Raw genomic sequence first — 72,089 nt, 5'->3', positions numbered from 1 at the left:
ACAGCTTCCACTAATGAAATGGTTTCGTCCACCGGCATTGCTAAAGGAAAAGTTATTCCTAGGCAGTTACCTTAACAACACGGATATCTCGCCCCACTGGGCGTGTGTCCGTACAGTCTAAGTCGCAGCCTCATTCACGACAAGGTGGTAACGGCGCTAGTTTAAATGAGCTACCATACACGTGCGTAAGCTGTCGTTGCATAATGTAACACATTCTTCGATCTTGGCATTCTCGCATTTGCGATCCCGGAATTCTATATTTGTGACCTTGGCATTCTTCGTTTGCGTTGATATTCTCCGTTTGTGATCTTGACATTCTCGGTTTGCGATCTTGTTATTCTTCGTTTGCGATCTTGACATTCTCCGTTTGCGATCTTGACATTCTCCGATTGCGATCTCGGTATTCTCAATTTGCGATCTTGGCATTCTTCGTTTACGATCTTGACATTCTCCGTTTGCGTTCTTGGCATTCTTCGTTTGCTATCTTGACATTCTCCGTTTGCGAGCTCGGCATTTTCCGTCTGTGATCTTGGCATATTTCGTTTGCGACCCTGGCATTCCCATTTTCGATCTTGACATTCTCCGTTTGCGATCTTGGCATTCTCCGTTTGTGATCTTGGCATTCTTCGTTTGCGATCTCGGTATTCTCCATTTGCGATCTTGACATTCTCCGTTTGCGATCTTGGCATTCTCCGTTTGTGATCTTGGCATTCTTCGTTTGCGATCTCGGTATTCTCCGTTGGCGATTTTGACATTCTTCTCTTGCGATCTCTGCATTCTTCGTTTTAAATCTTGACATCCTTCGCTTGCGATCTCTGCATTCTCCGTTTGTGATCTTGGCATGCTCCGTTTGCGATTTTGGCTTTCTTCGCCTGTGATCTTGGCATTCTCCGTTTGCGATATCGACATCTTCGTTTGCGACTTTTGCATTCTCCGTTTGCGATCTTGACATGCTTCGCTTTTTTACGTAAAGTGGTGTACGCGTTGAGCTGCATTTATGTTCAAAAATGCCGATTTGCCGAGCGCACGAAGTCACAGTAAGTCGGAAGTTTGTCGTACTTCCGCGTTTTGATGTCCCCGATGATGTATTTAAAGGAAAGATTTACACCCTTACAGCAAAAAGATATTCAAATTTTTAGCATATTTTGTACTACTGTAATGAGTTGTTTCTGCGCATGTGTAACGGTATCAGCTCTCCTCTGCTTAAGAGCTACCTAAATTCAGCTAAAAGGTTTCGAAAAACGGTTGTGAGGCACTGTTCTTTCATTATTTTTCCATGTTTTCGTCTAGACACATGCTTTGAAAATATACACACTTTTTTGGATAATCATTTGCAGATAATATGGGACGAGTCTCTCAAGACGTTTTTTGCCAACTCAAAAGTTTAGTGTTGTATAACTTGTTTTAATCATGAAAACAGCGTAGATTAAGCATGTCACATGAAGAAGTGCTTAGAATATGCAATACATTCGCTCTACTCTTTCCTGATATTGCATAAATTTCTATTTTACCGATTTTTTAAATGCAAATTTGTGGAATTTTCAAATACTGTTTCCAGTTCCCTTAAGAGAAAACGAGAAAATTTCCATGCGAACGAAAATGATAACCATTCATATCAGCATACGGAAAAGCAAGTAATATGCCTTTCCAGAAAATGCAAATTGTGCATTGTATGTATTGACGAGCACATAATACATAACGAAAAAAATCGCCAGATACAGAGGTTACAGACATTATATCATACAAACAGAAATGTACCGTCATGTTCTCTACGGTTTTCCGTGTATTTTAAAATCATGCTTTACATGTACATGTTCTCTATTTTTACAGTATATTTGGAGTAATGCTCCACATGTACCGTCATGTGTGCTACATATTTTCGTGTATCCACGTATATCGTCATGTTCTCTATGTTTTTTCCGTGTATTTTCAAGTTATGTTTCACGTAATTCGTCACGTCTTTATGTTTTTCAGTGTATGTTCATGTTATGCTCCACGTGTACCGTCATATGCGCTATGTTCTTCTCGTGTATTTTCAAGTAATGCTAAACTTGTATCGTCATGTTCTTTATGTTTTTCCGTGTATTAATATATAGTAATGTTCCACGAGTATCGTCATGTTCTCTCTGTTTTTTTCGAGTATTTTCAAGGTATGTTCCACGTGTATCGTCATGTACTCTATGCTTTTCCGTGCATTTTCATGTAACGCTCAACGTGTACTATTATGTCGTTTTGGTTGTCCCTGTATTTTCAAGTAATGCTCCCCTTGTACCGTCTATGTTTCCCGTTTATTTTCAAGTAATACTCCACTTGTACCGTTATGTGTGCTATGTGTGTACGCTAATTTGCAAGTAATGTTTCTCTTTTATCGTCATATTCTGTAAGTTTTTCCATGTATTTTCAAGTAATGCTGCACGTGTACCTTCATGTTCTGTATGTTTTTTCCTTGCTTTTTATTAAGTAATGTTCGAGGTGTACCGTCGTGTGCTTTTTTCCAGTGTATTTTCAAGTAATGGTCCATGTGTACCGTCATGTCCTTTATTTTTACGTGTATTTTCGAGAATTGCTCTATGTGTAGCGTCATGTGCTCCATGTTTTTCCGTGTATTTTCAAATAATGTTCTATGTGGACCGTCATGTGTGCTGTGATTATACGTGTATTTTCAAGTAATCCTCCACGTGTACCGTCATGTGCTTTATGTTTTTCCGTGTATATTCAAATTAAACACCACGTGTACCGTCTGTGTGCTACGTTTATACGTATATTTTCAAGTAATGCTCCACGAGTACCGTCATGTTCTCTATGTTTTTCCGTGTATTTTCGAATAATGCTCTGTGTGTACCGCCTTGTGTTCCGTGTATCTTTAAGTAATGCTTGAAGTGTCCAGTCATATTCTCTATGTTTTTCCGTATATTTCGTGTTTTATGCTTCACGTGTACCGTCATGTTTTCTATGTTTTCCGTTTATTTTCAAGTAATACTCCACGTGTAACCGTCATGTTCTCAATGTTTTCCCGTGTATTTTCAAGTAATGCTCCACGTGTAACCGTCATGTTCTCAATGTTTTCCCGTGTAATTTCAAGTAATGATCCCCGTGTAACCGTCATGTTCTCAATGTTTTCCCGTGTATTTTAAAGTAATGATCCACGTGTACCGTCTTGTTCTCTATGTTTTTTCGTATATTTTCAAGCAATGCTCCACGTGTAACCGTCATGTTCTCAATGTTTTCCCGTGTATTTTCAAGTAATGATCCCCGTGTAACCGTCATGTTCTCAATGTTTTCCCGTGTATTTTAAAGTAATGATCCCCGTGTAACCGTCATGTTCTCAATGTTTTCCCGTGTATTTTAAAGTAATGATCCACGTGTACCGTCTTGTTCTCTATGTTTTTTCGTATATTTTCAAGCAATGCTCCACGTGTACCGTCATGTTCTCAATGTTTTCCCGTGTATTTTCAAGTAATGATCCACGTGTACCGTCATGTTCTCTATGTTTTCCCGTGTATTTTCAAGCAATGCTCCACGTGTACCGTCATGTTCTCTATGTTTTCCCGTGTATTTTCAAGCAATGCTCCACGTGTACCGTCATGTTCTCTATGTTTTCCCGTGTATTTTCAAGCAATGCTCCACGTGTACCGTCATGTTCTCTATGTTTTCCCGTGTATTTTCAAGTAATGCTCCACGTGTACCGTCATGTTCTCTATGTTTTCCCGTGTATTTTCAAGCAATGCTCCACGTGTACCGTTCATGTTCTCAATGTTTTTTCGTGTATTTTCAAGTAATGTTCCACGTATATAGTCATGTTATCTTTGTATTTTTTCGTGTATTTTCAGGTAATACTCCATGCGAACCGTCTTGTTCTCTTTATGATGTTCCTGTTTCCTGTATTTTCAAGTAATGTTCCACGTGTACAATCATGTTCTCTATGGTTTTTTTTCATGTATTTTCAAGTAACGCTCTACGTGTACCGTCATGCGCTCTCTGTTTTTCCGTGTATTTTCAAGTAATGTTCCACGTGACCCTTCAAAATATTGAGATCAGCAGACCAACAGTAATAAATGGTGTTAACATTTTTTTATATAGAAAATGGCATTTTAACAAGATTTATTTCTGATCATTTTATCATTTTATGTGATTTAGATACGTTAATATGCATGGATGTTGTGCTAGAGAACACTTGTGAATTCTGGGAAAGCTGTTTCACTCGGTGCATCTGTTACGGTGATATTCGTTATGCATATCAAAGGCAGAGAAGGCTATGGAAGTCAAAAATGTATTCTAACAATGATGTAAAGTTATTAATTCGACTTTCCACCGTTGTGTAGTGTTGAATAGGTAAACTTAATTAGAGGCCGCTGAAGACAAACGAAAGTCATCTTCATCTTTATTGATTGTTTCTCCCTAAATAATATTTTGACCAAAAAAAACCCATTAACCTGCACGGAAAGCATTTAAGTACGGTAGCTGATGTAGGACATTTCGTTATGTCGCATCTGCTCGTGCGCGTCTTTGGAAGTATATTTCATCGTGCCACCCTGACGCGCGCGCCAACTCGCCATAACGGAAATAATTTGAAAGTGTTGTGTGTCGTTTTGGTGCACGCACCATCCCGACAAAACAAAATCATTTTTAAAATGAAAGATAATACGCGTAACCTAATTATGTAAATATCAACAACAATTTTCAACTGATATAAACTGTTCATTAAACTGAAAATGAAAAAAAGTGTGCAATTTATTTTGTAATATTTCGGGGGTTTATCACTTTGAAACGAAACTATATATGTGTTTTATCTATAGATTCAATCCTACACAACCACATGCTCTCGATGCCTCACTCTTTGACTCCATTCAAATAAAACTCTGCTCTCTTCCACATTTTATTTAATTCCACCTTAGTTCAATCCACTGAACACGATAAATTATTTAATAATTCACTTCACTCCAACACATTCCGCTATACTACACAATTCACTTCGATCTACATCACTCTACTCCACTTCATCTGATGTCCAGTTCAAAATTTTCATTCTAATAATATTGTCATTCTTCCACCTATTTCATTTGGTACTTCTATAAAATCTTGTGCTACCCTATTAACAGAATATATGGTTTACGGTGGTATCCATTTTATTTAAGGGGGCAAGGGACAGTAAAATTGAAAATTCCACAAATCTGCGCTGATACCAATGCGAACAAAAAAATCATAAAAAAATCCAATTTTTGAAGTGTTGAACGGATGCACTGCATAATTATACTTAGCACTTCATCGTGCGACATTTTCAGCCTGCCGATTCCGTTGTTTCTATGATAAAAACGGGTAAAATTCCGGTTTCAGGACATTAAATTTTGAACCAAAAATGGCCCAAAATGCACACTTTGCGCTACCTGCACCGTATTTTCTGCAAATGACAGACCTAAAACATAATTATGTAAGCATTTGACCAGACGGAAATAATGGTTGGAAGAAAAGTGTCTCATAACCGTTTACCTTTTCTGCAAATTTGAGCTGAATCTGGATGGGTGGATGACCGTTTCCATTTCGTCTGACTTCCGTTACCTCGGGTAAGATTTTAGACCCAGCCGTCTACACGGAGCTAGGAAAATCGATTCAAGCACATATTTATTTTGTAGGGATAATACACGTTTTTTTGTGTATTAACGTCTGCACAAGTCCTTGGGATATGTTTGTGACCTCGGCCGAACGTCTGCAGAAGCCCGCTGGATTGTTTGTGACCGAAGGTCGAGGTCACAAACATATCCCAAGGGCTTCTGCAGACGTTAATACACAAAACAAACGTGTATTGTCGCTATTCTTGCATAAAAAAAAAACATTACACGACGACTTTATGTATTGTTTTCATATGTGATGACTTGACGATTGTGGTACATTTTTTATTTACCATTCTGTTGTTCTTGGAAACGGTAAACATGTTTTAAATATCCGTATCCAGGGCCCAGAAATAAACAACACTATCAAAAGCACATCATCCTGAAGGTTTTTCATGCCATGAATATCCTACCACTTTAGATTTTATACAGTTTGCCGGGTTTTAGTGATGTATAAAGCCAGTCTATCCATCTGATCCATGACATTCCGTGCAAAGCATGGTTGCAAATTCATTCGGTGCAAAGCATGGTTGTAAATTATCTAAATACATGCACACTGCTTACTAGCGTACAAATTAAACCAACAAATCGAGTCTGCAATATGTCCCTTCTCAGCTTCCTTACAATAACTATTATAACAAAAGACTAAACACTTTTGTGCATGGTGCGAGAATGATTTATTCAGGTCAAGAGTCAGATTCTACAATAACAAATAATTTCAACAATATAATTGCCATTTAATGTCCTCTTGATACAACATAACTATCTTGTTCTTCAAAATAAAACATTTTGTAAGGGAACATTAGAATTTTTACCGTGCCTCTTTCATGTTTGTAAGTATACTGTTTTAAAAGAAAGTCGGGAAACTGCGAGCCGGCTGCCCAACCCCTAACTCCTATTTATATATCTTTTTAACCCTCATCTTTTAATTATCTATTTAAATTTGGAGGGGGAGGGGGGAGGTAGTGATATCCAAATGCTGCAAACAGAAAGGTGTCTCCACCCCCCGACTTTCTTGGTTCATAATTTTCTTTTGTCTGGATTAAAATGAAAAAACATTTTTGCTAAATGTCAAAACAAATATTCAGTTAAGTACACAGATTAACTACAAACTGCTGAATTGCGTGAATGAAGTACTTTCATATGCATAGGCTGCATCTATTACATTTTATGCCCACTTATATGCACTATGCCTCTACATGAAATTCATTTCCTACAAATATAAAAATAGTACACGCTTAACAACAATAATATTATAACAACTTCGATTTTTTGAAAAGTTGAAGGTGACTCCAGAAAAATCTCGCTAGAACTGAATACCCCCCTTATTACTTCTATTTATATAGCATAAAGCCACGCCTTTGGCTATACTAAAACTTGTTCTACATGTTTTGTAATGCAGCTATGACAGGACAACAGTTATCCACTATACGGTGTAACGCGGATAACTGTAAAGTCCCTTCTCAGCTTCCTTACAATAACTATTATAACAAAAGACTAAACACTTTTGTGCATGGTGCGAGAATGATTTATAGACAATACAAAGTATAGAGAATCTTTTCAAAAAATCCAGATAAATCACGTTTCTACTCAATTATAGATTTAAAGATTTTGTAATAAACAGCCTCTTTTCTAAAGAATCGTCAACATAGCCATCTTTGGCTTGGTCCGTTTTCCAACGACCGTGACGCTTTAAACATCTGTCATTCACCCCGGGTGTGTTTGCGGCTGCTGTTGCTCCACTAGCCCTTAAAGTATGTGTTCCTAACTTAAGATCAGGAGCGACAACTTTAAGCTTCTTGACTATACATTCTTTTGCTCGTGTATAACTCAATTTCTTGTTTTTCTTTATAAGTGATGCTTTGCCTTTTGATCTAAAGGCGGGTTTAAACAAAAAATCCTCTGTATTATTTTCTAAACCCGAGATAAGCATGTACCTTTTTAAAAGTGAATACGGACAAGCTACTGATGAACCTTCTGACATCAAGACTTCCTTTCCTTGTCTATATATATCCGTTTTACTTTTTCTTATTTTTAAGACTAAGTGATCTGTTTTGAATTCTATATCATTGCAGTGTAAATTACTGATTTCATTAAACCTTAAAAACCCTGAATAACCTAACATTATCATACCAAGATCTCTTACATCTACAACATCTGAACTTTCAGCAAAAATTTTACATAAAGTTTGTAACATTTCGCTGCTAACTATATCCTTCTTGTTAACTGGCTTTGAAGCAATTCGTTTTGCAGTGTCATGTAAAGTTTTCACTAGTTTACTTTCTGTAGGGTCATTACAGTCATTTAAATTGTGCGCCCACTTTATACCATATAATGCTGCTGTAACTACATTGTCTGATTTTCCCGTGTCAAGTAGGTGAGTCAGATACATCGCTACACATATAGATTCGGCTGGCATGGAAATAAAGTCGTTTTCCTGACAATAACGCTGGAACTGATTGTATGAGTTTTTATATTTTGTAACTGTACTGTCCGCTCTAGATTGCAGTAAATAACTTGACATCTTGTTAAGAGTAGAATCGTGAGCGTCTGAAGAAATCCCAGCATCCTCGCACTTCCGCTTAAGAACGTTCTTTAAGCCAACACCTGTTGAAAATAATACTGTATGAATGATTACAGTCTATATCTTTTACATGTAAACTAGATGTTATTTGGTTACTTCACATAAATTTACTTTTTCCTTAAACATCAATATTTAAGGCAATCATATCAAATGCTAATGGAGAACGTGAAAACAATCCGTGGTTTTCATTCCCCATTTTTACAACATGTGACCTGCTCAGGTTTATATATTGTTTAATAAAACATTTAAAATTTCCTCTGTTGTCTATCAATAATGGCCAATATGGCGCACTTGTCCATTTTGGTAGTATATATGTGCATTTAGCTTTCTCTTCGAGAGTTTTTACTAAACATTTCATAACCAATCTTGGTGGCGGAACTATCCAGTTTATGTCATGTGACCAGTTCTGCGATAAAGCATCAACTGCTTCTGTGCCTGGTACCCACCATCTCGAATTGAATCTCTTGCATTTATTATTCAGGTTAGAAGCAAACCTATCTATGGTGTATCTTCCCCATTTTAGGTCAAAAGTGTGGAAAATATCATCACATATTTCCCAACCATCACTATCTGTACACCGACTTAAAAATCAGCTGTAGTATTGCTTTCTCGGGGAATCCATTCTTGATTTACTTTTATATTTTCTCTTTGACAAATATTATTGAAATCAATTGAAATTGATTGAATGTTTGCTTTTCTACTACCATTTAACAAAATTGATTTTACATTTTTGTTGTCTGAATATACCGTAACATGTGAATTTTTCAAGGTACTTGCAAATGTTCTCATTGATCTATATACAGCTCAGACTCTCTCCACGTAGAACTTTTATTTTGTTCTTCAAGCGACCAATCTCCTATTATCTCCCTACATGGAAATTTTAAACATTTTTTGTTAATCGAATCTACCTTCTTTACTGTGTGTGCTTCCGGACAACTATTTTTCTTTACTATGTCCGCTTCCGGGAACATGCGTATTATTTTTCTATCCACTTCCGGTGGAACACAGACTTTCTCTTCCGGGAAAGCTAATATTTTCTTGATTGTAACATTTTCACTGTTACACTTACCTTCTAATTCCACTTCAGGGAAACTATTTTTCCTTACTGAGTCCACTTCCGGGGACATACGTATCATTTCTCTCTCCACTTCCGGTGGGACACATACTTTCTCTTCCGGGAAAGCTAATGTTTTCTTGATTGTAACATTTACACTGTTTCACTTACCTTCCGATTCCGCTTCCGGGAAACATGTATTGTCATTAACAAAACAGGCATATGAACTAAGGTTATCTTGTTCTAGAAAACTTCCGTACCCCGTGGCACTCGCATCCACTATAATACAAAATCACTCTTAGGGAAATACTTTAAATCTTTCCCTTTTTCATTAAGTGATCGTACTTTCTCTTTCCAATACAGCAGTTCTCCTACTGCTTGTTCTGATACCCTTACCGGTGCATTCCAGCTAGCTCTTGCGTTTATACACTTAAACAACTCTCTTGTATATAATCTCACTTTATTACCGATTACACTTTGCATAGAGATTATTTGGCCTGCTACTGAAGCTAAAAATCTGACAGGTACTATTCCGCATTTATCCAATCGTATTTGCAAAACAAGTGATTTTATCTTTATTTCTAAAATCCTTATTCGTTCTTCCGTTATGAATAACAAATTTTTATTCATATCAATTACATGACCTAGCCATACGACATTCCGTGTCGGTTGCCATTGACATTTTTCGTCTGCGAAAAGAAAACCAAATGACTTTATTGTGTTTTGAACACATCTGCTTGACCTAACTGCGGTCTCATAATCTCTATTTCCACCTATACCGTCATCTAAAAACATTACAACTCGGTGACCTTTTTCACGTATATCTGTTACAACTACTTTCAAAAGCTTCGTAAATATATGGCCTGCTGTTCGAATTCCAAATGGCAAGGAATTGAATACATAAAATGTGTTTTCGAATGAAAATCCTAAATATGTTCTATGTTCTTCAAAAATATCAATATGATGGTATGCACCTTTTAGATCATATGTAAATAAGAAAGAACTATTTTCAAAAATGTCTTTAGCTACATTAACATCTTCAAACTTGACTTTAAGCAAGTGCAAATGCGGATTAATATGTCTGCAATCTAGAACCAACCTTGGTTTTCCAGATTTACCATATGCTACAGTTAGAGGATTTACTACATGTGGAAGATTTTCTGTTTTTGATATGACATCTTTCTGTAATAAACTCTTAATTTTTGTACGAACAAATTCTGGATTCTCTCTAGCCGATTTATTACTCTTTAACACGACGCTGCTAGGTATTTCTTTAAAAGGTAGTCTGTAACCTTCTTTTACAATATTTTTGATAAAAAGACTGCTAGTTGCGCTTTCCCATTCGGTAAAACATTCTTTCAGCCTACCTACTGGTGATTTTACCTGTTTTTGATCTCTTTCATTTCCGGAATTCTGAAAGTCTTCTGACTTATTATCAAACTTATTTTTCGAAAGATTCTCACCTTTTGTTTCTTGCTCTAAACCTTTGGTGACACATGAAAAGTTTTCCGAACTTTGCTTACAAATCTTATTGCAAAAATAAGTACTTATCTTATTGTTAGTATTGGTCATTGGGCATTCTTGTGATCCCTTCCAATGACCTGGTTTTCCGCAAGCAAAACATAACCCTGGCAAACGTCTTGAATTTTGCTGACTTTGGTTTTGCTGTCGTGGGCTTTGATCAATTCTGCTAGGCTCGATCCTACGATAAGGTGCTGTCCTAAACTGGGATCGTCTCTTAACCTTTTCCGCTCTAGCTTTACGGTTGGCCCGTGCCTCTGCTTTGTATATACGCTTTTCGTCGTCCGAATCACTGGCTAGAGGGTTTGACTCATATTCATTTACGAGTTTCCATCCTAGTTCGGACGAATCGGCCAATCTTATCAGCTTTTGTCTGTGTGTTATCATGGTCTTCGCTACAAAATAAAACAATTTTATGAACTTTTATCATTTTGTCCAATTTATGTTTATTGTCTAATAAAAACCACCATGATGTTTAGGTTAGAAATTAATCCAGATGTTGCTTTATTTATTTATTTATTTTATAGATGAAAAAAAAAAATATATATATATATATAAGTTTTATTTTCCCTCTCCGGGCTCGAACTCTAGAACTCTAGTTTACTAAGCCAATACACTTACCACTACGGTACGTTGCTCTCTGATTTATAAGATATGTATATCTATACATATTCGATAAATTTCTGCAAATTTCAGTGCAAATGCACCAAATTGTCCTTGATAGTATTTAATATTCTCGACATCGTGCTAACACAAATTTCATGTACAAGATAAAAGAAGCAAAACTTTCAAATGTAAACTTTCTACTATATGAATAAAACAATTACCTTCCGCGATTTTTGAGCGTGCCTCTTGCAAATTGTTGGATTCAGATGCTTCATCTAACTTTAATGAAATACTTTCATTAATTTTAAATTGTTCCTCATTGCTTTTTCTCTTAAATTTTTGTCCAACTGACGACTTCACAATACCAGATATTTTATTTAACTGAGAACTGTTAGAATTTTCACTTATCTTATTGAACATGGATTCCATCTCCGACAACATATCTGTTTTATGCATCGTAAATGCCTGCTGAACTTTATCCTGTATCATATTCTCCATTCTTTCGTCCATGTTGAAAAGTAGAAGGTGACTCCAGAAAAATCTCGCTAGAACTGAATACCCCCCTTATTACTTCTATTTATATAGCATAAAACCACGCCTTTGGCTATACTAAAACTTGTTCTACATGTTTTGTAATGCAGCTATGACAGGACAACAGTTATCCACTATACGGTGTAACGCGGATAACTGTAAATTACTATTTCTTTCTGAGGGATCTATTTTTCAGATTTTGTTAGCGCCTAATATATTATGTTGATATTAAGTGATTAAGTATCTATCTTTCATGAATTAAAAAAAATCCTTACATCCTTTAAAGATGTTTCAGCAAATAACTTTTTATTTACGCTACAGTATGTTCTTTGATTTTAATGCTCCCGAAAGTGGCTACATTAAAATCGCGTTGTCCGTCCGTCCGTCCGACTGTAACTTGAAAATTCTTGTCCGGGCTGTAATTCTGTCATCCATGAAGGAATTTTGAAATAGTTTGGCATAAATATATTAACCTTAATGAAGTTTCATGTGTAACACCTTTCTACAAGGTCAAGGTCACACTTAGAAGTCAAAATCACTGTCTCTTAGTCCTAAAAAAATGTATATCCGGCATATTTGTCCTAATTATTGGCAAGACCTGCAGCATGCTAGCTTACACGTTAATATTTAATGCAGACCTTGTGTATGTGTGTATGCCGAATGCAAATAGGTATATATCTCCGCATTGTGGCGGTATACCCCTACTAGCATCATTTCAAGTACACATTGGAATTGCGTTGAACCACTAATGTAGACAGCTTTCGGTGATGAAAAGGCTTCGTCCACCAGCATTGCTGAAGGAAAATTTACTCCTAGGCAGTTACCATAACAACACGGATATCTCACCCCACTGGGCGTGTGTCCGTACAGTCTATGTCGCAGCCTCATTCACGACAAAGTGGTAACGGCGCTAGTCTAAATGAGCTACCATACACGTGCGTAAGCTGTCGTTGCATAATGTAACACATTCTTCGTGTGCAATCTTGGCATTCTCGCATTTGCGATCCCGGAATTATCCATTTGTGACCTTGGCATTCATCGTTTGCGTTGATATTCTCCGTTTGTGATCTTGACATTCTCGGTTTGCAATCTTGACATTCTTCGTTCGCGATCTTGACATTCTCCGTTTGCGATCTTGACATTCTCCGATTGCGATCTCGGTATTCTCAATTTGCGATCTTGGCATTCTTCGTTTACGATCTTGACATTCTGCGTTTGCGATCTTGGCATTCTTCGTTTGCGATCTTGACATTCTCCGTTTGCGAGCTCGGCATTCTCCGTTTGTGATCTTGGCATATTTCGTTTGCGACCCTGGCATTCCCGTTTGCGATCTTGACATTCTCCGTTTGCGATCTTGGCATTCTCCGTTTGTGATCTTGGCATTCTTTGTTTGCGATCTCGGTATTCTCTATTTGCGATCTTGACATTCTCCGTTTGCGATCCTGGCATTCTCCGTTTGTGATCTTGGCATTCTTCGTTTGCGATCTCGGTATTCTCCGTTGGCGATTTTGACATTCTTCTCTTGCGATCTCTGCATTCTTCGTTTTCAATCTTGACATCCTTCGCTTTCTCCCTCTGCATTCTCCGTTTGTGATCTTGGCATGCTCCGTTTGCGATTTTGGCATTCTTCGCCTGCGATCTTGGCATTCTCCGTTTGCGATATCGACATCTTCGTTTGCGACTTTGGCATTCTCTTGACATGCTTCGCTTTTTTACGTAAAGTGGTATACGCGTTTAGCTGCATTTATGTTCAAAAATGCCGATTTGCCGAGCGCACGAAGTCACAGTAAGTCGGCAGTTTGTCGATCTTCCGCGTCTTGATGTCCTCGCCTTTTGGTACAAAAAAAGGATGCATTTAAAGGAAAAATTTACACCCTTACAGAAAAAAGATATTCAAATTTTTAGCATATTTTGTACTACTGTAATGAGTTGTTTCTGCGCATGTGTAACGGTATCAGTTCTCCTCTGCTTAAGTGATACCTAAATTCAGCTAAAAGTTTCGAAAAACGGTTGTGAGGCACTGTTCTTTCATTATTTTTCCATGTTTTCGTCTAGACACGTGCTTTGAAAATATACACACATTTTTGGATAATCATTTGCAGATAATATGGGACGAGTCTCTTAAGCCGTTTTTTTTTTTGCCAACTCAAAAGTTTAGTGTCGTATAACTTGTTTTAATCATGAAAACAGCGCAGGTTAAACATGCCACATGATGTAGTGCTAAGACTATGCAATACATTCGCTCTACTCTTTCCTGATATTGCATAAATTTCTATTTTACCGATTTTTTAAATGCAAATTTGTGGAATTTTCAAATACTGTTTCCAGTTCCCTTAAGAGAAAACGAGAAAATTTCCATGCGAACGAAAATGATAACCGTTCATATCGGCATACGGAAAAGCAAGTAATATGCCTTTCCAGAAAACGCAAATTGTGCATTGTATGTATTGACGAGCACATAATACATAACGAAAAAAATCGCCAGATACAGAGGTTACAGACATTATATCATACAAACAGAAATGTACCGTCATGTCTCTAGGTTTTTCCGTGTATTTTAAAATCATGCTTTACATGTATATGTTCTCTATTTTGTCAGTATATTTGGAATCATGCTCCACATGTACCGTCATGTGTGCTACAAATTTTCGTGTATCCACGTATATCGTCATGTTCTCTATGTTTTTTCCGTGTATTTTCAAGTTATGTTTCACGTGATTCGTCACGTCTTTATGTTTTTCAGTGTATGTTCATGTTATGCTCCACGTGTACCGTCATATGCGCTATGTTCTTTTCGTGTATTTTCAAGTAATGCTAAACTTGTATCGTCATGTTCTGTATGGTTTTTTTTTCATGTATTTTCAAGTAATGCCGCCGTTGTACCGTCATGTTCTCTATGATTATCCGTGTATTTTCAAGTAATGCTCCACATGTACCGTCATGTTCTTTATGTTTTTCCGTGTATTAATATCTAGTAATGTTCCACGAGTATCGTCATGTTCTCTCTGGTTTTTTTCGAGTATTTTACAAGTTATGTTCCACGTGTATCGTCATGTACTCTATGTTTTTCCGTGCATTTTCATGTAACGCTCAACGTGTACTATTATGTCGTTTTTGGTTGTCCCTGTATTTTCAAGTAATGCTCCCCTTGTACCGTCATGTGTTCTATGTTTTCCCGTTTATTTTCAAGAAAACAAAACAAAGACAAATATCAAACAGGGAATGCCACGCACCAAAAACGCAGCCTCCTCAAAACGAAACCCCCAGCACGCAGACGCGTGCACCACACACACACACAAAGTCAACAAACGAACAAACAATGGAACACGCAGACGCGTGCACCACACACACACACACACATACACACACACACGCGCGCGCGCACACACACACACACACACAAAGCTAACACATAAAGAAAAAACAAACAAACAATGGAACACAGTGGGGCACCGCCTTGGAACGGCCAGTGGCAAAAACACCACTGGGGAGCTTAAACCGGTTTATGGTGCGCACCCAACCTCACTCTTACCCCCAGTAATACTCCACTTGTACCGTTATGTGTGCTATGTTTGTACGTTAATTTGCAAGTAATGTACCTTCATGTTCTCTATGTTTTCCCGTGTATTTTCAAGTAATGTACCTTCATGTTCTCATTGTTTTCCCGTGTATTTTTAAGTAATGTACCTTGTGTATCGTCATATTCTGTAAGTTTTTCCATGTATTTTCAAGTAATGCTGCACGTGTACCTTCATGTTCTGTATGTTTTTTTCTTGCTTTTTATTAAGTAATGTCCGAGGTGTACCGTCGTGTGCTTTTTTCCAGTGTATTTTCAAGTAATGGTCCATGTGTACCGTCATGTCCTTTATTTTTACGTGTATTTTCGAGTATTGCTCCTCGTGTACCATCATTTGCTTTATGTTTTCCGAGTATTTTCAAGTAATGCTCTATGTGTAGCGTCATGTGCTCTATGTTCTTCCGTGTATATTCAAATAATGTTCTACGTGGACCGTCATGTGTGCTATGATTATACGTGTATTTTCAAGTAATTCTCCACGTGTACCGTCATGTGCTTTATGTGTTTTTCCGTGTATATTCAAATTATACACCACGTGTACCGTCTGTGTGCTACGTTTATACGTATATTTTCAAGTAATGATCCACGAGTACCTTCATGTTCTCTATGTTTTCCCGTGTATTTTCAAGTAATGTACCTTCATGTTCTCTATGTTTTCCCGTGTATTTTCAAGTAATGTACCTTCATGTTCTCTATGTTTTCCCGTGTATTTTCAAGTAATGTACCTTCATGTTCTCTATGTTTTCCCGTGTATTTTCAAGTAATGTACCGTCATGTTCTCTATGTTTTTTGTGTATTTTCAAGTAAAGCTCCATGTGTACCGTTATATGTTCTATGTTTTTCCGTGTATTTTCGAATAATGCTCTGTGTGTACCGCCATGTGTTCCGTGTATCTTTAAGTAATGCTCGACGTGTCCAGTCATATTCTCTATGTTTTTCCGTATATTTCAAGTTTTATGCTTCACATGTACCGTCATGTTTTCTATGTTTTCCGTTTATTTTCAAGTAATGCTCCACATGTACTGTTACGTTCTCAATGTTTTTTCCGTGTATTTTCAAGTAATGATCCAGGTGTACCGCAATGTTCTCTATGTGTTTTTCGTTTATTTTCAAGCAATGCTCCACGTGTAACCGTCATGCTCTCAATGTTTTCCAGTGTATTTTCAAGCAATGCTCCACGTGTAAACGTCATGTTCTCAGTGTTTTCCCGTGTATTTTCAAGTAATGCTCCATGTGTAACCGTCATGTTCTCAATGTGTTCCCGTTTATTTTCAAGTAATGCTCCATGTGTAACCGTCATGTTCTTAATGTTTTCCCTTTTATTTTCAAGTAATGCTCCACGTGTAACCGTCATGTTCTCTATGTTTCCCGTGTATTTTCAAGTAATGTTCCACGTGTAACCGTCATGTTCTCAATGTTTTCCCATTTATTTTCAAGTAATACTTCACGTGTAACCGTCATGTTCTCAATGTTTTCCCGTGTATTTTCAAGTAATGCTCCACGTGTAACCGTCATGTTCTCAATGTTTTCCCGTGTATTTTCAAGTAATGATCCCCGTGTAACCGTCATGTTCTCAAGGTTTTCCCATGTATTTTCAAGTAATGATCCACGTGTACCGCCATGTTCTCTATGTTTTTTCGTTTATTTTCAAGCAATGCTCCATGTGTAACCGTCATGTTCTCAATGTTTTCCCGTGTATTTTCAAGCAATGCTCCACGTGTAACCGTCATGTTCTCAATGTTTTCCCGTGTATTTTCAAGTAATGCTCCACGTGTAACCGTCATGTTCTCAATGTTTTCCCGTGAATTTTCAAGTAATGATCCCCGTGTAACTGTCATGTTCTCAATTTTTTCCCGTGTATTTTCAAGTAATGATCCCAGTGTAACTGTCATGTTCTCAATGTTTTCCCGTGTATTTTCAAGTAATGCTCAACGTGTACCGTCATGTTCTCTATGTTTTTTCGTTTATTTTCAAGTAATGCTCCACGTGTAACCGTCATGTTCTCTATGTTTTTTTCCGTATATTTTCAAGAAATGATCCACGTGTACCGTCATGTTCTCTATGTGTTTTCCGTTTATTTTCAAGTAATGCTCCACGTGTACCGTCATGTTCTCTATGTTTTCCCGTGTATTTTCAAGTAATGCTCCACGTGTACCGTTCATCTTCTCAATGTTTTCCCGTGTATTTCAAGTAATGCTCCACGTTTACCGTCATGTTCTCTATGTTTTTTCCGTGTATTTTCAAGTAATGTTCCACGTATATAGTCATGTTATCTTTGTATTATTTCGTGTATTTTCAGGTAATACTCCATGCGAACCGTCTTGTTCTCTTTATGATGTTCCTGTTTCCTGTATTTTCAAGTAATGTTCCACGTGCACAATCATGTTCTCTATGTTTTTTTCCATGTATTTTCAAGTAACGCTCTACGTGTACCGTCATGTGCTCTCTGTTTTTCCGTGTATTTTCAAGTAATGTTCCACGTGACCCTTCAAAATATTGAGATAAGCAGACCAACAATAATAGATGGTGTTAACATTCTTTTTATAGAAAATGGCATTTTAACAAGATTTATCTCTGATCATTTTATCATTTCATGTGATTTAGATAGGCTACGTTAATATGCATGGATGTTGTGCTAGAGAACACTTGTGAATTCTGGGAAAGCTGCTTCACTCGGTGCATCTGTTATGGTGAAATTCGTTATGCATATCAAAGGCAGAGAAGGCTATGGAAGTCAAAAATGTATTCTAACAATGATGTAAAGTTATTAATTCGCCTTTCCCTCGTTGTGTAGTGTTGAATAGGTAAACTTAAAGGCCTAGATTTTGGCAGTGGGCCAAGGGATTTCTGTCTTCACCAGCACAGTTGGGGGCTAATGACCATCACAGTATGGTTCCAATAAACAAGGGTCAATGTTTATTGGAGAGTCAGTCTACCTTACAAGTGTATCAATTAGTGAGAAGGGGAAACAATGTAATTTATTTTAAACTGATATATAATTGCAAACTTTTAAAGTTATACTAGGTTTTTTTTTGCATTTCTATGTAAAGAAAAATATTTGTTGATCAAACACAATAATAAGACAATCAGAAACTTATTTTCACAATAATGAAATAATGATAAACTTACTTAAAGAAATATGCAAGTTTTTATTTTTTCAAAGTCTGTCTGGAGAATTGTGATATTTCAGAAAAATTTGACTTTCACAGCTTGCAGAATACTGTAAATAACATTTGTCTAAAAATTGAAAACAGTATGTGCATTTCAAAGTTACAAAGCAAAGCATGAAAAAAGTCACTATTGGTAATATAATGAAAATGAAAATTCAGTATGGAACACAATAATTTGAAGTTCAAATAATGTTGATTACATGAATACAAGAAACCCAGTTTCCAGTTAGAAAAATATTGTTTGTCAGCACAAAGGACTCATGAAGATTTCACTATACTTGTGTTTTATTATCATTATTATTTTCAATATTATTACTGTATCTTTAATCATCCTTTATGTAATATAATAATAATAATAATAATAACGTTAATAATAATAATTATTATTTATTTATTATTATTATTATAACATTAAAGTAATAGTTATTATCATCTATATAATATCAAAATAATAATTAATATTATTATCATTCCACATTCGCTGAAGAAAAATTAATTTCTTTCAACTCCACTGCACACATCTTCATGGTCTGGAGGTCCCTGCTGTGCTAATTGCCCTCTAATCAGTTACGGTTACATAATCGCTGATAAGCAGCAGATAAGATGGGAGTTGTATATTGGATTTGGGGGGGGACACTTATATAGTAGTGAATCTAGGCCTTTAATTAGAGGCCGCTGAAGACAAACGAAAGTCATCTTCATCTGTATTGATTGTTTCTCCCTAAATAAAATTTTAACCAAAAAAACCCCCAAAACATTAACCTGCACGGAAAGCATTTAAGTACGGTAGCTGATGTAGGACATTTCGTTATGTCGCATCTGCGCGTGCGCGTCTTTGGAAGTATATTTCATCGTGCCACCCTGACGCGCGCGCCAACTCGCCATAACGGGAATTTGAAAGTGTTGTGTGTCGTTTTGGTGCACGCACCATCCCGACAAAACAAAATTATTTTTAAAATGAAAGATAATACGCGTAACCTAATTATGTAAATATCAACAACAATTTTCAACTGATAACAACTGTTCATTAAACTGAAATTGAAAAAAAAGTGTGCAATTTATTTTGTAATATTTCGGGGGTTTATCACTTTGAAACGAAACTATATACGTGTTTTATCTATAGATTCAATCCTACACAACCACATGTTCTCAATGCCTCACTCTTTGACTCCATTCAAATAAAACTCTTCTCTCTTCCACATTTTATTTAATTCCACTTTAGTTCAATCCACTGAACACGATAAATTATTTAATAATTCACTTCACTCCAACAGATTCCACTTTACTACACAATTCACTTCGATCTTCATCACTCTACTCCACTTCATTTGATGTCCAGTTCACAATTTAGGATCACTCTTATAATATTGTCATTCTTCCACCTATTTCATTTGGTACTTGTATAAAATCATGTGCTACCCTATTAACAGAATATATGATTTACGGTGGTATCCATTTTGTTTATGGGGGCAAGGGACAGTAAATTTGAAAATTCCACAAATCTGCGCTGATATCAATGCGAAAAAAATAATAAAATCCAAATGTTGAACGGATGTACTGCATATACTTAGCACTTCAGCATGTGACATTTTCAGCCTGCTGATTCCGTTGTTTCTATGATAAAAACGAGTAAAACTCCAGTTTCAAGACATTAATTTTTGAAGCCAAAAAAAAAAAATGGCCCAAAATGCACCATTTGCGCAGCCCGCACCGTATTATCTGCAAATGACGGACCTAAAAACATAATTATGTATATTTTAAGCATGTGACCAGACGAAAATAATGGTTGGAAGAAAAGTGTCTCATAACCGTTTACTTATTCCGCAAATGTCAGCTGAATCTGGATGGGTGGATGACCACACCAAAGCCTTCTCGTTTTAATGCTATTCCTGTTCAATTGACTCGCACAATGTCGAAAGTGGTTGAACAGGAATAGCGTTAAAACGAGATTTTGGTTGGGAAATCGTAGTACCGGGGGTAGCACTTTCAAATAGGTTTCGAATCATGTTCATGATATTAACACAATACATTGAATAAAAAAACTTACGCCCTGATTTATAATTTTTGTTTACCTTTCTACTTTCACTTTCGAGCTAAAAATGACGTAGCGCGATCACGTGATTTGGCACGCTGCAATTCATTTTCATATTAAACAAAGAGTGCTGAAAACTAATTCGAAAATTACTTGAAAGTGCTACCCCCGGTACTACGACTTCCCAACCAAAACCTCGTTTTAACGCTATTCCTGTTCAACCACTTTCGGCACTGTGCGCTCATTGTGCAAGTCAATTGAACAGGAATAGCATTAAAAGTTAAACGAGAAGGTTTTGGTGTGGAAATCGTAGTACCGGGGGTAGCAATTTCAAGTAGTTTTCAAATCATGTGCATGATATTAACACAATATATTGACAAAAAAACACCTACGCCCTAATTTATAATTTTTGTTTACCTTTCCACTTTCACTTTCGAGCTCAAAATGACGTAGTGCGATCACGTGATTGGACACACTGCAATTCATTTTCCGTATAAGTTAGATAATACATAAAAGTGTGTTACCGGCTGGTATCATCATGCGCGGGGGAATCTCAGGGAACGTAATTTGGGTAGCAAACGAGCCTCGTAGAGGCGAGTTTGCTATCAAATTACGCTCCCTGAGATTCTCCCAAGCATGATGATACTCGCCGGTAACACACGCGTATGTATTGTCTAACTGATTTATTGCATGATTAAAAACAGTAAACTGAACACGTTTTAAATATCTTAAATTTAAAATATTTAAAAATATTTCCCCTCTTGAGCCTCCCTTAGAAACATTTCATAATAAACCCCCAACTGCCATATAAAAGCTAGAAGATGGAAAATTATGCATGCTTCACATCAGAGATCCCTTTTTCAAAATTTTAAATAAACTAGGCCTACTGAAAAAAAAAGTTATATAAAAGTGCATAAATACAAATTGAAACATTCTTTATCAATTGGTGTAATTATTTTTAAAACAAAAAGCTGTGAAATAGAGTTTCAAAAATAATTTAAACTAACTGCTAAAAATTTAAATTTGCCAGGGGTGGGGGGGGGGGGGTGTGAAATGGTGGCCTCTGGCCTCTGGTGCATGTATTGGTGCCTGTAGGCCTACTCCCCTCATTTAAGGGAGAGGTGGGGGGGGGGGTCAGGGGGCTCTCCCCCTGGAAATGTTTTAAATAATGGTGGCCTCTGGTGCATTTTTAGGTCTAAATTTTGAGGTGATGGAGGGGTTACTTCCGTCTTGATATACAATTCTGAAATGGTGGCCTCTGGTGCGTTTCTGGGTCTAAATTTTAAGAAAAAATTATTCCTTTGCCAAAGTAGTAGGTTGCATCTTTGATGAGTATAGGTCACTTCTCAGCCAATGGGTGGGGGAGGGGGACGGCCCCCCTCGGCCCGGCCCTGGATCCGGGCCTGGTCGTCAAGGATGTACTTTAAAATCCTTGATAGATCTAACGTGTTAAAATCGAAATAATAATTAAATCTCATTTAGTGATTTGCTCTTGAATAAAATCATTGCGCCCTCGTGATATAATTCCTTCGCATCTGAATTTCAAACAATGTTTTATTCAGCGACAAATCACTAAATGAGATATATTATTTCTTAAATATATCTGGTATTTTCACAGTGAAAAATATCAAAAATCTTTTTCACTGGTAAGGAACTACAAAATGGGTAAATTAAGTCAAAACGTGAAATAAAAACAAAATTTGTTCGTGTTACACGTAAGATCAAAACATCTTTCCTTTCACTCATGAACACCATATATTACATTTTCACTCATGGCTATGCAACTCGTGAAAATATTGCATTTGGTGTTTACTCGTGAACGATATTTCAATTTTACACTGAAACAAAGAAATATCCTCTCTCTCTCTATATATATATATATATATGTATTATTATAATACATTATGTTCAATAAAACTTAGCTTGAATATCGAATTTCGAAGTTGTATGTCGAGCTGAATTGACATTCAAAAAATGTAAAAATATAAATCTCGAATGTTAGAAATCGAGCCTGAATAATAATTTCTTACAGCAATTGCTTTTCCAACTTCACACACCCAAATGCATGCAGCTCATGACGACTAGAATCTCAAGGAATCGTAGGAAAACTATTTCATAAGCCAGTTTGCACTGTGGATATCGGTATTGAAAATAATATAATATTTAAAGCGTCATATCTCGTTTACACTTACATGCATAAATCCGCAGTAAAAACGCAAAACATAGAACGTCCTGATGTTTTATGTCAGTAGTACTGCTGTGTAACAATGACATTAATTAAGTCACATACTCTACTAATCATTATGATATGATTATGATTTTAAATATGTTAACTTGACTGGTACTTATCTATCTCATAGCAGTTTTCATTGTTCACTTAGTTATAGTGATCCTCATGCAAGATTCGTCTGTTTCTACTGAGAAAAGCTGCGCAGTTTAATAGTCTGATGCATACTGCAGTTCTTTAATTGATTCCACCAAAAAGAACTAAAAATTGTAGTATTTTTACAAAATATTCTTGAAGCAACTGATTAAAAATATGCTATTGATTTTCGACCTAACCATCTGTAATTTCATCATTTCAGATAATTGATTTATTACAAAATGAACTTATTTAACCATCGCCAAAAACTTAAACCTAACGACACTCACCCTTCATATTTTTTTCTTCTTTTTGCAGTAGTTTGGTAATAACCGTGCGAAGTTTTATTGTATTATAATTCGTGTAAAATAACTTATCCTAACATACAATGTCTGACTTCGAAACCAGGGATATTAAGTTCGAAGCCGTGCTTCTCGTCTAAAATGAATAACCTTCGGATAAAAATCCGGTGTATGTGTACTTCACACAGCCACCTAATATTATGGAACTTGACGTCTTCTGTATCTATCACCATCCGTCTACACAAAGTAACATAACGAAAAGACTTCGTTGGGAGCCGCCCATATGGTTGACCGGCGGCGAATAGAAATAACAGATAAAAAAAATGTGCGGTCGCATTTTTTTCGTACTTTTTATAATATTATTTGGTGAAATTTCAAAATATATTCAGAGAATAAATGGTGAAAAGTAATATGCGGATGTGTATTAATATTACATGCAAAAAGAAGGCTATGATATAAACGAATGAACATTTCCTCTAGTTCTGTTTTTCGACAATCACTTAACCAAATAAGGTTTTGCACTAATTTAATTTTTTTTTCTATCATTAGGTCTAAAACAATAGAGGAAGTTTAAAATACTAATCAAGAAGCTCCAGCTCAATGTACGCGACAAATAAGTGATCGGCCAAAAACATCTGACAATATTTGTTCCATGCAAGGAAGCTTTCCGTTACTTTTGTGTTTGTCAGCTATAAAAATAAAATCATTGCCATGTTAAAGTGTATGCAGATAATTAACTTTAAAAAGTACAAAAAGCTAAATGCAGTTCTTCTTTTATATTTATACGTATTCTCCTTTTCCCATTTCTATATAAGTGTATTTTGATTGTGAGGCCTGAAAACAGTAGAAAACAATAAGGAATTCAAACAATAAAGTAATTCCAAGCAGGCAGTTCATTTATTCTCTTCACAGATAAGCATACATGTAAATCCATCAAGCATTGGGCTCACACTGCAATGTGTCCTTATAACTTTGATAAACTTGTATTTAATATCGTACATGTAATTCTTAATCATACATGACACCCAATAGAATAAGATGCACATGCAGTAAGCTGTGCTTCAACATCTTTTTTCTCTTTCAAAAAAAAAAAAATCAGTATAAGCTTAAAATATATATATGTATATATTATATATATTTCCTAGAATTTCCTATAATATCAAGTCTTTTACCGGGACGTTTTTATTGGCTAACAGCATATTACCTGAGACCGCCTTGGGTCTTTTAGCAAGCCTCCGATTGGCTGAGAGCAAATTAGTTCAGAATCACTTCAGCCACTTGCGTCCCGTTATCTGTGTAGGTGGGATGCTGTGGTTTTGACTGGATAATAACAGCTGACTGCTCTTCACTTAGTTTTCACTACGGTGTCAGTTCATTTATTCAGAATTTATTATAAGATGTGGAATCAACATGAGCAGGCGGGAATATTATAATCATTAACATCATCAAACTTAATCAAGATAAGATACTTTTGATTCAATTGTAAAATCGAATTTTCTAATTTGGAAACTTTGACAGCTGACAATCTAGAAGAAAGTGGAAAAAAGAAAAGAACACGTTAGTTAACTGCTAATTTACGTGCTGGAGACTGTAAACGTACATAGTGGAGTAAATATTATGTTTCCTAATAGACTTGAATACCAAACAACATTCTTTCTCTGCGGGAGCTAATTAAGGGAAAAGTTAGGGAAAAGTAAAGGGGGGAATTTAGATTGTAAAAGAGAACAAAATGAGTGTGTACTCGATGCTTCAACAGGGTGAGGGCCAATACAGTACATTTGACAAGTTAGCATATCATAACGCGTTGCAAAATAGTAAAGGAAGTTTTTCAGTGAATCATCTACTGGACCTAGGGGAGATTCCCAGTGAGAACTGTGCAATGTTTGCCAACACGGACCCGTCACCAGGGCTACCAACACAGACTTGCACCCCGGACTCTCCAAACGGAGGCATACAGCCGGATGGACATACGCAAGCACTGGTCAATGAAATTGACCTTATGGGACAGCAACAGAAGCTGCAACAGGACCAGTGTATGAAGGAAGAGCCACAGGATACGCACCAGCATGATCAAACTTCCGGTAGGTTTTTGCCTTTAGCGCAACATAACATTTTGCATCTGTTTCATTATTTATCTTACTAGATTATAATAAGGATCTTGCGCTTATGTGCACCAAAGACAAATGGGTATTATCTTTTGTACTTTGTACTTCATATCGCAAATTTAGTATTTGTTATATTTACTTTATCACGTATGAATGACATTTTGCGGATAAAATTAGACAGTATCATTTTATTAGTAATAAAATTTCTACAAACAGCTGATAATTGTATATTCCACAAAAAAAACTAAGTATCATTTAATAAATCTGCGATATCTTTATAACTTGGAAAAATACAAACCAGCTATAATAGCTTTTCTTTAAAAAATGCGAAACTAATAAACAACACTTAAAGGGACATAACTCCGGATGTACATGTTTTTAAAACAAGCGTTGTAAGATATATCAAAATTGCTTAAAAGCTGATATTTTATGAAAATGATATCAAACATGCCTAAATGCCTTCTATTATATTTGACATTTTAATGTGTTTCAAACGCAATTCAGCTTTTTATAAACACACTGCATAGAACTAGAGAATGATTCACTTTGATTAAAATTAATAAATTATTAAAAAAATTGATGACTCCTTCAAATTGACACCAATGTCAGGGCGTGTCCCCTTAATATAAAAGCCTTTAAAAAAAGAACACGTCGTAAGTATAGCGACCACAAAATTTGAAAAATAAACGAATATCACTTAACAGACTGTATCAAAGAAGACACTGTACAGTGAAAGTAATTTCTACCGCAAATAGAGAATAATGAATTAAAAATTAAATGAGATAAACATCTAACTAACCCGTAACTCTGGTACTTAAAATAAAAAAGTATTAAATAAAATACTACTGTTATTATTTAATCATGCAGAATGTGACCGTTCTTTTCGAATAAAACGTAATTTTCAAAGAAAACTTTCATTTTTACCCCCGCCCCACGTCCCCACCCGCAACAACAGAAAAGGTATAAATGATATGCTTATAAATTTTTGACATCTTATCTTTTTTCCAGTCTGATATTTTAAAATGTAGCAACACTGTTCATATATCTTGTGCATGGTTAGGGAGGTGTTTAAATGTAAAACGCAAGCGTTAAAATGCATTAAACCTACTCAAAATATCATCGCCATCTCCCACAAACTCCCTTTCTAAAAGTTATAAAAACTGGTTCCTACCGCTGAAAGAGTAGATAGAATGAAATTTGGAATTTCGGCATATACAATTATCCCTTGAAGAAAAATGGGTTATGTAATTGGTTTAATTCTTGAGAAAATTTGAGCCGGAAAAAAAACGTCTGACGAGAGATTTTAAGGCACTTATAAATGTTAAACAAAAGAAATAAATAACCGTTCACAGAGGATCTAGCTTTGAAATATTCCTTGCGTTAATCTTGGGATAAAGTTGGGAAATGAAAATTTATTCTGATCTTTTTCACGGTAACGACTTTCTGCGTGTGTCAAGAAATGTGTGGTTAAAATATAATTATATGACAAACAGTGACACCCCGTTTATATAGAAATTTCAGTTTTAAACGCCCTCGTAAGTAAACATACCTTCACTGTGTCCAGCGGAGGGCTTTGTTTTCAATTTAAAGCAGTTTTGTTCAGTTACGTAATAAAAAAGAGAGAAAAATATCTGACTCGCTATCTCTTACACGTGCGGAAAGTGCTTTTTTCTATCATGTCTTCGTTTACCAGCAAGTAGAGATACAGCGAAAATGTGATAAAGTTGTGCTTAACTTGATAGTCGACACCATTGTTTTTATTCACTGGATGTGACCCATATAAGATAATTATCGTGGAAATCTCTGTAATGAAGTTAATTGCACTTAATACTTTACATTTGATAAGGCTTGTTATCTAATTAGTTAATTAGTTTCGCGTCGCCCAACATGAATATTTATGAGGTTGGAAGTACTGTTGAGTGATTTGTTATGTTGGCTCAAAGTCTGTTTGAAACTGTTGTGCGTAGACTAGTATATTGTTTTTCGAGTTTTTATTACACAGATACTCAATTTATAAATAAATTTATTTGTATGGATGAAGCAGAAAATAATTACCTAAAACGTTTTAATCTCTTATCAGCTACACACATATATATAGTAATTTATTATTTGCTTGTAGTATTCTATATTTGCATCGTAACTTCTATTAGATTAATATATTTTACAAGATAAATCAATTGATTCTATAGAATTATGGGCTTTATTTACTTTATAGCATAAATTATTCAATTTATGTTTATGAAAGAGTACGGTCGACAAATCGCTATAATTCCTGCAACACATGCATATTATGTTTGTATAATTCTACACATGCTATGAATGGTTTAAGCCATTTTAGTGCTTGCTGTTTGTATGTGTGTGTTGTGCACATGTCTGTAGCATAAAAAACACGGTCGACATCAATTGTACATCACTTCAAATAAAATAGATCCTCCTTAATCCCCACTCAAAGGATGTTATTACCTTGCTGGGTCGTGTTAGAATACGCACGTGAAAGATGGTGTTTTTAGTCTCGGTTTACAAACATAACATATGGTGGCGTAAAATGGCCTCAAGTAAAAACAAACAAACACAAACGGTGTTGAGGTAGTTCATACCGTTATAAGCGTCGGAAATTCCTGCTCGTGTTCTACGTTTAAGGGGTCTGTTTTTCCTCAAGATATGTCAAAAAAGGACGTAATGCCACTTGAAAACATGTACAGGAATGACAGCAAAATAAGGAGTCAGAATTTTTACACATTGATGTCAAGTAACGTAATGTTGGCTGACATGTCAACTGACACAGACTTTTTTTTGTTCCGTAAATTATTTGAAAATACTTGTTAAGGGAATGTTTTTTTTAAAGAATTGTCTCCTTTTTTTCATATTGAGTACAGCGAAGAGCTGAATTTAAACTTAAAGTAATAACATTTTGAATTTAAATCAGCTTTTATAATGTCAAGTCTTTCAAAGTATTCTTAAACTAATAGATGCATGTTAAGAGAACCAAATTTCATAGAGTATTTGAAAATGTGAATAACTACTACACATATTTTATGTAAACATAAAGTTAACATGGTTATATTTGTTTTAACAGTATTTAGAATTAAAATAGTTCACACTTACACACTTATATCCTAAGAGAACTCTGGAAAGATTTTTGTTTAAATGATACTGTATGACTTTTAATTAGAAAAAGTAAAATATGCCCGCCCTATTCATATCAAGTGAGAAGACTTTCTCGTGATAGGACCTTTGAAGTCCAATTATAAATTAAAGTTTATTTAGGGTTGCAATCGTGATCTTAAATTTAACTGTCAGAAAGCCTTGTCTGTTTATCATATGTTCAGTGAAAAAGATATAAAATGATAACTTTAAAATTCCAAGAACTTTGAAGATATCAAACGTCCACCACTTGCTAAGATATTTTATCTTTTGATTACATCAAAGTTTACTTCAAATGTAGAAAATTCTAATCAAATGTATTTTTTTTTAAAATTTAACAGTACACAATGATGCTTATTCTTTTTTTTCAACTTTAATGTTTATAGAATTTTTCACCGTTTTCCGTCTCACATTACATATTATATACGAAGGAAGAGTTAGCCAGTTCTTGTTAAAAAAACATTTTTCCGAGCTTATGAGCGCCATATTTATTTATATTCTAATGCGTCATAAATACATTCCTTTTTTATAAACAGTCTATATAGAAATACGCTTTTAATTAAACGAAAACAATATTATGCTTTAATGTAAGAATATTCAATATTCAGAATCTTGGAAAATGTAACAAGATGGCCGTCTTACAAAAATGAAAGTTACACCATTATTATGGCGCCATCATTGACCGTAAATTGTACCGCTTAATGTATCTCTAGTGGCGAACAAAAAGTCTTTACAATGAAAAATTCTTCAAAATAAAGACTTAACTACATAAAAACTAAAGTAGAAAGTGTCAAAATACTTCTCTCGTTTCAAAACAGAACGCAAAAATGCCCTATTCTCAAGAGGTTCCATATGATTTTAACGAAGTTACACGTTATGTTGTAGTCAAGTCTCCCACTTGATTCCTAGTATAATACGTGCCCGTACTTAGCGTTCCATAACTACAACATTCATTATGTTTCGAAACGTGCAAAAGTGTTGAACATTTATAGGATACAAGACACAACATTTTTAACCGAATTTCTTCTATATGTTATCATTCTGCCTTTTAATAATTTTAAGTTTTCTATAACTAGCGTAGATGTTCAGAAAACAATGCCAGCACTGGTGGCAGTGACATGTTGATTGTCTTACTACTGTAGCCTATTAATTTTTGTTTGTTGTTAATCTATAAAAATATTTAAAATAGGTACAAAACGTCAGGGAAAAAGTAACGAAGGCATTTTTTTTCAACGGAAAAGGGAGAGTGGTATCAAATCACTATTTAGATGTGCTATAGTGTTTGTTTGACTCTAATGTGTACTTTTAATCATTAGAAAAAAATCACCATGCATGCTATAACGGAATATTTCTGGCAAGCCTGTAAATCAGAAAATGATATAATGAAGATACGCAGTCACTCTTGAAAATTATCCGTCCCCCTCAAAAGGAGATATCGAACCTGATAAAGTTTTAAGGGTCCTTCATATAGATCCCTTTTCCGTTACCCGCTGTCTTCACAACAGGGAGACCGCCCCGTAGCTACGGATAGTTTGCAAGTTCACAGGGGTTCACTGATTCCAAGGTGATAAAGCAAACATAAAATCCACTTCTGATTATGTATTATAACACGAGCAGTTTAATGGTTTTTATATTGTGGGAATAAAGTTTCATTTTTTCCGGTCATGAGTATGATCGTGTCTCATATAATATGTTAAAACTAGGATTTATGAATTTATGTACACGGTTAGATTTTATAATGTTAGAAATTTACGACCTGACACAAGTTTTCATTAAGTTAGTATTTTTGCACCCTTCGGAATTGATTTCAATAAACTATACACATTTACTTTGACAGTGTTTTCTTCAATGTGAGAAATGATGTTTACATTTCAATGTATAATTTATTTTCATAGGGACCCTTGCGGTTTAGGAACAACTTTTGTATAAAAATAGAACCAAAATAGATAGAATCAACAAAATCAAGAAATATTTACGATATAACTATGTTTAATTATCATTTTTTATGACATTTAGTATATATACGTTCATTTATTCAACATTAATTGCAAAATGCGTTAAAACTACACTCAGTGACTGGTTTAATTTGTGGATGGGTGGAGGGGTAGAAGTTGTGGAGGGGTAGAAGTTGTGGCGGGGAGGGGAGCAGAGTGCGATTAGAATTAAGAACTTTCTATTCTAGTGTTAGGAGTTCGGCACTCCAGTTCTTGCATGCACGTTACCAAGATTGTTCTTTGGCACAAAATGAATGCCTATTTTTGAGAGAATTTTGAATATAAATGAAATTAACTACTTCTTAAATTTACGTTAAAAAAATAGCAAATTCTAAATGGTGTGACAAGATGTCCTGTTAAAATTGAGACAGTTTTAGAAGAGATAAAGATGTTTTTCACATGCACAAAACTACATTGATTGTAGGTAAACTATTATTATTATTATTATTATTATTATTAAAATAATGTTTGCATTTTTTTTCACATATATGAACGATCAAGAAGTCACTATAAATTATGTTTATCGAAAATACGATTTTGGCACAAATAAAAGGAAAACTACACCAGAAAAAAACCCGCAGTTACACAAAATATAGGTGATGTAAATGTGTACATCTCTATAAAGTTACTTCAGTAGTAAATGTCAGTGCATTTTTTTACCTGTCAAAGACAAACATAAAAAGTGGTTCTCATACATGTAAAGCCGCACAATAGCATAGCGATTTATCAAAAAATAATATCTAAAGTATACACAACATGGTTACGAATAACCCCCAAGACATTTTATTATGCGTACCAGATGTTGTACACATGTGGCTTTTGTTAGGAACACACGTCTTATAATATGTAGAAAATCAGTCCAGTCTTATAACAGCAATGTCCACGACCTGGTAATATTTAACATAGGGTCTTACACACCAAAGAAATAAAGCATTCTGAGTTTCCGCATCTTGGTTCGATGGAAATTATGGAGGCCAGTCAGTTTTGCTATAACATAATTCCACTTAAGTCAGTGCTAGGGGCGTTAGAGGTGTTGCACATTTCATTATCTCTCATAAACAGACTCAGTCAGACCGGCCGCATTTTATGCTTTCTTTTACTCTATTCAAGCATTTTGTATTTTGTATACAATATTTTTACCATTTAAAGTCCACTCTTATTTCTTTTTATTTTATGTGGACAGCTTACACAGGTAATGGAGACTCATTTCGGCAAGAAAGTTACCGTATTGCATTTTTTTTTGTCATCAGTAACAATACCTGTATTTTTATAATTAATGACTTCAAGTTTATATGAATCGTTGATAATATACAAATGTTTAGTTATTCGTGGAGGTATAAAGTAGGATATATATTTGCAAACAAAATGTTTAACTTGACTCTAATTGGCAGGAGATTAAAGATTGATTATTCGCCTGGTCGGGAATTATTCTCATCAAGTATTATGCACTAGAATGCAGTTAAATCATAAGCAATCAAGTTTAAACAGATAGCATTTAGCACCGGTTTTATTACCCAAATACTCTTGTTTCATTCATATATTTACCATGTATTCTCAGAAATTACTTGAACAAACTCCTTGAGATGTGCTATCGGTGAAAATAAACGTCCATCACAGCTTTAATACAATAGATCACAATTGGCAGTTATATACCATCCTTCTATACAAGCGAAATCACATTAGTTCATCCGTAGAATCCTAGGAATATTTTTCACGGGAAAAGGGGATTATTTTTATTAGCCTTGACGTATCACCTTACTAAATCAGAAGTATTCTTCCGCAGCGTTTATTCCAACACAAAATCCGGAAAAGCAGACGTGAAATGGCGGAAGGCTTTTTTTTCGCAGACGACACCAAAACACTCATATTCTTTCGAGACGGAACGTCGCCACGGAAACACTTTAATTTCGGTACATTTCAATCAAAATTGCTCAGCCAGAAACGCATGTTTTCTAGTGAAAGCTTTCTACTTAGTATAAACTTTTGAAATATTTCATACACAAAGTAGATGTATATGAAATGATATGCAGCTAGAAAATAAAGTCCGTTTTCTCATCGTTTAGTACTAGCAACATTAAAACTTTGTTTTTGGAAAGAGTGCCTTTTAATATCGTCATCTGTTAGTATTTTTATTATTGTTCCATGGGCGTTAAGTTATTTATATAGTCACCAGTTTCATATTTATGCTACGATACCAAATTAAAGTCAGGCTAACTTTAGTTCAGTACTTGTATGAGTACCTTTATTTTCCAAAATAATTGCTGGGCTTCCATGGGGCTTATCAGACAAAATAAGGTTTTAAGGAGATGTTTGTAAAGCATTTTATGCGAAGCAAACTCAGATTGACTTGAGTCTGTTCATGAGTGATAATGAAAAGTTATAAATGGGACTATGCCAATGAACAACAGGTTATGTCCAGAAACAACCAATCAGACGTCCGAGATTTGAGATTATGCCCAGAACTAACCACTCAGACGTTGAGTTTTGAGATTATGCCAAGAACCAATCAATCAGACGTTGAGTTTTGAGATTATGCCAAGAACTAACCAATCAGACGTTGAGTTTTGAGATTATGCCCAGAACTAACCACTCAGACGTTGAGTTTTGAGATTATGCCAAGAACCAACCAATCAGACGTTGAGTTTTGAGATTAAGCTCAAAACCAATTAATCAGATGTTCAAGTTCGAGCTCAGTTTTATTAATATCTGGGACACAATGGTGTTTTTGCTGTTTTGTTCAGTGAGCTCACTGCCGCTTGATTGATTTTATTTCTATTTTTTTTCCTTGAATATGGTATGCAAGAAAAAGATTCTTTCACTGGTTGTACGTGCAGATGGTAATATCCAGCACTCGGGTAACTGTTTACGCGGTAACTCGGCAGGAGCCTCGTTACCGCGTAAACAGTTACCCTCGAGGTCGGAAATTCCCATCTGCACCTACAACCAGTGAAAGAATCTTATAGTATCTGTATACCTTTTGTTGAATTATTCTTCATTATTGTTTTAAAAACGCACGACTTCGGTAAAATATGTAGACAAAAATCTCTAATCAGGTCTTCTTGAATTTCTGCTAAATTTCAGGATAAAATATTGCTTTAAACTAACAGGTTGTATGATTTATGTATACCTCATCAAACAGAAATGAAAATGATAACAAAAAGAATAAAAATGAAATTTCATTGCGATAAGTAAACTTTACATACTTATTATTTTTCTAAACGTGCTCGAAAGCAGACGATATCTGGATATTCCATTATCAGGATCGCGTTTCCCCGAGCGCGTGCTCATCATCTTCAACACGTGTTTTTGTTGTTTATGTTTGATTAAGAGACTATTTGATATGTTTCTATTGTAAACACGAAAACTGTGCAATCGCCAAGTCGATTGATTAACACAAATTATGCGAGTAATAATATCGCCTGTATTGTTTTATCTTGCTGATTTTTTGCTTAGGTTGGCTATAGTTCCATACCAGCAAACATTAGTATGGACTGCTGTAAAGAATTGACGATAAAAAATATAAGCAAAACTACTTTGCCTACCACACTTTACGCCAAATTAAACTCATACTTTATGTATATAATTTAGTTTAGTTTATTTACTAAGGGATGGTTTATTTATATAACTATCCATGACTATAGGTCTTTATTCGATTGTGCATTCATCCGTTGTTTTTGGTTACTCTCGTCATTCAAATTTGAGTGTGACAAGATATTAACCCTTATCATTGTGGACGTGACTGATTCTGCCTTTGCGACCAGTGTAGATCATGATCAGCACTGTTCGCCATTGTCAGTATCTTTTGGTAAGCATCCCTTTTAACACCTAATGGAACTATCCAAACTGAAAGATGGACAAGTTCATTATAGAAATTTAGCAGGATAAGGGTTATATTGTATTAATGTACGAAAACATTATACATATAACAGTAAAGAATTAAATTCGAAAGCTGCAGATAGAGGCCACAAAACGTGTACGAGCATGCGTCCGTATGTACACCAGTCTCTGTTATTACTCGATGTATATCGGAACTTTTGTTCATATATCATACAGCAAAACCGTTTGTTGATATAGCTTCGTTGTGTTTTGATCTGACAAGGCTAAACATATGCAAGAATCATACGATAAATTATTACACATGTGCATATAGTCTCTTATTTCTTACAGACAATTTCATCTGTGGAGTAAAGGATGCATCGAGGCTGCCGTCAAACGGTAGTATTTAACACCGGGTCTCTGGAAATCTTCACAGCCGTCTGTTACATCTCCTGCACTGCAGTAAACTCAGCAGACCATCTCTTTCGCATAATACTGATATTTCTTTCACATAATTACCAACAATTTATGGCAGAAGATCTCTTGCTGCGTCCATCTTTTTCGCTGGCAAGCCGCTCCATCCCGGCATCATGTTACGCTCGATTTATACGGAACGATAACGCTCCGTTCCATAAAGGTTCTAAGGTGACACTTGATTAGTTGTTCCCGAAGTTCGCGAAGGGACGCGCAGATAACGAACGGCAATAATTTAGTTTTAATTGTTAAAAGTATCATTAGTATTTAGATCAATGTCTGAATATGACCCGAGCAGTGATAAAACAAAGCCTTAATTAAATGTTTGTGGAAACAGATAGAAACCATTTGTTACTGTTTGCTACAATGTGAGTGGCCCGTTACATTTATAGAAGCATTTTTATTTTCATTTTATAGTTACAATTCCTCTATAAAAGATTACGACTCTTGATAGAAGATACAAAATCTTAAACTTTCCAACCTTTTCCATGATTATAGGATTTAGGCGTCAGGGCTTGAAATATGTATCTTCAAAATATTGTTCAGTTACAATAATTATTTTTATGCTCCCCGAAGGGCTAGCATATAGTTCCGCTTTGTCCGTCCGTCCGTCTGTCACACTTTCGTTCGGAGTATAACTTGAAAAGTATTGATAGCATTTGATTAAAACTTCACATAATCATAGAGGCCATTAAGGCAAAATGCAATGTCGAAGAATCATAACTCTACCTTACCTAGTTTTTGAATTATCTCCCTTTGTTATACAAAATAAGGTTTGTCCGGAGCATTACTTGAGGTTTCTGATACGTTATTCCCCATAATGGGAAAAGCACATGCATCGGGGAGCATCATTCGGTTTTACCGATTCCTTGTTAAACTTGTCAGTTTTGGAACAAAATATATTATGTAAATTTTTCTGCTCTTTAATAAGGACGTATACTTACCCTATTTAACTTCATTATAGCATGTATGGATTAACATTCAACAAACAAAGACTAACACAGAGTAGACGCGTTTCGATATTGTTTTTTATTGTTGTAAAAAGAAGTTTTTTGGTGTTTTTTTTTTCTGACAATAAACTGAAGTACATAAGAAGTTCTTTATACGTCTGAGACGCTAACATTTTCATTTTGCATCGTTGTTTACAGATTTCAAATATATATTTTATGCTGATTGATGAAACGTTTTGTTTTATCAGAGTCATTCACTACACTTTTTTTAGCCCACCATCATCAGATGGTGGGCTATTAAAATCACTCTGCGTCCGTGGTCCGTCCGTCCGTCATTCCGTCCGTCCGTCCGTCCGTCCGTCCGTTAACAGTTTCTCGTTATCGCATCTCCTCAGAAACTACTAGGGGGATTTTGACCAAACTTTGTCAGAATGATGTATTGGTACCCTAGTTGTGTCCCCCTGAAAATCAGACTGGTTCAACAATTTATGAGTGAGTTATGGCCCTTTGTTTATTTCTATAATTTATATAGATTTATATAGGGAAAAACTTTGAAAACCTTCTTGTCCAAAACCACAAAGCCTAGGGCTTTGATATTTGGTATGAAGCATCATCTAGTGGTCCTCTACCAAGATGATTCAAATTATTTCTCTGGGGTCAAATATGGCCCCGCCTTGGGGGTCACATGGTTTATATAGACTTATATAGGGAAAAACTTTGAATAACCTCTCGTCCAAAACCACAGGGCCTAGGGCTTTGATATTTTGTGTGTGACATAATCTAGTGGTCTTCAACTAAGATTGATCAAATTATACCCCTAGGGTGAAATATGGCCCCGCCCTGGGGGTCATATGGTTTACATAGACTTATATAGGGAAAAACTTTGAAAATCTTCTTGTCCAAACCACAAAGCCTAGGGCTTTGATACTTGTAATGTAGCATCATCTAGTGGTTCTCTACCAAGTTTGTTCAAATTATCCTCCTAGGGTTAAATATGGCCCCGCCCCGGGGGTCACATGGTTCATATAGACTTATATAGGGAAAAGCTTTTAAAATGTTCTTGTCAATAACTACAACATTCAAACTTGGACCACATGTATATTTTTGAGTGGCAAGATGAACCTTGACATGAGTTGACCTTGATTTTGACCTAGTGACCTACTTTCACATTTCTGTAGCTACAGCTTTCATATTTGGACCACATGCATAATTTTGTGCACTGTAAAAAAACTTTGACCTTTATTTTGACCTAGTGACCTACTTTCACATTTTTGAAGGTACAGGCATCAAATTTGGACCATATGTATAGTTTCGTGTTTCAAAATGAAATTTGACATTGATTTTGACCAAGTGACCTACTTTCACATTTCTCAAGCTACAGCCTTCAAATTTGGACTACATGCATAGTTTTGTGTACCGAAAAAAACTTTGACCTTGACATTGACCTAGTGACCTACTTTCACTTTTTTGAAGGTACAGGCTTCAAATTTGGACCACATGCATAGTTTTGTATTCTGAAATAAAATTTGACCTTAATTTTGACCTAGTGACCTACTTTTACATTTCTCAAGCTACAGCCTTCAAATTTGGACCACTTGCATAGTTTTGTGTACTGAAATGACCTTTGACCTTTACATTGACCTAGTGACCTACTTTCACATTTTTGAAGGTACAGGCTTCAAATTTGGACCACATGCATAGTTTTGTATTCTGAAATAATATTTGACCTTGATTTTGACCTAGTGACCTACGTTTACATTTCTCAAGCTACAGCCTTCAAATTTGGACCACATGCATAGTTTTGTGTACCGAAACAAACTTTGACCTTTACATTGACCTAGTGACCTACTTTCACATTTTTGAAGGTACAGGCTTCAAATTTGGACCACATGCATAGTTTTGTATTCAGAAGTAAAATTTGACCTGGATTTTGACCTAGTGACCTAGTTTTACATTTCTCAAGCTACAGCCTTCAAATTTGGACCACTTGCATAGTTTTGTGTACCAAAATGAACTTTGACCTTAAGATTGACCTAGTGACCTACTTTCACATTTCTGTAGCTACAGGCTTCAAATTTAGGACCACATGCATAGTTTTGTGTACCGAAACAAACTTTGACCTTGACATTGACCTAGTGACCTACTTTCACATTTTTGAAGGTACAGGCTTCAAATTTGGACCACATGCATAGATTTGTGTTGTGTACGAAAATGAAATTTGACCTTGAGCTAGTCAGTAAGTCTTGAAATTTGGAACACTCAAAAATGGCACATTGGTGGGCGCCAAGATCACTCTGTGATCTCTTGTTATCCAAAGTTTAAAGCTTGATATAGAATATATGCATATCATATTCCAAAAGTAGAAGTGACATTCGATATTGCAACACACGAGATAGCCATACTTACAGAAATTGTTCTGTAATATAATTACAAATGTATGTCACATTACTCCTCAAAAATATTTAGAGCTAAGAATTGTTCTGAGATAATAAAAAACAGAAATAAAAAATATAGGTTTAAATAGAAAATATAACCCAGCCGGTAGCAAGATCTGAGATATCTCCAGCACAAAAAGTTCACTACAACGCTTCCTGCTTTAAAAAATGGATTTATTCATGTATACTAAATGGCATTTCATCAATTTGAACCACTTGCTTCAATAAAAACTTCAAGAAAGAGTAAAGCATCGTTTATTGACAGAAAATTAGACCCGACACGGCCTTTACTTGATTCTTTCAACAGGTTATTTACCAAATTAAATAATTAAATAAATAAATCATGAGGCTCTCTGCATTCCTTGCTTGTTAAACTAATTGTTTTCAATCATGACCAATTTCTAAAATACTACGCTGTGTAAGCTTTATTTACGAGCAAATTAATTGAAAAATTCGCACGATAATTAAATGGAAACAAAATGAACTCAACTCGGGTAACCTTGTTACCTTATATATAAATATGCCAATACTGTAAATATTTTGATTGATCCATAAAATATGTCATAATCTGAAGCCATACTATTTTCAACTTACCAATTTTCTCATTTTTACAATTAGATAATAATTACGAGAAATATTAGTAGCACAGGATACGAATTTTAGCTTAGAGATTATTTAATAGGTTAAAAGCTTAAATGATTGATACATATTTCATTGAACTACACTCATTTCTGATCAGAGAAATATTTCGAAATTTCAAGACTTTAATGTTATTTTGTAAAATTATGTATTGTTTTTTGTTGTTGTTTTTTTTATTAAATATTATCATTATGTACAAGTAAATTTCTGTTCAATGCCACGTACCATTCCTAATTCTTCATCAGAGTTTCGCTGGCTTTGTCAGTGGATTCCTGGAGTCAACGTCCACAGCTCAAATTTCTTCCAGCCAAACACTGGATGTAAATATAGCTCATCATTTTTATTTGCAAATGTATAAAACCCATTTAGTATGTATTCTATATAATATTGTATAATTCTTTGAAAAGAAAGATGTTTTAAGATGTTAATTCGTATTAAACATTTCATTTTATCTATATCTCACATTCACATAACTCAATGCCGAAGGTGAAAATTTAAAGAATAAAATTCTAAAAACAATTTTAGTTACTCTGTCGGGTATCGAACCCACACCCACAAAATACGACCATTTTAGTGCTTATACTTACATTTACTATCACAGCTACGCGGGTATATTTTCGGTTTGCTAAAATTAATCATTATACCACATAGATTGCATTGAATCATACTGATTTGTAAACAGATCATTTCATTATTGCCGATCGAACTATACTGTGCGGTACTTACAGTAATATATGTGCGGGGTATATGAGGGTGTCCAGACATTTTTGGTAGTGTGCATGGCTGTCTGGAATTTTATTCACTGAATTCTTCAATTGTTGTTTCTTTTTAAATTCATAGTTAGAAAGTATGTAAACACATACCTTAGTTTGGAATGGCCTTTTAAAATCTAAAAACAGATTGTAGTTGTTTTTATTATAAAAGGTATGTCTTATTCGTCATCATGCAGCAAGAAGCGACTTATGTATAAGGGCAGTTTAAAACTTTTGGGTGATACTGTGGGTGGGGTGGCAGGGTGGGGGTGGGGGTTACCACTACTACCAATACTAGCCACTAGTTGTCAGCCTTGTTCACAAATTATGGGTGAGACATTTTATTCGCTTTAGTGACTTACATAATTTTGTAGTAAGAATTTATAACCTGAAATTTGTTTTATCTTCCATTTTCAAAAGTGTGAAGGTTTATAATATTATACTTCCTAAATACAACATCAAAGATATAAACCTAGGTACCTGTTGTACTTAAAATTTTCAACAAAGTTGAATACGTTCTAGATAAATCTTCTTTACATTATCTTATCGAACATGAAAAAAGTGCCCGAGAGCTTTTAAGCATAGTTGGGTCCTTGTGTAGAGGACTACAAGAAACCATAGCATGGACTGACCCCCGGGTAGACAGTTGCAAGCATTAGAGCTGTAGAACTTCTGGATTTTTCTTGAAAAAAATCTTAACTGGTTCACAGAGACAACAACAAAAGTTTTTTCATAATTAAAGTATTGTAAACTAATAATGATAATAAAAATAACTCATAATAACAAAAATAGTGGAAAGAATGAGTAAACGATTTTTTATTAAACATTCATTTTTTTTCTTATTTTACCTTTGTCTTAATACGTTTTTGATGGTGCAACATTTGTTAAGCAACCGTTTGATGTTTCTGATGCATAATTAGCAGATGTCTTTTTTAATTATATAATGCATTTTGTTCCTAGAAAGCATTTGGTGCTGGTAGAAAAATTTAATTAGTGTGGGCACGCAGGTTCTAGCTTCCTCCGCCGCATGGGCAGAGCCCGCAATCAAAGGAGCATACTTTTCTTATATTTTAATTGATATTTATAAACATTCATAACCTTAGTGTATTTTTTGCGCTATTAATCATTTTCCACATATTTTCTCTACTGATTTTAGTATATTAGCAGCATGCATGACTCCACTACCTATAACAGAAACTTGTACGTTAAATCGTCTGCCGAATCCGATGAGCCATATTTTGTGCCTCATGCGGGCTTTTCATTATCCACACACTTTCACGTTTCAATAAAATGGTTGTAACGTATGTAAAAACAAATTACAAGTGTCAGGAAGAGTCTTTAAAAACAAGCGCCTGGCGATTCAGACGTTATTACACTGCCACGTGCTCCCATGAATCCAAGAAAAAATGGCGGTCATATTGGGAAGGGGTAGTAACGCAGATGTACAAAACATCTAATAAACGTGGCTCCCCACTGAGAAATTCATCAAGAAAAGAAACATGTTTTCTTATGAGGACGTTATAATACGCATTTAACGTATAGTTAACTGACAAAGAATGCACACAACTTCATTATTGAGACGCTCTGCATATTTAATGGAAGCGCAGAAAATTATAGGGGGTATGAAACATAAATAACTATTTTGTGATTCTCCTAATTTCTTTAATGCAATAGGCTCCGCCGAAAATAGCAATTAAACGTTAATGTAAAGATTTTTAGCTTGCTCGTATGTAACTGAAAATATATAGATTAATTTTGGCTCTAGGAAGTTATGTTACCAAACATGCACACGGGGAGCACTGTCACCTTCCTCGATAATTGATACCAAAAACTATTTAATGCTAAAACTTTGAATTGCACTTTTAAAATGCAGCTTCGAATGTAAAAGACTATTACGTTTGTTTATTTATTTGTCAGTATCTTTATTTATTATATACCTATATAAATTCTGTCATAAATACAGCTTGTATTTCACAAGTAAATATGAACAAGCAGAAAAAAATCCGTATTGTACCTTTTGTATTGTATGTTGCCGGACAACTATGATCTGTCACAGTTCTATATATAGCGCTTTCATTTCTATCCTAACATCGACAAACATTTAAGATTTCGTTCGATGACAAACCCACAATACGGTAGATGTATATAATAAAAGGGTCATTTTAACAGTAGCTAGATCTGGAATTTTGTATTCGGCTCTCGTGAATTTTGCAAAGATGGTTCACACTCGGTGCTATCGCGCCTCGTGAGATCCGATCTAGCAAAATCAACTCGAGCCGAATTATACAGCATCCCAGAGCGAGCTACTATTATAATAACCCTATTTTATCTATCTCTTGGTGCGGATCTGCAAGAATATCAGAGATTACTAAAAATGGGAACGCAATTCAACATTTTTGATTATTTCCATAAAAAATCCTTAAAAATAAGGTACAACATATTTCACACGATTTGTGGAATAAGTACAGTTTGACATCCTATTGATTTGAGAGGGTTTCAGAAATGTATTAAGTTGACATTCTACTTGTGTCGCCAGATTACATCATCGGGTAATATATCATAATAAATGTAAACAGAAGGCTGTTTTTCCGTTTCTTGATGAGACGGCATATTTAGAAAGTCTTTGAATGGAACTGTCATCTTTCACGTGCGTATTTGACATATGTGACGTGTATTGTCTTTACTCTTATGTTGATTGTGAAAGAGAGAATTGCTGATGATGACGATGATGATGAAGGCGATTGTGAAAGAGAGCGCTGGTATAATAAAGATTGTGAAAGGGAGCGCTGGGGATTGCATATAAATATGGCACTGCATTGAGTGTGACAGTAAATAGTGAGATTGACGGTGTTTCTCCAAATGCAAGACTAGTATGATATCAACAAAGAATTTGAATGCGCGGGGGCGGGGGCAATAGCGATGACGTCTAAATGTACTGGCAGATACACGGTTATATGCATGAACTAGTTGGCTGTTAAACTTAAAACGAAACAATGTAAGGTTCTTGTTCATTAAACGACTATGTACTTTAAATAACTGCATACTTGGAAGCGAATTCTGAAGTCAAGCTTCTATTCTACACGTGGTAGTAAGACTTACTGGTATTGGCAATAGTACATGTTAAATCAAAACTGTGGGATATGTCCTCCTTTAGATATTTTCAGAACATCTTGCGCATAGTAATTATGTGCCATATTTAAATCTTTATCTTATTTATAATCATTCTATTATTTTGATTTTCTTGAACTCGGGGGAAAATGCAAAAAGTTAAAACATGCACCAGTGCTTGTAAAACAAAAAAAAAAAAAGACCAAAAACTCTTTCATCTTTCATATTTCAAACATGTCAAAACAAATCTTATTTCACTGCACAATACAAAAACATACACTTTGATGAAAAATTTAAGAATGTCTATAGGTTGCCGTAAAATTTATAGAACTACACCGAGTGCACCACGTTTTCATTTTCATCCTAGCCAAGATGGCGTCTGAATATATGTTACCTCGACATGCAATTTTGACAATGGCGTCCATATTCGCAAAACATTCTCCCAGGAATCTTTGATTTGAACGCACACGTTCAAAATGGTTCTGATGTAGCGACAAGAGTTTCCATCATTGCCATAGCGCATGTGTCAATAAAACAACATGCAATTAACGTTGCGAGTTGCTTGTTAAAATACCAGCGTAAAATGTAGCAATTTATCATTACCTTATTGCTGACTATGGGGTCATTTTCGTGCGATTTATATGTAATATAAACAAACAAGAAAAAAGGACGGCATTATTAACTTATTCTTAGCTGAGGTTCACACTTGCTCAGGTGATGAATGTTTGTGCACTTCTGCAGAAGTCACGTGTGTCCTACAAATAGACTGGTAGCTCACTGGAATAGAATTTTGTAGGACTAGCTAAACTATTTTAAACTATATCTCTGACAATTATGATGAATTAAGAGACAAAACAGATTCTCGAAGAAAAATTTAAAGCCGATATGAAGAGAAAAACGTACATTTTGAAAGAATTTCTCATCTCGTCAGACAGCTGACAGCATATTTGTCAAATATATACAAACAACTGATGCTTTCTTAAGCAAAATAATGGCGTTTCAAAATCCTTAATTGGTTTAATTCACGAAGTCACAATATGAAATGTTTGAATATTGTGACGAAGCGTTACGATAGAAGGGTTAACTTTTAGATGAATTTTATGTTAGTTCTGGCATACAAAGTAATAAAACTTCCCATTAACGTTCAGTGCTTTTGACTGTCATACTACATTGCTCTTCTACATAATAGAAAATCAAAGCACTTCTTTCGTAGAAATAGACAACATACTTTAGAACACTTGAACGCTCTCGAAAACATATGGTCGTGAAATAGATCTATATGCTCAGACTCATTGTGTGTCTCAAACATTCATGATATTATAACAATATATCAACATATAAAAAGATGTTAAAAGCTTGAGCAGACTATGTAGTAATGATTTATGAAGACAAGGCTTAAGGCCGTATTTCAGTATATATCATTGATTTATTTAACATTAAATGTAAAAAAAAAACACACACAAAAACAAACGTGCACATGGATCTCTGTTATACTCTCCAAGAAACATTTATTTTCGGAGGAATATTTGCTTCTAACGAACAAGCAAGAATGATATGCTAGTTTACTACAACAAACATAATTTAAAAAAATAGATCTGTTGAATATAATTAAAAAATATCAGTCTGAATGGTAAGTTCAGTACATATTTTTTTTTTCTTATGATGAACACCGTATTCTTTTAGTCTGTTAATTTTCATGTATCGTTGTTTTGTCAATTCATTCCCAATATACTATATAATTTCAGGAACTGAAGATGACAAAGATGATAAAGATAGTAAACGCCGGCGGAAGCAGCGTAGGAACCGGACTACTTTCAACAGTACTCAATTAGCGGCCTTGGAACGAGTATTTGAAAGGACACATTATCCAGATGCCTTTGTACGAGAGGAGTTAGCGAGGCGCGTAAATTTGAGCGAAGCTAGAGTCCAGGTAAACACTGTTTGAATTTATTTTTACCATTTCAATACAGAATGCAATGATTATGCAAATTAAACCAAAGCGAAGTTCTACGAGGCTGTAATGGTTCCCTACGCATTACTGTGTGTCCTTAGTTTTCAAGCAAATTCATATACACAATGTAGTGCAGAAATAGCAAATTGCTCAAAATTATATTACATGTAATACAAAACCCGTTCAGAAGCCAAAAGATATATAACAAATACATTCCAACTTCGTTTTATATGCCAGCAGGTCAAATGAATATGAACAGGCAAGGTAATGTGGTCATGTGAATTAAGAAGCAAAAAATAATCAGCTTGTGTGGTTTTTTTTTATGACAGACACATAATGGAATCTTTTTTCTGTATGTTCCAAACCCTAATTGTTTGCTTTAGTAAAAGGTATGACGATTCATCTGATTCACAATTAATGACAATCTGCTTATATTTACAGGTGTGGTTCCAGAATAGAAGAGCAAAATTCCGCCGAAACGAAAGGAATATGTTAACACAGAGAGGCCCAATGGGAAATATGTATGCAAGGCCTCCGGACGCTATGCCAATAGAACAACCAGTTACACCACGAGGTCCCCCAATGAACACTGACTATATGGGATGGCCAAATCCTACCTCGTATAATAATTTGAATGTAAACACTTCCAGTTGTGCGGTTATGAACCATAGTTACAGCCCCCCGCCCGGAATGGGCAGCATTGCTTCACTTAGACTCAAAGCGCAGGAATACAACGTCATGCAAAATAATCCCTATGGACAAATGACTCAGCGGCTAGATCCTTATGAGCATTAATGCATTTTCTTAGATAAATGATTGGAAAAAGGAAGAAAGGAATATGCAAACAAGCAACATGTGTTGTGTTAGGTCACAAAAATATGTTACGATGTTGCTTAAACGATAATGAAATAATAATAATTACAAAGCCAACACAAATAATACAACGATGTTCGGATACACGGCTTGCTTCGAGGGCAGTTCACGGTGAAGCAAATGTGAAGTTTCGTAAATAAACCATACGGCAAAGGATTTTTGAAGCTAAGTGCAGAGGATGTGTACATTGTTCCGTGCGTCTACGCGAGTGATTAGAGTTCGCTGCTGCCGAGTAAGAATATGAAAACTCGAATCATGTGCTTACAAGAGAGAAATGTGCTATACATATGCAGAACACTGCATGTTGGCATAATTATTTTGCAGAAAATAATGATCAGCATTTTCATGTGGTAAAATTATTCTGATATTTTGATAGTTAGGTGCAGAACAGATTTAAATAGGCGTCTTTGTAAAAGCTTTTAAATCTATTTTACACCGTCTGTCGTAAAAAGATATAGCCACAAAATGTGATAAATATTAACTGTTTTTATATTGTTTTGATAATGCGCCTGATGACTGTAAAGGGTGCTTATATTATCCATGTGCATTTATTAATCCATATAATGTTATCATAAACGCATATCTAAAGAGGGATAAGTTTTGGAATTTAGCCATTATTGCTTCATTTTTAAGAGATGTTGTTGGATAGTTCACAAAATACGGCGCATCATTGTCTTACAGTTTGTTTATAAATCATCAAAGAAAAGGATAAGTCATGGAATTCATTGAAATTTGTGTTTCATTTACATCTTTTATAATGTATCGTGTCTGACAGAAAACTACCGATCGGTAGGGTGTACTTGTTTAACGAGAATGTTCAGAACGGTGGCCAAATCTTTTAGAAATTTTCTTATTTTATCAAATATTTTATCAAATATTTTTCAAATTTAATTGAGTTATAAAGGGGAAGCTGTTAAGGAGAGACATCTTCTCTGTCAGGTTTGTAGGATTTGCCTTGTGAAATATAATTGTTCCGCCATTTACTGAAATAATTTAATCTATTTTTAGTTAACAGCATTTGATTAAGGGACTGGTTGAATTTACATAACACTGGTATCCGACTTAAAAATATGGAACAAACAAAATGTAGACTACATCAGCTTTTAATATTTACCCTACAATTTTTTTTTATTTTGATGAACATAAAGCAAATTAATTACTTGTAGATTGCAAAAAAAAAAATGAACAAGATACTATTATAAAAGATGAAATGAAATAAAAGTACATCGTTATATCAGTATTAAAATATGAGCGTGCATGAGAAAACAACATAGGATTGCGACAGATGGATCCAGACAGCCTGCGCATCGCGCAGTTGTAGGATCATGCTGTTCGCTACATTTCTCCAATTCAACAGGCTTTAAAGCGAACAGATGAGCTGACCAGACTGCGCGGATGCGCGGTGTCTGGATCAGTGTCGCAAACCCATATGTTGGTTTGTCATGGCACGCTATATATATTTTGTTTAAATTATTTTTGTCGAACAAATATACAACATGATCATATATATTATATATATATATACAAAGTTATGCAAACTATATCATTAATGGTGCTAGACAAAGTGCCTGTATTTCAGCGGTTCCTAATGTTCCATTGTGTTAACATAATAATTAAAAAGGGGCACGTATCCACAATTATATCTTCCGTTGTGCAATTATGCAATATTGTTCGAAAATTAGAAAACACTTTTACTTTTAGCAGTTGTAAATAAGCAAAAAAGAGTGATCCAACGAGTTCTTGACAGTATCATATTATAAAAAATACTCTGGTGGTCAATAACAGGTGTTAAAAAACCTTCTGAGTAGTGGAACCTTAATGACATTCGACAATTTTCGTACGATTTCGTATTTTCGTCTCTTCGACCGTAAATGTAGCTTACGAGTAATGGTTTCGGCGTCTGCCGGTAAATGTTTAAATTACATCCAGAGATTACGGAATTGAACGAAGATCTCCGATTGTCATTACGGGTCCACTATCTTAAAATTTGATGTGAAATAGAACTGTTTTATATCATACTTAGAAATCAGTATTTTTACATGAAAGATGTAATAATATTTATTGGCATTGAATGATGAAGGTGAGGTACAGGAATGTTTTTCATACATTATATGCAGGCTATTTCCATGTTATTCTAGTGAAGCAGAAGAAACATAAAAGAATTGTTGTTTCTGAACGAACTTGCAAAATAAAACGTGATCTTTTAATGCATTGAGTCGCGAAAACATGTGACATTTCGTCCAAGTCGCAATAAAATTATTTTTTGAATGATTTGATCTCCCATAAAAAGAGCATTTAGAGCTGAGGTCTATGACAACGTTGTATTTATATTTTACGCATGTGAAGGTAGTAAGAGTATTGTCAAACCACATCTGTACGTCAGATCTTCATATCAGTCTTAATATCCCTGAAATATACCTCAGTATCAAGTAAGTATCAAGTTTCGATGATATATTTAATGTTTTAAACTAGTCGACTCCCAGTCAAAATGCTATAAAAGTAACTGCTGAATTATAAATTTTATATGGTTCTTGTAGTCATTTAAGCTCCTTTAATCCCATTCAGCAGTAGTACGAACATTTTCCAGTGAAAGGTACTATACACAAGATACAAAGGTACTGTTACAAAAAGGAGACATGCAAAAGCTTTAATACATACATTCATTGTGTCCAATACAAACAGTGTATGTAGGGATGAAATTTGCGGTTGCTGGTGTAAAAATTAATGTCACTTTAACCATAAGAATTCGTTTTGTATAAGTCAATGTCACATTGGGCAACTTCAGACTGTTTGTGTGAAGTCAATGTCACATAAACCCAAACTCTGAACAGTCTGTCAATGTCACATTGTGTAAAAGTAAAGTCAATGTTACATGAACTCCAAAGTAAAGAGCGTGATGCAGACTTTAAACAAGCAACTAGAACAATTATTTTCCATGAAACAATCAATTTACGCAACTACATTTTCTGTTCATATACAAATTATCTTTTGAAACTGAAAAACGGTATATATTTCAGTTTAATGAAACTATAAACGGTGTACATTTCACTGAAAGGATGAAAATAGTAACATATATTGAGAAATAGGAAGTATGTTATTGCATCAGTATTACGAAACCCCTTTAGATTGTATTTTTTTTGTTTGAACTTTATGCAGGTTTTATTAAAATAAATCAAACGTTGAGCAATATATTAATTATCCAATGTGTTATCATTAAGTCTACTAGTAGGCTAATTTAAAGTATACTTTTCGTATAAATTACTAGTCGTTAATTTAAAAATACTTGGGGCTCACCACACGGTTTTCTCTAAAAATATTGCTTGAATTTCACAAATAGTGAAAATTAAGAGATATCCTTATCTATTTTAGTATAATTTTACACAAGGCAAAAATAGATTGTGCCTTGACTATGATCATTACTCTTCATGACTAGTAAATATAGTTCTTCGATTCAATGAAATTTATATTCATATTTTGCTGGAAATTAAGACAAAAAACTGGAGGTATATATAAAAGAGTCATTACAACAGTAGTTTAATCTTGTATTCGTCTCTCTAGCACTTAACAGGGCCGGATCATCACGCTTGCCGTGTTCGGGCCTTGACGGATCCAGGCCTTGCAAAATCCATTCGAGCAGAATACAACATAACAGAAAAAAATGCTGTTATAATGAATCTTTCACTGGGTTGAATACACAGATGGAAATATATGGCTCGAGAATAACTGTTTAGGCGGTAATGAGGCTCTGCTGAGTTAACGCAAAACAGTTACCCTTGAGGCAGATATTTCAATCCGCACCTTCTACCAGTGGTATATTCTTTTTCTTGCATACCATATTCTTCAAAAATAATATAAATACAGTAAAATGATTATTTTTCTTTGAAGCACTATTTTGTTATAATGCTGTATGAATTTACGCATTTATTAATAAATTACAGCAATGAGTCATCTTACACCCTGGGGTGAAGATTGGTTTTTCAAGCACCGGAAAAACGGAAAATCTTATCTGGTATGAAAGAATATTAAATCTTCTGTCTAAATAATATATATGACTTTCAGTGAACCGTACACGACTAGTGGCATAGAATATGTCAAACATGACCAGAAAGAGAGCATATGTTAAACTACAGTTATATAATTCATTAATTTCTGTATATGTTGCAATGGTTTATGTAAATTAAACATTGAATTATCATTCTTTTTGTATGAATTGAAATTATTACTGAAATAAAGTATTTTACATGGAGTATTTTTGTACATTTGTGTTTCAATTCGAGAGTCTGGCAATGATATCCATGTCGTAAGAAAAACAAAACTTCCAAAAACAATTACTGGACCTTTAAATTATCATTTGAGCCCCGCCATGCGAAAACCAGAATAGTGCGTTTGCGACCAGCATGGATCCAGACCAGCCTGCGCATCCGCGCAGTTTGGTCAGGATCCATGCTGTTCGCTAACGGTTTCTCTAATTGCAATAGGCTTTGAAAGCGAACAGCATGGATCCTGACCAGACTGCGCGGATGTGCAGGCTGGTCTGGATCAATGCCGGTCGCAAACGCACTATGTTGATTTTCTCACGGTGCGGCTCATTTTATATTTCTTATGGATTATCCGCCATGTTGTAGAAGAATGCTATTTACTATATGACCTGTAAATAGATGAATTCTGATTGGCCAGTCTCTCTCATCGCATAAAATACCATCTGCTCATTCTTGCACACACTTAATTCAATATCTAGGCAGGTTATATTACTAGAAAATTATGTCAGAAGCTTAAATTAATTCCAAGATGAAGTTTTATTGATGAGTGCACATTTCATGTTTCTGACTTTGATATGCACATGTTTGGTGTTGAAACCTTTTTAACTCTGATGCTGAAGGGTTTGTTTTAGAAATATGTATGTATAAATTTCGTTAGAATTCTATGCTCTGACACCCCGACGCTTTTTGATAAAGATGGTAAAATAACCTACCGGTTCTTGCTAAAAATCTTTTTTTTTCCGATATTCAAAGAAAAAATTGTGTTTTTTTTCTGGTGCATATCACATCGGTTTGCAACGCTTGAAAGTGCAATATGTCTTATGAAAGTATTATGTTTAGCGACACTGATTTAGTGCTGCAGTGCCATCTTGTACTTAAGAGTCAGAATAGTTTGGACAGTATAGAAAAAACAGCAGCTTTAAAATTTGACAAGAATGTTTATGATATAAAGTTATGCTGTGACTTTGCCAAGTGTAATTTCGTCCACTTTTTATACGTGGAAGAAGATGTTCAAACTTGGCACAAGTTATTATTTTGACAAACGGACTTCAGGCATGCAATTCAGTAATGCGCAAGCCCTTGTAACAGAAGAAAAAGTACACTAGTATGTGTACGTTGAATAGAACTGCCAAGTAATATGATAACATTTCCAGGATGATTAGATGGAATGGTGATAACTTGCACCGAATAGAAATTTGACAATTATCTTTTTTATTATTATTTTTATAGACTAAGTTACATAATTTATCACAGTCTTTTCCCTTCATTTAGATGTACATGTACAAACAGATTTCTGTTGTAGTGCGCATCACGTGATTATGATGTAATCAGCCTGGATGCCATTATTCTATCTGTAATCAGTGGAACCAATCAATACACGTCAGTGATGATTATCTCTGCCAATGAACCTGTTCTCCTAGCATTTCAGTATCCCTCGATTATCTGCCACTGTGGAATGATTAGCGCGACAAACCCGTGCTCTTAACGACACGATTAGGATGACGGCATCACATAACGATCAGAAAGAATATGCCCTGACCATATGTGAAAATATGTTTCGGCAGAAGAGACGAAGAGAAAAGAAAACACATGCAAAGTGATTTGGTAACTTAGTAGTTTTATTAAATTGACCGCATAAAATTAGTTCCATATAGGTACGCTTCAATACTATTGTACATTATGCAAACACTGCAAAAGTATTTGCCTCCCAACCACCTCATACATTAGGACGGTCATACTATATCATAATATGTTGCTCAAAATGCAAACAAATGGAAAGTTGGAAAAAGCTAAATTGGGGTCTTTAAGACATGAAACCGTATATACAATATAAAGATAAATAAAATATGCTTTCCCTAACTGGATCACATCTCTTTACCATTTTCATTACAACTTTCGATAAATGTGAAAATTAGAAATATTTGTCATAACAATTTCATATAACCCGATCAAATGTCCCACTTCAAAGCTTGCATTTCATGTGATATAAATTATAACCCATTTCATACAGGTTTCATAGACTAAAACATAGTTCATTTTGATCGCAAATATAGTAGGTATACTGTAAATGACAAAATGTTATTATCACGGATGCTGTAATTTTTAGTAATAAGTAAAATAGACACGTGCTAGGTCTTTTCATAAGCTCAAAGCTGTTTGTCGTAACATGAAAGTTTATTCATGATACAAAATATTTTATTCTGAAAAAAGAAGAGACAACAACAACACAAAAACAAAAAAACCCAATGAATGATACTAATGATAAAGTTGTCAGTGATTTGTCCTTGAACTGTATATTCATCTGTACACGTTACGTTGACGTATTGCCGGATAATGCTTCAAGTAACTTGTTTTCAATATTCTTTGACTTTTGGAGTTGAAATGAATATTTGTTTATACAATATATTAGATAATACTTGAATTTAAAATTCATATCTTTATCAAAATGTGTCAGTTAATCGTCGTGGTCTTCACTGACTTCATCATTAATTATGTGTACCATGAAATTTGTAAAACATTTTCATTGTGTTCTTCAAAAGAAAAGTAAAACTTATGTAAAGGGTAGTAAGGACTTCTGCAGTAGTTTCGTATGAACACATTTATTAACCTGTAAAATTGACACAAAAACTTCATATCAGCAAAATTTAGATTACACTACACCAGTTCACTGAGCTATATAAAACGACATCTGTGTACTATAATCTGTTCAATTATGGAAAAAGCTGGAAGATTAAATTCATTTATTGATAGAAACGTAGGTATCTGAATAGAACAAGATACATGGCTTCTTAGCAAGAAAAAATGTTACATATCTTGCGTCGTTCCGAACGTACAGGGGTTAGGAGCAAGAGATTCGATTTCAGCGAACTTAACCACTCGGCCATGGTCACCCTGCTAAATAGACTGGAGCTACTGTTAAATAATATTATTACATTGCTTAAAACATCTATACATGATATTAATGTTATGATGCATAAAAAACAAGTTAAATGAGTTAAGGAGCACATAAGTATGGTTATTTTTTATGGGTTTTTCCAAACCATTGCGACAGAAATGCGAGACATTTAATGCATTAAACAGCAGAACTCTCTATACCACCAAGTGTGTGCTAATGTTTATTGCGTTGCTTTATAGAAGTGTCTAGGAAAAACATTTATTTTGACTCTTGTTAATGCTTTTTATTTCAGTTTATTTTGTTTATATAAAAATTATAACTTTAAAATGATTTCTGAGGTTTTCTTCATAAATGCACCCCATGACGCAAGCAGTTTTTGTATAACTCCTTATTATACAATGCAATCTTTGTTTATCAAAAATGTTACAAGTTTGCAAAGGAAAATTATAAAACACATAAATTTTTTTTAGATATATCCCTGTGAAAGTAAAAGGCCATTCTGTTGAAAAAATCTTTCTGACTCTATCTACACCAAGAAATGTTGAGAGAAAAGGTATAAGGTTTTAAACTGAAATAATATAATTTTCAAGGATATCTATTTAAAATGCTTCAAACCGTGTTTAATTTGAAAAAAAAATCATTTAGCGATTCATGCCAGTTGATTAATGTCTATTCTAAGGGATACTATGGTGATTTTAAAATAGCTTGTAAAACTTCGAAAGATGGTTTAGTTTTAGCTTTTCTCATATTGCATTCTTCTACGTTTTCAAAATACTTTTAATACATTTATTTCTCTTTGCAACGTAGTTGTAATTCACTCTTGATGTATTTTAAACCAAAACACGTTTCCGCTCGGGCAACATTTCAAAAAATGTATACGTTCAAACTGCTGAAATCAATGAATGAAAAAAAAAAAACAAGACGCGGAAACGGAAGCACAAATGAATGAGCCTAGAAACAAAACTAAGATTCCAAGGCAAAGCGTATAAACATGATCACAGCGGGAACGATGGGAGATATAATCTCCTATATCTCTCTATCCATTGTTTTGTTTTGTCAACTGACACTCTTAAGCCTTTCTTTGGAAACTGTATCTAAATAATCTTCGATGCCGATCGCCCCTCAGTCGATCTTACATGCCATATCATATATCCAATCTGACTTTTATCTTCCTCACGATAATAATCTCCCCCAGGATAAAGTTTCCCTCCTCCACTGTACCAACTCTTGATAGACAGACACAAGAAGGGTTGGTAGCGAAGTTATCTGCTGAATTTTAAAATTTCTAGAAACTGTAAAAAGTGTCAAAGACAACGACGCTTTTGAAGATTACATACACTGGGAAGTAAAATCAAACGACCATTTTCCATAGGTTAATATTTTATTTGTTAATGGTTTTAATTGCAATTTCGTTATTTATGTACTTGAAAGTTTTGGAAAAATGTTATGACTTTCTGCTGCTAACAATGGCCGCTTTAGCATTGACCTATTTGTACGAATAAATTGCTCCTGCGCATTTTGTACGAATTTTACAAACAACTGCAGTCATTTTATAGGCTGTTGCAAGTATTACACTCACAAAAATTTACATACACACAATTACCGTTCTGTTATCACTAATTACTCGTGGCAATGGTGCTGAGGAAGACTTCAGTCACTTCCGTTACAAAACACCATTGTACCGCCGTTTGGCGACAGAACGGATGGTGCTGGTATCTGCCTTGGCAAAGACATAAAGCAATTGTACCATAAAGAATGTAAACATGCTATCAGAAAATCTCTTCGTCTTCTCTACTTTACAGAGAATATATGCAAATTGGCCTTGACTAATATATACATTAAATGCTTTTTCAGGGGGCACAATCTAGACCAATGTTGAACAAAGACAAAAGGAGTAATATGAAATAAGGCACTGTCTCAATCGGGAATCGATCAGACTTCAACTCATCCCTTTAACATTTAAAAAAAAACCCTGTCTACTAGGGTGTTAACAGGCAAATTGTTGAGAAGCACAATGACAGACTTAAGGTGATCACATCAGCTCACACTGTGCTCAGGTGAGCTAAAAATCATACAAACTGAAAAGTTACTAGATTGCAACTCACCCTTAACAAGACTTAACAGACAGACACACATCAACAATCTATTTGCACCACCGCAGGTCAAGAGCTCAGTCTAGGGAGACATATTAGCCTTCTTGTGCAGGCTTGATTTTTTTCTATTTGTGTTAAGTGTAATTCTGAAATTACTCGTAAAACAAATCCTAATTTTGCTTTTATATACACATTACAAAGACTTGCATTACACTTTATTTATTGAATAAAATGTTCACATGTTTAAGGTTTATCTGTATACACATTTATAATGATCACAGATCACATAATGTTTTATCCATACAAGAAATAGAGCTGAACTGTGAATAACGACTTTTAATAACAGTACTGGATACTTTTGTCAGGCTTTAAAATAAATATTGTCAAAATAAAGAAAATGTGACTTGCTGTAATCTGTATTCTAAAATGTACAATTTCTCTTACAACAAGAACAAATAAACAAGAGGGCCATGATGGCCCTGTATCTCTCACCTGACATATTGACCTAAAGATCATCAAGATAACATTCTGACCAAGTTACATTAAGATATGATCATAAATGTAGCCTGTAAAGAGTTAACTAGCTTTTCCTTTGATTTGACTTGATGACCTAGTTTTTGACCCCACATGACCCAGATTCAAACTTGACTTAAAGATCATCAAGATTAACATTCTGTTTAAGTTTCATGAAGATGCAGTCATAAATGTGTCCTCTAGAGTGTTAACAAGCTTTTCCTTTGATTTGACCTAGTGACCTAGTTTTTAATCCCACCTGACCCAGATTTAACTTGGCCTACAGATCATCAAGATTAAAATTCTGACCAAGTTTCATTAAGATATGGTCATAAATGTGGCCACTACAGTGTTAACAAGCTTTTCCTTTGATTTGGCCTGGTGACCTAGTTTTTGACCCTAGATGACCCAATTTCAAACTCGTCCAATATTTTATTGAGAGTAACCTTCTGACCAAGTTTCATTAAGATTGGGCCAAAATTGTGACCTCTAGAGTGTTAACAAGCTTTTCCCTTGATTTAACCTGGTGACCCTAGTTTTTGAACCCACTTAAGCCAGATTTTAATCTGATCTATGGATCATTAAGATTAACATTTTGACCAAGTTTCATTAAGATATGGTCATAAATGTGGCTTCTAGAGTGTAAACTATTTTTTTCTTTGATTTGACCTAGTGACCTAGTTTTTGACCCTACATAACCCAGATTCAGACTGGACCTTGAGATCATCAAGATAAACATTCTGACCATGTTTCATGAAGATATAGTCTTAATTTTGACCTCTACAGTGTTAACCAGCTTTTCCTTTGATTTGACTTTGAGACCTAGTTTTTAATCCCAGATGACCCAATATCAAATGTGTCCAATATTTTATTAAGGTTAACATTCTGACCAAGTTTCATAAAGATTAGGTCAAAATTGTGACCTCTAGAGTGTTAACAGTCAAACTGTGGACGACGGACTGAACGGACATTGGACACAGGGCGATCACAAAAGCTCACCTTGTTGTATGGAAAAGGTTTAAATGTTCCCCGTCATCCTGACCTTTGGAACTCTAAATCAATACAGGTAATCTGCTGGTCAAGACCAACCTTGTACTAAATTTTGTGTTTCTCATCCCAAGCATCCTGAAGTTATTGTCCAAAAACTGTTTTAAAGAACCGTTTTTTTGTTGAATTTAACATCACACCAACACAAGATAGGTCATATGGCCACTTTCCAGTTTTAATGGTGGAGGAAGACCCCAGGTGCCCCTCTGTGCATTATTTTAAAGAACCGGGTCAGTGTGACCTTGACCTGTGACCTACTGACCTCAACATCATTAGGGGTCACCTGCTGGTCATAATCAACCTCCCTAACAATTTTCATGATCCTAGACTCGAGCATTCTCAAGTTATAATCTGAAAAACATTTCACTGTTTTGCCTTATTGTGACCTTGACCTACTGACCTCAAAGTAAAACTTGACCTGTATTTCATGATGTGACACCTGTGTACCAAACTTTATCATCCTAGGCTCAAGGTCTCAAGTTATCATTCGGAAACGGTTCAACTGTTCAAGGTCACTGTGACCTTGACCTTTGATCTATTGACCTCAAATTCAAACAACCTGTACTTTATCATGTTACACCTGTGTTACAAAAGCTATGATCCCAGGCCAAAGCGTTTGCAAGTTATCTTGACCTTTGACCTACTGACCCCAATGTCATCTTGACCTGTGCCTATGTACCAAAAAATATTTAAATTGGTCAAGCTTTTCATGAGTTATCATCTGGAAGCCATGAAAACCTACTGACTGAAAGGCAGACAAGCTTACTATATGGGGGTATAACAGAACATTCTCTTTAAAATCTCATGAAAAATATTACTTTACTGTAACTATGTTAATTACAATGTAGTAGACATTCTTTACAAAATAAACCAGAAAACAATTATCTAAAATAAGATTAATGAAACTTTAGTATGTTTTATGAGAACTAGACGCCCATGGGCAATATGTCGAGCCCACCAGCTGTCAAAAGGACTGGGAGTTGTACATGACACTCCTTGTCTCATTGAGGCAAACATTTATGCCAAATAAATGAGATTGCAAAAAGTAACAATATAAATTATTTACAGTAACAACAAAGGAACGTAAATTTAAAAAAAAAAATATAAAAAAATTCAAAGTCCACACAAAAATCCGCACCACCAGAGATAGGTCAAAATACACCTGAAAATTGGATGTAACATGCATGTTGTACTACAGAAAAGTGGTCTTGATTTTTCCCTATGACCAGTAATAAAAAAGTTACAAATGTAAGCTATTTATAGTAACAACAAAGGGAAGCAATTCTAGGATCTTATGCATGACCCTCCGTCGCATGATGATGAACAATTGTGCCAAGTTACGTCAAAATCCCTCTATGCATCAAAAAGAAATGCTCCAGACAAAGTCATTCTTGTATCTGACTTTTTACCTCTAAGTGTGGCCTTGATCTTAGATCTAGGGAACTGGTTCTTCCGCATGACACTCCATCTCATGGTGGTGAACATTTGTGCCAAGTTACATCAAAATCCCTCCATGCATGAAGAAGAAATACTCCGGACAAAGTTGTCATTCTTGTATCATTTGACCTCTAAGTGTGACCTTGACCCAAGACCTAGGGACCTGGTTCTTGCGCATCACACTCCATCTCATGATGGTGAACAATTGTGCCAAGTTACATCAAAATCCCTCTATGGATGAAGAAGAAATGCTCCAGACAAAGTCATTTTTGAATTTGACCTTTGACCTGTAAGTGTGACCTTGGCCTTTGAGATAGGAACCTGGGGTTTGTGCATGACACTCAATCTCACTGAAGTTAACATTCATACCAAATATAAACAAGATTGCTCCATGCATGTCCAAGTTATGGTCTGGACAAACAAATCCGGACGGACGCACGCACATACACCGAACAGACATTTGGACAACTATGTCTTCACTTCCGCAAACGGGCTCGACAATAACAAAACCAATGTGATAATACATTATCTCTTAAAGTAACAGAGCTTAGTCAATCACTGCTGCTCTCAAAATAAATTAGTTTCCAAGTAAATCCTGAATTCCTATCCTTAAAAGTTTTTTTTTTATTCAAGTTCCCTTTTATTTCTGTCTTTTCATATTTTCTGGTGTTTCTTTCTTGCTTTTCAAGTATACTGGATTTGTTGACCTTCCATTTTGTAGCTGCCTGCTCTCAAGAAGTAAACCTGTAAAACACAAATCAAACATTGTAAATTGATAAAAAGAGACCCCAACCAACTTTCATAAAGATCCCATGAAAAATGTGACCGCTAGAGTGGTCACAAGCAAAAGTTTACGGACGCACGCACGGACGACGGACGCAGCGCGATCACAAAAGCTCACTTAAAAATCAATATCTGAGAACCGCTTCCTCCGGTAATACTAAGCTGTAAACAAAATTAAACCATTTGTTGATGTGATTTTTGGGAAATGTTACCTTGCATTTTGGGATGCTGGGAAAAAAATGCAATATTTTTGGATTGGGAAGTGGCTGAATATAGGCCTCTGTCATATAAGGATGAAAAGCCCTGCCGGCTAACAATTTCTGACAAGAAATCATTTTCAAAGTTTTTCTTTTCGGTGAGTTCTATATGGAATTAAATTCTTTGGGTAATTCTGGAAGAGGACCACCCCATGATCATTCTGTGAAGTTTGGTGTAAATCTGCCCAAGGGTTCTGAAGATTTTTTACAAATTGTCGACACATGACGAACATCAACTCGTGTTGTCACCCTGTGACATGTGATCGAGCTAATAATTATTTAAATTTGCATATATGCATTAATTTTTATGGTTTTGTCCAGAAATGTTTTTTCATCAAGAAAATGAAATGGGAGTCTTTACTAAGGCCTAAAAAAATCCTTTGTTTCCGGTAACATGCTAAAAAAAATTAGGGTAGGTAGGTCGGAAAAACTTTTTCTTTGGATTTTTTAAAATTATTTTTAGGGAGACTTTTTGGAAATTATTTTTGTGTCAAAAAATTAATCAGGGTTCTAGCCAGAATTTTCTGAAGGCATGTTGTAGGATTTTTTTGTAGGGCAAAGGGGTGGGTGCGGGAGGGGTGTCCCCTCCGGCATGGGGGGTATGGGGGTCACCCCAGAAAATTTTGTGTTACTACAACTCATTTTGGTGCATTCTGGTGCATTTCAGAGTGAAAAACATAGAGGTATTTTCAGTGATTAATAAGGATCATTTACATGTACAACAAGAAAAGATACTAGGTCATAAAAATCCTATGGAGTTTATTTGCTGAATGACAATTAAAAGTTCATCAATTTTAAGTTGCTAAAAATGGTCATTTACTATTTATTGTACATAAAACAACACAATATTAGCACTGCACACATATCTATTTGTATTTTAAAGTTTATTTCTTCTATTCCTGCGGAGTTTATTTGCTGAAAACTTATCCATTTTAAGTTTTTGAAAATGTCAACTGTCTGTTGTACATACATGTAAAACAACACAATCTGAGACTGTCATCAAGGGAAATGCTGGTTTCCATTTTGGATCAATGCCCGATTTCCTTTGGCCATTTGGCGTGGCTGGGAGGGATTCTGAAATTGTGAACATGGCCGAGTGGTAAAGGTCGCTGGCTTCAAATCACTTGCCCCTAATCGATGTGGGTTCGAGCCTCACTCGGAGCATTGAATTCTTGATGTGAGGAACTTTTCTCTACAAGTTCTATTTTGAAAGTGACGACAGAATACATTAATTCTTGCTTTGTCTTTTCGATATTCCGCCCGAGAAAACACATTTCATACACGTGAAAAACATTAATATTACGGCGATAATTGTTCACAAGCATTTTACCGTGTTGCACAATTTTTGACTTAATTCCTTACATTGTCTTTCCTTGATTGCGAAAAATATTCGGACGATAATTGTTGAATCATCTGTCGTTATATCTAATGTCATGTATAATCTTAAAACTTGCGAAAACAGTCACTTTCATGTACACATCACAAGATACCGCCTGTCAAAGGATTTAAAGGCGGAGCTACAATGTAATTTACGTCACATGTTCCACATATAGGATGCTGTTAACTGACATCGCTTTACCTAAACTATATGGTAAGCATGTGGAAGCTTTTCGAATACACTATCGGATTAATCGGGGTGTTTATTGGGATGATTTTATGACATGTCGCTTCGGCAATTAAGGGATGACGGGGGAAATAAGGGATGTCGAATATACAACTCAATGTCTGAAGGCATGTCGCACGCGACAGGCGATAATAGCCTGGCGAGAACCCTGTTAATACAAATAGGGGTGTTATGCCTCTAGAGCATTAGTAAGTTAATTTATAACATCACGGCCCATGTTTAAAGCATAAAAAGTGCAGTTTTGCAACTTTTTGTCAAAAAGTTGAAAAAAAAATGTTCTCAAAGGCCATAAAAACATTTAGGGTCTGGCCAAAAATTTATGGTAATTCAGGATACAGACGATTTTTTTTACGCCTAATGTTCCTTGGTATTTGATTCTGTGCACTGACTCAATCGCAAAAATCTGTCCACACAAATACAAATTTGTATACAGTAATTATCATGCTTTTTGAATGATTGAAACTGCTGCCCACAGCTGCAACTATATAATAAAGAAACAGAAAGATAGAAATACCTTATGAGCTGCAAGCAAGTGGTTTCAGTCTGTCAACAAGCACTTTGGAGCAGTACAACAATGTATAATAGACCAAGATGCCTGAAAATAGTGAAAAAGTGAGCAAATTAAGAAAACATGGACAACTAGCAGTTTTGAAATTTCAAAGGTCTAAGGGCTAACATCTTTTTTGCAGTTTTTCAATTTTCATGCCAATAAAATGACCCCAATTATATTATTGGCATGGCGGGAGAAATTTGTGAAATAAAACTTTTTTAATGAAAATAAAACAGTAGCAAATTTTGTCAAAATGTACAATGAAACAAAGTACTTGCGGTTAAAAATTTAAGTTTTGAAAAAGAAAAGTCACTGTATGAGTATAGGTTTGTTTACACGACTGACCAGCCAGAACAGCAAAACATTACTTTAACCCAGTGAATTCCAGGTACCTTTTGACTTGGTGGTCTATGACCTTCACTTTGCTCGATATCATTAAAAGGCAAAAACAGACTTGTAAAGCAGCTAGAAGAATCTGTTCTGCCTTCCTCAGTTTAGTATGAACAAAGGAGCCGACAAAATGCTACAATTGTTTATTGGTATGTGACGGTCATGATTCATAAATGTATAAATATAACTTTAAACATATTTGAGTATGTGTGCAGTGTACAAAATTCAGATTTCAACTAACCCATTCTGGCAACCAGATAGAAAATTTTCCAAGCCTGACACCAAATTATTATTTCACATGCCTGAACTTAAAGCTGAATTTTGAACCATAAAACAACTGGTCTAGCTCATACCCTCAAAATACTTCATCATATTGTTTGGGACATGATCGACTGGGGATTCCTAGAAGAACAGGAATTGAATGCGTCGGAACAACAAGTAATGTGAGCGGCTTCAGTTTGCATTTGCAGAGCTCAAATTTAACTTTTTTGACCAACCAGGCCTTTTTTTCATCAATTTGGGAATGCCACCAGTACCGGTGGAATTGGGAAAATGCTCTCGGAAATTGTCTTAATTGGGACAATTTGCAAATTACCAAAATCTACATAAATGTGTATTTGTGTGAAATATTAGTGAATTGCATTTCAGGAATTGTTCAGCAGTATTATAATTTACCTAAATATACATACAAATTAGCAAAACTATTTTAACCCAGCAAAAACCCTAACAGGTATAATCATTTGGGAATTTTAAATTTAACTTTGGGAAAAAAAAACATACTTTTTTGCATTGGGATTACCTCCTTTTACAGGAGGTAGATTTATAGGGGAAAAAAGCCCTGCCAACGTACTACAAATTTTAGCACGTAGCTTTTTTTTCTTGTTGCTAAATCTGAAATCTACTTGCAAATTTAGACTTTCAATTAAAAATGTTAGAATATCCTAAAAAATCATGCTAGAACATCAATATTGTTTGCACGGTTTTCCTTGGCATACAATTTTGTGCGTTATAACTCAAAATGACCCTCAGAGTAATTCGGAATGCATCATTGATGGCGTAACTTAACAACTGGCTGAAACTACGGCAAGGCAAATTTTCGTACTAAATATTATAAATACCGATTCAACTGTATACATGTAAGAATTAGTAAGATAGCCTGCGTTCTAGATTTAATTATAAGATAGACATCTACATTTCTTTTAATATAATCAGTAATCCATTCAACAAAAAATGGCTAACCAAAAAAGACGTGTTTTCTGTTATCCTCAAATGAAAGCGAATCTACAAACATTAACCAAAACCGCAACAATTTTGAGTATTATTTGTATTTGCAAAATAAATGGTGTGGAATTTTTATCTTAACTCGCATTCCATGAAACTGACTTGCATTTAGCGGGTCCAAAATTTGAGCCCTGTGATTTGTGAAAGTAATCATATCTTCTGCATGATTATGGTTCTGACTAACTCTTAAACTCTTGCATTTATGGAATAGTTTGAATTCAATTCCTTCATAATTCTGACCAACTAATCGAGCAGGTTTCAGAGCTCCAGATAAGGGCTGTATTTTTGTAATTACGAATTTGTTAGGGATCAGATATGACTTAATCTTAAAATGTAGCCATATCAATACGGATTTATTTTAAAATGTGGTTGTATCAGTACGACATGTAAACAGTATTACATATTCCAAAGAAAGATCGAGCTGAACTGCATGTCTGCGCCAAGTTGCGCTTATCAACGCTATCCCGACTGTTGACAATTTGCACAGTGTCAAATGAGTGTGGTATATACGAAACAAACACCAATAGCATAATGAAATGATTAATGTAATGCATTAACACATAATTTTTTTGGACTTCAAAAATTATGCATCATAAAAATCTGAAAGGGGAAATAATTCTACCAAAACTGAAGGCAACTAAGTTATTTTTATTTTAATTTGTGTCATATGAACCAAGTTTGAAAGAAATATCTTTATTTTTTTTTCAAAAAATGTTAGTTTTTATGTGGAAAGCCCGATCGGGCAATGTTACCAGCCTGTTTAAAATCTATATTTTTTTCTATAAGCCGATCTGATTCCCTTTATTTAGGCTGAGCACAGCTTATCGGCAGAATCATAAGCTCAACTTGCACGGGTGTCAAATGAGTGTGGAATATATGAAACAAACGCAAATAGCATAATGTAATGCATTAACACATATTTTTTTTGGAATTCAAAAATTATGCGTCTTAAAAATCTGAAAAGGGGAAATAATTCTCCAAACTGAAGGCAACCAAGTTATTTTTATTTTAATTTGTGTCATATGAACCAAATTTGAAAGAAATATCTTTACTATTTTTCAAAAAATGTTAGTTTTTATGTCGAAAGCCTGATCGGGCAATGTTACCAGCCTGTTTAAAATCTATATTTTTTTTCTATAAGCCGACCCGATTCCCTATATTTCTAAGGCTGAGCAATAAGGAATTTCTATGATTTTTATGGGTGGGGTGTTTGTTTACATTATTATTATACAATGGAAAGTTAGTTACTCACGTTTCTAAAAATGTCAGCTGGTCCAACCATGCACATGCTGTACTGGAGTGCCGTCCATATTCTATATAAAAGTAAAATAATTCCATTTATCAGTCATGCCTGCAAGGCTGCAAGTAAAATCACGGATTTCTTAATTTTAAAAATTCAATACTGTATGCTTACTGTAGTGAGAAACAGAGAAGTTCAAAGAAACTTAAGTACCGGAAAGGAATTAAAATACGATCTGAAAAGCGACACAAAGGTGAATCTATTCTCTCATTCCCCGAGCTGAAGAACTCGTTGGAGAATGTTTTTGTTTTCTCAAATTTTCAAAATGTCGGCGCCAGTGTAACAGTATCCACTCTCACTCTAAATATAAAAATATTCAAAATGTCGCCGTTTAAAAATGCTACTCAGTACTGAATAAAGCATGTTTGTATCACAAATTATATCAGTGTAGTCACGTTACCGGCTGATTAGCTTCTGACGCAACAAAATTAACAGCTTACTTTGAATATTCTTTCGAGTCGCAGACATCTTATTGTGCGGATATTGCGTTTCGCCTACTGATCTGACGGACGCTTATTAACATTAACGAAGACCGTGATATCCCGAATTTCATCGGGGTCGTCGCACGCCCATGGTCTAAACCGGAACTCCATATTTTTTTATTTGGATAGTATGTGTTGTTTGGATACCCTCGTATGTTACCGTAGTGGGATTCGATCCCGATTTTCGTCGCTTCGCGACGAAAATCGGTAGGATCGATTCCCTATCAATCATCGGCCTTGAAAAGGCAATAAAGCATTTATAAGTGGGTTTGATATTATCATTATTTGATATTATCCATTTTACAACGATCTCTGTTTAGCACAGTATTGAATTAATGCTTAATAATGTTTGAGTGGTTGACATTATATAACATGCACTCAGGAATTGATTTACGATGGAATAAAATATATAAGATGATAATTATGTAAGAAGCAAAAAATGTAGCTAGGCAAAATGATGGAAGATTCGGTTTGATCTAGTCTCTTTCATGAGGGTAATGAAATGGGCAGCCTAGTATCAGAAGTCAGATTATATGCATATTAATTAAACTCAATGATTCCAAAGGACAAAAAAGGAATACCAGACATTTAGTGGTTCAACATTTTATGGAACACTTTGTACTAACCCTCATTTTAAACCGTCATTTACCACACATGTGCTTTTGCGGCAAGCACTAGAGACACTATGTCTAAAAATTGTGAGTTTTCCAAGTAAACCGTGAAAAATGAGGCCGGATGAAACCAAATCAGCCATATCAAAATACGAACATGTGGTCTGTTCAAGAACCGTTTAATTTCCAGTTTATTTCGATTTTTGAGGGTTTTGTGGCTTTGAAAATAAACAGAAGTCAAATTTTAAAATATTATGTCGGAACTGCATCCTCTTAAACTTTCGCTGATAAGCTGTGAGGTATCTAAGGTGCAACAAAGTGTTCATATCCAGAACTTTCGTATGGTTACATTTTAATTATAATTATTTGACTTAATACGTCTTTGTAGTGGTAATAAAATGTTGGTTCTACAAATCTTAAGACATATATTTTGGTAACTAGTAGATACCTTGTTAGACAAATTTTAGTTATTGGTATCTATGCAAAAAGAAGAAGAAAGCTATATTGCTAAATATACTGGTTTTCAGAATCGAATGATTTTTTTGTAATAAATGCAAATATTGTCATTTCTGTCAAAAAAAAAAAGAAAGAAAAGAAAATATAAATATATCATAGATATTTCCTTTTAATGATTTTGTTTAAAGTATATAGTTTTTATGTTTTTGTCTTTCCGACGCAGATCAATACTTGACCGCTTTCGAAGATAATTGTGAACTATTAATTAAAGACCACACTTCAGTTGGTTTCATTAATATTAATAAACTTTATGGAAATCGTATGTCATAGTCGTCAGAAAATAACGAAATATGTATTGACTGGAAATATTTTTACAATATAAAATCAGTAAATGCAGGGTGTGATAAACATATGGGATTTTGAGTTGATTTGTTGATCAGTAGATGACCGAATATTCATTCAAAAGGTTGACTGAATATTCGAATAGCAAAAATACATTTCGTTGCCATCCCTAATATAAATAAATATATGTATTACAAAACCATTGTGGTGACAATTCAAAACTTTGTTTTATATTATCCCGACTTCAGGGCTATAATTTCTGCTAGCGGACTAGACATGATATTGGTTTACCTAACCAGATGTTAAGCAATTTCGATATTATATATAGTGAATGTTGTCTTCCAGCGCGTGCGTTATTTACAGATATTACAATTGATTGAGTTTTAATGGTTTCTAATATCTTGTAAGCTGCAGGTACAAAGTAGTACATATTCATAACATATCGTATAAAACTTCGTGTTTATTATCATACACTCTCCTTGTTTTATGCATTTTGGATATTAAATACATCGTAAAAGTTTGAAACCAGGTGGCCGAAAGCTGTGTACGATTATTTACTAAGCTGCGTATTGCTTAATATTTTTTCTTTCACAACGTGTAACTCCCATATATGTTTTTATTCAGATTTATGCGATGCTTCTTGAATAGTTTACTGATTTCACTTTCACCACAATTAATTTCAAAATCATTTCGTGTGTTTTTTTCTTCTCATAACGTTATTCCAGTTGGCATATGGAGGAATTGGGTATCTACCCAGGTGACCAGTCCTGCCTGCATGTCATACAAGGAGATTACGCGGGATTTTTTCTCCACCCCGAACCATTACCGGTGCGACTTAAAAGCCTTGTAGAGATTTTCTGAAGTGTTTCATTTTTTAAAGTTTTTTTTTTACTTTGTGAATAATTTGTGTGTGTGTGTGTTTTTTTCTTGCATTCATAACATTAAAATGTAATTTTATGCGGTTACAAAATATTGTTCAGTACCGTGATATTCTAACGTTAGTTTTCAAGATGTCGCCTTCGATTATTATATTTATATCTTTGACAGCCGCCTATGACCTAATATATAACCCTACCAATTCGGACCCAAAAGTAGTTCTGTCAAACATCACATCATCAATTTTTCAGTATGATATTATGCAGATGTGCCAGGTAGTTACAACTCAATTCTTGTATAATATAAATGCAGGGATCAGTATTTATGTTTGATTGATTTCCAAGTCCTTGAAATTAACAAAAATGATTTCACAAATGTGCAATGTATGATAGTTTTGCTAATACAAATGTGCAATGTATGATAGGTCAACTCTTGCCTTGGGCTAGTACTTTAAAGCAGAGATATCAATTAGTTTACTTCCCTTGCAATTACACAATAGAGTAGAAAACGAAAACGGTTTAAGACACAATATTATACATTTTTGCACAACAGAATCGTTTAGGATTTATTAATATGTGTTTGATTTACCCCTGGACCACTGGTTCCTATAATTTTGTCAACTTACTTATGGTAAAAATTAACTTTTAACAAGCCGATAATGAAATGAAATACCAGTTAGTATTTTATAGTGCAGATAATGCAGTTTTGCTTGTATCAAAATGTCACAACAGAAGCACTTTTGAAATACAGAACACCTGGTAGGATTAGTAAAGGTGCAATTATATTGATCTCTTTTTCCTATGCCTACCTAATGTGAGGAAGCCATTCAGCTGCATGGATGGGCAATTGAAGTCTTCCTCCACCATCAAAGCTGGAAAGTCGCCATATGACCTATAATTGTGTCGGTTTGACATTAAACCCAACAAAACAAACAGTATAATGATAATTGTCATTTGAAAATTTAAACTTGTATGGGAAAATGCTTTCAAAGGTGGACATTTGACAAATGAATCTTTGCTCTAAAAGTGGTAACGCGTCTGAGAAGCTGTTATTTAAAATGATTATATTATTAAACTGTATTCCTTTTAACTGGTTTCCACTTAGTTTGTTATTTCTCAGATACACATTGTATATCAGATTCTGTGTACTCGAAGCACACTTTTCCCCTCCATAATAGTAAAGCAGTAGGGTATCTCATGGAAACATTGAGGAAAGCCATTAACTAGCTTAGAACCCCAGAGAGTCCTGAAGTACTTGCTTGAATAAAAATCCTATAAACAGATGTGATTACATTATAAGGAGCCAAAATGTATTCCGTAAGTGTTTGTCCGTCAGTGTGTCTATTGATATATTTCTTGTAGCGCCAATATTTTTTTGGCCTATTGTTTCATTGAAAGACGTATAATACTGTGTCGAGTAGACAAATTGTGTTGTTCATATTTTCTTGCATCCGTCTGTTTGTATTTTCTAGAAACATGACTAAGTTCACCTAAGTTTAAAATAGAACTATTTGCGTTTTCAACAAAGCTAAAGTTAAGGGAAACACTTCAATGTCAAAATCGAGAACAGAATGTAATAATTGATATAATTTCCTTGTATCTGTTTAGTCACGAAAATGGTACATCTATTTAATTATTACCTTCTAATGTTCCGTTACAATAGATATTTCCATGGCAACGTTTGTTTATACTGCTGACATCGAATTAGATGCACTTTCATATTAGACCGCCATAAGGGGTTTGATTAACAGAAGGCCAAAGGTTCTGTCAAAGCACATGCTCATACTTGGAACCGATGGCGGACATAGGTATGAGACCCAATTAATTGAGTAATAAAAGCAACAATAACAACAATTTGCAAAAGATATGTTAAAGAACAGTTTATTACAGTAACACAGCGGCAGAATTCTACCATGTATATCCCAAGATGCATTGATTATAATAATGCTAGACAAACATCTTTCTCAAACCAAAACCTTTGACACAAGACATAAAAACTAACCTTTTATCGTTAGAACTTTTAATTAGTATAATTAATTCTCTGTGTAAACAGATATTTCTATCCAGCCAAGAAATGCAAAATATAATATAAACTGACTCACTTGCGAGTTTTAGATATGATATCATTCTCTATTTCTTTAATGTATCATGTTTATCAAAATATTACTCTTATTTACAACCTAGCCAGCGTTAAGCTATCTCTATCCACAGTCATCGTAACTGATACAATGTTAAATATGTGCTCCTTTTGCATTTGCTCTGGAAGGCAGAAATTGTATCTGGTACAAAATGATAATAAAATGTGAAAACATATTTATATGCGAAACTTATCTTTGAATATGAGACATTCTGAACTTCAAAGGTAAGTAATCGAATGAGTGTGTCTGTTCTCTGTCGAACTCTATCTGTGTGCAGAGTTTATTTATTTCGTGAATATTATTTCGAATTGTGATCATTCTTTGCGGTGGAAAATTTGTTTAAAGACTTGTGTTGTATTGTATTTCAGAATTCCGACTGATAATACTAACCATGGGGAATTTAGTTTAAATATTTTCTCTCGGACCCTTGTGGTGTTTCCTGAAAATACAGCGGATGTTTTACATTGTAAATACTGCAAAAAGTACAATTTAGTTCTTAAATAAACTGCAGTACTCGAAGTTCCACTTCCACTGAAGAGGGATTGTAACAGTTTTAATAGTTTCAAAACAATTACATATTAAACACGTAATGTTCAAGGGCAAAATTGAAATTGTACCGAGTCAGCCTATTATTTTGCTTGGTTGCATTATATGCCTCCAAAGGATCATTTATAAATTTGATTAGTCTTCCAATTCCGTGCTTAAATTTTGTGTTGTCATTAGGATCATATAGCTCATTCAAAGTTATTTGTAATAAAGTACTGCGTAGGCCGATGCTAAGGAAGTAAGAGGTGTCCATATTTTATGCCTCCGAAGAATTTTGTTTCTTTTTAGATATGATTCACAAGTTCTCAGGTTAGAGCAAGGTAAATAAATGACTGCGGATGTCTCTCAGTTGTATTTAGTAAAGTATTAGTAACCTGTGCAAAGTTTGAGTGGTCTAGAGGACGTGGACGGTAGGATGCATTTCCACTACCGTCCATTATAGGCTCAGTTAAACCGAGTTTGCAACATTTTCATTTTTGTCATGCTGTTTCGATTTTTCGAGTTAGGGCAATAATGCCATCAGCACGTGCATGAATATCATTTAAAATATCGCTTATTCAATATTTGATAACGTTAATCAAGATGCGTAAATAAAGTACATGTCGACCTTAGGCCAACATAATTTATAGGATAGACGGACTGACATTAATTGTGTATTTCTGTTTTCATAAAGTACGGAATGAATGGAAATTGCCGTTACCTATTGTCTTAAGTACCAAACAAATGTAATTTTCTTTCACAGACAGATTACTTTAAGCTTTACTAAAACATAGAAATTTTCTTTTATACTTTTAAAAGAAGTTTATAATGTTTTATTATATTTATGAATAAAATCTAACATAACGAACTAAGTGTCACACTAGCAGTCACTCATTCGACCTCTGAGATTAAGATTATACATTAGGATATCATCAGATACTAATCGTCTTCATAAGTTGGGCCAATTTCATTTTAAGTCTAAGATTAGTACTGCCTTTAAGAACAACAGTTCCCTTCAATCTTGTATTAATCTACACGTTAAAACCTCTTGAAAAACACTTGCTTTTAATATAAAAATGCAATGTCTATATCCTGGTTTCAATATTTGATATACATATCATTATTAAGGAACATATATTAATATCAAAGAAATTACTGATATCATTTATTTATCTAAAATATATCAAAGATAAGACATTCCATTTTCCTACAATTTAATCTTCCAATGAATGGTGTGATAAAATCATTTATACAAATGGGAGTTTCTTGTTTTCAGTATGTCAAAGCGGGCTCTCGAACAACAGCTTATTAAAACCCATTTGTGCCGGAATTTTTTGATTTTAGAAAAATAGTATGAAACATTGAGCAACCTAATAGTTATAATATATCTGGTATATTTTTCAGATATTAGCACCATAATTTTGATTTTAGTTTTTTTAAAAAAAATTTTGTCTACAAAAGTAGACAACAGGCGCAAATGGGTATATGTAATATAAATTCCAGAATATATGTCAAGATAACCATTTTATTGGTTCATTATATATGTTCAAGGAGTAGACATCTAAGAGTTTGTACAGATAATATGTTTCATTATTTTGTCGACAAAATTAGACATTAGGCAAAAAAGTGTTCACTCTGAATGTTTTACTAAACATAAATTACGATTGTTCAGAAGACTGTCAAGTCTTTGGCTTTGACAGTATGAGTACCTAAACACTGTGGAACACTTCAAGCATCTTCAGTGCACTCCAACATTACATTTGGAGCATTTTGTCCTGCTTTTCTTTCCATACAATGAGCAATGCACTTCCCTTGATGGTTCTGCATAATGATTTATTCCATCAAGTCGGATGTGGTTGACAACGGCCTCATCCGGCCCCTTAGCCTTCCTGGACTTACTACAGAGGTACGTCATTGGGCAAGCAGCATGTTGACCAGGGCTCGTCTGACACCTAACAGATCTAATGGTTGCATCCTTCCTGCCTCTGTAGCATGGTAAATGTGCCGTGTTTTTTTACCGCAAGATCTATACAATACATGGACACTTGATATCGCCACGTTTTGGATCTGATAGAGATACGATACTTTTCAACGTGTTGGTCCATTCTATCCACACCTACCATTGTTTGGTTATAATGCCGAATAAGATATGGTTGCGGAAGGCGGACCCTAGCTCTTGCCTGCTTTGACCACCGTGTTGCTTGCTGCAGAGGCTAAACTCCATGACAATTTGACACCACGGTCACTATATTGTTGTCATTCCGCCTCACCACTATGAGACCTTTGTGTGCATCATACCTTTTATCATAGCCCCCTCTTAGTGTTTTCCCCATGTCCTTCATATTTTTGACTGGGCAATCTTCTATTCTGTTTGTGCGGATGGTCTCTGTCTTCGCTTGCACTATTTTCATCTGTCAATTCATCTACAGGGAGTGGCTGAACATGTATGTCTGTTCTTTCAAAGTCACCTTCATCCTCAAGCATTGATATCATTTCATTTACCGTATATCTTCTGTAAAAATCATAAAATATATAATGTTACTCAAAAGGGAAAACGTACCCATTTGATCTTAGTTTGAACAAAATCCTTCACTTGATACGATTGTTATCAATTTTATATTGTCAGTGCTCCATTTTGGTGAAA

At 34.8% G+C, this 72,089-nt stretch overlaps 1 protein-coding gene and 1 long non-coding RNA gene across 2 annotated transcripts; one reads left to right on the top strand and one right to left on the bottom strand.

Annotated features, from left to right (window-relative positions):
- The first annotated feature begins 24,665 nt into the window (after window positions 1–24,665).
- LOC123548794 (paired mesoderm homeobox protein 2-like) lies at window positions 24,666–46,825 on the top strand. The gene is made up of 3 exons (XM_045336339.2): window positions 24,666–25,426; window positions 44,508–44,692; window positions 45,155–46,825. Exons 1-3 carry the CDS (start codon window positions 25,075–25,077, stop codon window positions 45,506–45,508), a joined length of 891 nt encoding a protein of 296 aa, XP_045192274.1. The 5' UTR covers window positions 24,666–25,074; the 3' UTR covers window positions 45,509–46,825.
- An 8,212-nt stretch (window positions 46,826–55,037) lies between these two features.
- On the bottom strand, window positions 55,038–64,717 carry LOC128548942 (uncharacterized). The gene is made up of 3 exons (XR_008367358.1): window positions 63,969–64,717; window positions 61,010–61,090; window positions 55,038–58,575 (listed from the first exon to the last, which is right to left on the bottom strand). It is a non-coding gene; the product is annotated as an uncharacterized LOC128548942 (long non-coding RNA).
- Window positions 64,718–72,089: the final 7,372 nt, after the last annotated feature.

Source organism: Mercenaria mercenaria, chromosome 15, assembly GCF_021730395.1.
Source record: "Mercenaria mercenaria strain notata chromosome 15, MADL_Memer_1, whole genome shotgun sequence".
Lineage (NCBI taxonomy): Eukaryota > Metazoa > Mollusca > Bivalvia > Venerida > Veneridae > Mercenaria > Mercenaria mercenaria.
Note: the sequence above shows the minus strand (reverse complement) of the source record. Positions and strands in the feature narration are given on the sequence as shown.

Bases quoted from the DNA above. Each gene is read 5' to 3' on its own strand.
- LOC123548794 (XM_045336339.2), top strand. From the start codon at position 25,075: ATGAGTGTGTACTCGATGCTTCAACAGGGTGAGGGCCAATACAGTACA. The intron at 25,427-44,507 runs GTAGGTTTTTGC...ATATAATTTCAG, and splicing joins CCAGCATGATCAAACTTCCG to GAACTGAAGATGACAAAGAT. The intron at 44,693-45,154 runs GTAAACACTGTT...TTATATTTACAG, and splicing joins TGAGCGAAGCTAGAGTCCAG to GTGTGGTTCCAGAATAGAAG.